We start from the raw sequence: 72,089 nt of genomic DNA, 5'->3' as shown, positions 1-72,089 counted from the left end.
CCAGGAAGCGGGAAACACGTTCTAGTACAATTAAAATTGAACACATACAGGTTGTCTGTAGATCTCGCTGCTTAATTTAGGTGGACAACTATCCCTAGTTGTAGTCAGTTAAATGGTCCCTAGAAATTCATCTAAGAATAAAGGATCACATTGTCTTGTCACCTATAGTATGTCCTAATTTTGTCACAATCTCTCGTGTTTAAGTGGACCATAATACCGGCAATTGACCAAATCTATTCATGAAGGGAGAGGTACTGATAAACGGATAAAGGTTGTCTAAAAACTTTGATCCCAAATCACTCTTAAAGTTAGCTATTATTTTTGTTTTTGTTAAGTTTGTTCATAGTGTTCTTCTAATTTAAATATAAGGGGGAGAATTAAAAACAAAAAAAAACAAACAAAAATCAGAAAATTCAAGATAAAAAATAGTGTTATTTCTGTTTTATTTCTTATTCAGAAAAATCAAAAATCCAAAAATATTTTTGTTTCTATTTTAATTTGTGTGCTAAATTTTCTTTTAGTATTGTTTTGTCTTGAAAAGTGAATTCAGGTGAAGATGAAACTCGTGGAGTTTGTGTCGAAGATTTCTGAGCCAAAGGCGTCGTCCGTGAGCATCGAAGAATTCTCATTCGAAGGAGAAAGAAATGAAGATTATTCTTTCAAATTCAATCTTTCAACCCTAGAAGCAAGGTGAAGCTGAAATTGAAGATTATGTGACGGATTGCATTGAAGTCTCCTCAATCAGTCTGGTGCTATCGTTGTACCTGCTAAAGTGATCCAAAAGATTTTTTTCTCTCTGATGTTCTCTCTGAAGATTCTCAAGCTGAAAACGCTATTTTTCAAGAATCAGTACAAGAAGCCTCCTCACCCAATGTGCGTTTAATGCCAAATTATGAAGAAAAGCTTAAGTGCTCAAGATGAAGTCATTCATTGAAGATTCATCAAGTTCATCTTGAAGTTGTGAAGAATATGAAGATAAATGTTGAAGCTAAGCTCTCAATGAAGATTAACAAGAAAAGTCGGCTACTTTTTAGGGGAGCTTGTTGGGTCAATTAAGAAAAGAAAGTTATAAACCAAGGGGGAGATTGTTGGGTCAAAAATATGGTTTATACTTTACTTTTCTAGGAAAATGCATTTTTGTGTCTTGGACCATAAACAGCTAGGTGTTTACGGCCGTATACGTGTTTACGGTTGTGTTTACGGCTGTAAACCCATTTACGGCCCATGTTCAGTTAGCCCATGTTCCCCTTGTATGTGTATAGGTGTTAGGGTGAGGAGTAGAGATTGATGAACAGTAAGGAGTGTACGGCCAAGAGAAACTAGAGAGAAGTTTTGTGTGTGAATATTTTGTATCCGGATCTTCATTCTAATCGATTCATACATAGATTCATATTATTCTTCTTCTCTTTCTCTTCTATTTGATTTGAAATCATCCGTTTGATTGGGATTCCGCACCATCAAACGGATCTGATTGATACACAGACATTTTAGGGACTTACATCTTCAATCCAAATTCCCCGTTCCGTAACTTGTAGAGTAGTAAATAATACTTTTTTATGATTTATATCACATAAAATTGATCATGTTGTTTGTATAAACAAAGCTTTTAGGAACATGTATATATAATATAGTACAAGTAGTACATGTACCCTCCCCCCCCCCCCCCCCGAAAATATGTAAAAGTGGGGCCGTAACACTCACCTTAAAGTGTGGTTGTCGATTTGTTTCGAGAATTGACACGAGAAACCGAGACGTATTGTCGTGAACACAAATCTCCGAGATTAATTTAATTGCCTAGGAAATATTATCATAAATTAATAGTGGAGGGTCGTTTGGTAATTTAACCAACATATAGGGTTCATGAACTAATTTAAATAAATCAAATGGGACTAAGTTTGTGTAACGCCCGTAGATCAGGGCTAGTCAATTTAGAGACGATAGGCGTCAAAAATGAATTTTTGATGAAAGATTATTTAGAATGAATAATCTTAACTAAGTTATAGTATATGTTACAAGGTTTTTGTGCATATAAAGAACGCCAAAATCCGAGTTATAACGAAGAAGTTATGACTTGTCGAAGTTTCGCGACAGAACCAGCACGACACAGCGCGACGTAAAAAGTGAATTTATGTTAGAGCGATATTTAGCCTTAGTGATCTAAACGTAAGTTTTAGAGTTCGTTAAACCATGAGCGTGCATAAAAAGAACGTCCAAATCTGACTTCGTATGAGGAAGTTATGATTTTTCTAAGTTTCAGCTTAGCAGTATGCAGCCCGAATACTCGATTTGAGATCGAGCGGTTTTTAGCCGAAACAATCTAAATGAGAATCGAAGATCTCGTTGTTAGTAGAGTAACGATGAAAAGATAGGCGAGAACGGACGTCGGACGAAGAAGTTATGATTTTATAACGAAGTTTTCCTGTCCGGGCCTTCTAAAAATAAATAATAAAAAATAAAGTCAAAGTTAGCCGACGGAGTCTAAACGAAAGTTGTAGAGCGTAGTCTCACCTATGCGTGGATATAAAGAACGTCGAAAACGGAGCTCGTATGCGAAAGTTACAGAATTTAGAAGTTTGACGAGTCAAATTACGCCCAGCGTAATTTGAGTACGCCCCGCGTACTCAGGCGGATGCAAGTTGCCTGACCAATACTCGAGTGCCACAGATCGACGCATGCAGTGACGTCAAAGTACGCCCCGCGTACTGAGTACGCCCTGCGTAATTTAAGATTACGCCCCGCGTAATCCCAGACCCTCAGCCTATAAATAGAACTCGAAATCAGCCATTTTCTCTTGTTCAAACTCTTCCCTCTCTCTAAGTTTTGCCTCGATTTGCGTGCCAATCATATCCCGAAGCCCAGGTATCATTCCCGACCCCCGAAGCAAGATCCGAAGCCCCGAGGATCCCGAAGAGCGTTATTCCCGAGCCGAAGCTCTGCCCGCGAGGAGTTCGATTTTGGTGAAGATCTTCCAGATCTATCGAAGTACACTACTTCTACAAGCCGTAGTGCTGCCCGATTATCTTCTGATCAAGTGAGTGTATAGTCACTTTCATCTTACACATAAATATGAAGTATTTTATAAAATACGTGTTATGTGTATATATATATATATATATATATATATATATATATATATATATATATATATATATATTGTTGTTTATATGCGTGAGTGTGTAGTTACTTTCTTCTAACACATAAATATTAAGTATTTTCTATAAAATACGTGCTATGTGTATAATATAAAGTTGTTTATATGTGTGGGTGTATAGTCCCTTTCATAAACACGGGTATAATACAAGTATTGTTTGAATGTATTAAGTATATGTTTGGGAGAGTGTGTGGTTACTTTCTTCCAACACATAAATATGAAGTATTTGTTATAAAATACGTGCTATGTGTTTATATATTGTTGTTTATTTTAGATGAGTATGGAATGAATGTTTTATATAGTTTTTAAATGAGTTAAATTGTATATGTATTCCATATATACAAATATGTTGGGTAGAACATGGGTAGATGAGATAGTTGGTATGTGATAAAATGATAAGGTATGAAAGATGATTAAGAATGATATTGGTAGATGCACCAATTAAAGAATGTCATAAAACTAACAGATGCGCTTGAGAATAATATCGGTAGATGCACCAAGTAGTGATTGTCGTGATCTTGGCAGATGCGCCACATAGAGATTGTCATAACAATAGCAGATGCGCTTATAGGATAATCTTGGAAGATGCGCTTATAGGATAATCTTGGCAGATGTGCTTATAAGATAATGTCGGCAGATGCGCCTAAATGAGAATGTCATAAACCTGGCAGTCGCGCCTCATAGTGTATGACGTAATCCTGGCAGAGGCGCTTAAAGGATAATGTTGGCAGATGCGCCTTATGTAGCAATGGAAGTTTGTGCTAATTCCTTAGGTCAATCCTTAGGAATGAATGAATGACGGGTAGTTAAATTCCTAGGGTAAAATCCTAAGAAAGATAATAGGGATGGGTAATTGAGTTGATAGTTTGATGGTTGAATATAATAATTATATTATTGTGGGTTGAAAACCCTATATGCTCACCAGGCTCCCAAGCCTGACCCACTCAATTTTCTTTGCATTACAGGTAATGACACAAGAGTATAAGTTGGTGGACTTGACGAGAGATTTTGGATTATAGGCCAGTAGTTATGAATAACTGTTGTAAGGTCTATTTTGTTCTGTTTATGCTTTTGGTCTGTATTGAACATGACATCCCGAGATTTTGTTATATAATGAAAATACATTTCTTCAAAGAAATGCTTTGATAATTTTTTTTTATTATATTTTGTTTTGGGAACAAATTCCGTAACTGTTTTCTTTAAAAGATTACTCTGATTTTATAAAAAAAAGCATAAACAAATCGGTCTTTTCTGCCGAGAAATTGGGGATGTCACAGTTTGTCAATACTTTTCAAATGAGGGACTAAAATGTTTTATTTAAATTCTAAGGTTGAGTTTTGGATTTATTTTGCAAATAAATCACAAGGAGGGGTGTAATTTAAATAAATAAAATGAAAGTTTGGTATCTTTAGGTCTGTTTTGAAAGACATGTTCGAGTGGGGGTAAGTTTTGAACATTTTTAATGGAAGTTTAGGGACTTAGGACTTGATTTGAAAAGGATTGTTAAATGAGGGTTTAAAGCATTTATTTGGAACGGAAGTTTGGAAACATACAAGTTTGTTTGATTAGGAGGTTTAAAACCTCCTAATTTTCTTCCTCTCGTCAACAACCACGCACCAACGCACAAATGGTTCGTGTGATTGTTGTGATCGATGAAAGGCTATGAACCAAAATCGAAAATTATAAAGTAGGTCGATGGCTAGACTTACAGCCAAATAGGGTGGCGGATGGCGATGGTATGCAGCGACAAGAAGGCTCCAAATTTGGCGGCAGGGGGAGGTTTCCGAGGGGTTCTTCTTTGGTTTCTTTTTCCTGTTTCGAGCTGATCACGATGAGGGGGAAGGGTTGAGATGATGGTGTTGTTTAAGGGGGGTTATAAGGGTGGAGTTGGGTGAGTTTAGGGTGGTGGTTTGTTGTGGTATGTGGGTGTTTTTAACTGAGAGGGCTAGAGAGAGTCTAAAAGAGAGTGAAAGAAAGAGATTGGGAGAGAGGGAGAAGATGAAGAATATTGTAACACCCATAAAAATCAAGCCAATTTAAAACTTTTTCAAGCATCCAAATGCCATTAGTTATTACAAAATGTTTTCAGAATAGTTTCATATGACAGTATACCAGATACCATAAGTCCAAAAACACGAGGATGTGTATGATCACACCTTCACCTTTCCAAAACACCTGAAGCACCTGAAACAATAAACTGAAACCGTAAACACAAAGTTTACTGAGTTCCCCCAAAATACTGATTCACAGCAAAAAACACATATACAAATAACAATATGTAATGGGCCCACAGCTCTACAGACAGGATTACCCCTTGGGCCCACAGTGTGAGTCTGGTTTGCCTTCCGGTCCACAACTCACATTTGGCTTGCCACCGAGCCCACAACATAAGTTTGGTTTGCTTTCGAGCCCACAACTTATGATTGGCTTGCCTCCTTCAGTCCTAAGACTAAAATATAACTGATCATCCCTCAGTGCGAGTCTGGCATGCTCCCCTGGCCCTCAGCTCGCAACCGGAATGCTCCAATACCCTCAAGCCCTCAGTACGAGTTTGGCACACAACTCGGTCCTCAACTCGTATATGGTATGCTAATGAGTCCTCGGTATGAGTCTGGTATGCCTTCCCGACCCTCAACACATATCTGGCATACTCCAGGGTTTGTTGGTCACCGCACGAAGTAGTGCAACCTTAACCCTGCCCACACAACATGTCTACATATACAAATAATTGCACATATAGATAATCAAACAGTAACACAGGTAGTCCTAGAGATCTACCCAACTGGCATGGCACTAGCATGCATAACTAACTCATACTCAACATATCACCAACTACTAGGATATCAGATCCAATGGGCTGACATTGATGCCTTAGACCCCTTAGTATAGTGAGGGTAACTCACCTCACACTGCTGAAGTCTCACGGATAAACTCTAGCTGCTGGTTGACAGATTCCCGAGTTGTCAATCATCAAAATAACACACAATTAATAAATGGGTTCCAATACATAACCATAAGTCCATGCTTGGGGTAAAAAACTACCTTACCCCCAACCTAGCTTGATTCAAGCCCAAGGCCCAACTCACACTCTAAGACCCAAAAGTTAAGTAATGGGCCAAAGCTTAACATATGGCCCAATTTTCCAAATTGGGTCCAGGCCTCTACATGGTCCTTCCTTAAGGCCCATCCAATTATTCTAGTCCAAACTCTTGGTATTCCCATGGCCCAATATCACATAATCATCAAGGCCCAATTATGGCCTACTTATGGCCTAATTTTCCAAATTAGTCCTAAGCATTTCCAATGGGCCTTTTCTAAAGCCCATCTAAATATTCTAATCCATATGCATTTTTTTTGGATGGCCCATCAATGACCCAGTTACCAAAGCCCAAAAGAAAGGCCCAACTTAAGGCCCAAGTGAAATTAGGGTTTTCACATGAAATAACGTTTAGGGTTAAGTGTTCCTACTTAACCCATTAAGGACTTAATCCATTAAGTCCAATATTGACTTAGGTTAATTGAAAATGATTATTAATTAATATTTTAAGTTTAGTAAATAATTCCGGTGCGAGTCCCAATAAATCCTCAAAATTAGGGTTTCATGACATTTGGGTTTCCCAAACCCTAATTAGGGTTTCCAACACAATACTAGCCCATTAGTAACAAGATTGGGCTTTTAGGTCAATTTGGGCTTCATTGGCCCCATTAGGGTTTCATTAGGCCCACTAAGGTTTCATTAGTCGGGCACCACCCACTACCACCTCGGGTAGTGGTGGTCAACGGCAGCTCACGGCGGCGGCCACCACCTAACGGTGGTGGTGACGGATTTTCCTTACTATTTTGATTGATTACAATGTTATAACACAATATCCAAATAAACACGCACACACACAAGAACACATACATACACACCCAACCACCCTTGTGGCTGCAGGCGGTGATTGCAGGTGGCAGCCACCACCTCACGGTGGTGGTGGTGGCTTTCCCGTGAATTCCGGTTACACAACATACACACACACAGTTAACACAATATAGCAACATGTGACATCCCCATTTTTACGGTCAGAAAAGACCGATTTTGTTTATGCTTTATAAAAATCAGAGTACCTCTTTTAATAAAAATGTTGCGGAATTTGTTCCCGGTAAAAGATGATAAATACGTTATCAGAGCATTTCCGAAGAAAAATATTTTTAATTTGTTTTAAAACATTTGGGATGTCAATGTCAATACAGAAACATAAGCATAAACAGAACTTACATTTATTTACACTAGTGATCTACATCTCTTTAATCTCTCAGTGTAATGTGACATCATCTCAACACCTGCAATATAAATAAACTGAGTGGGTCAGGTTGGAAAACCTGGTGAGTACATAGGGTTTTCAACCCACAATAATATAATTATTATGTTTAAACAATCAAACAATCGGCCCAATTACCCATCCCCATTATCTTCTTTACTCTTAAGGATCTATCCTAAGAGTCATTTATCCCGCATTCGTTCATTCTGAAGTCCTTTGCTTCCAGAGTTATAGGACTGGCACTAAATCCATAGCTGCCAATGCTTGTTCGTAAAGCACTAATTCCATAGCTGCTGGATACTAAATCCATAGCTACCAGTGTTTATCTAATAGGTACTAAGTCCATAGCCACCAATTCCTAACATGTACTAAGTCCATAGCTACCAGTGTTTGTCCAATAGACACTAAGTCCATAGATGTTGATGTTATTTGTTAGGCACTAAGTCTATAGCTGCCAATGTTTACTCACATCATCTTTTATCTCTCATCATTCATCCATCCATCTCATACCCAACATACTTGTATATTTAAAATACGTATACAGTTCAAATCATTTAAAACATGTATAAAAAAAAACGTTCATCCAACATAGACAACAAGTATTCAGATAATATGCACATATAGCACGTAGTTTATATAAAATACTTCATATCTATGTGTAAGATGAAAGTAACTATGCACTCACCTAAGAAGGTGGTGACTCGGTACTCGGACAACGCTTCGTTTACTTTAAAATAATTTCCTTCGACGAAACCTAGTATTATTACAACTAGATTTTTGTCTAATATTTACCGTGACTAATTATTATTATTATTATTATTATTATTATTATTATTATTATTATTATTATTATTATTATTATTATTATATAAGCGTTTAAACAATACTTTCCAACCACTATGTACAGACAATGGCTAGACATAAAACACCGGAAGACAGGACCATTTTGGCGTATAGCACTTCTGAAATCCAACAACCCTATGCGACCCTTTAAACCAGATTCCCCGTACCGCGAGTAGCTAAAAAGATATTATAACGACACTTATATAAGTCATAATAATAGCTCAAATATTTATTATAAATTTATAATAACAATACTAATTATTTAATGACCTTATAGTTATATAAACGACTAAACACTCATTCATAATACTATTTTAAATAGATTTAACCATATTTGTACTAAACTAATGTCGAAAGAACTCAACATTAGTCTTATAATGACCGCATCGTCGATACCTTTATAATGATATATACATATGTATATATATATATGTGTGTGTGTGTGTGTGTGTGTGTGTTTGTGTGTACGTATATATGATTTATACTTTATTTTAATACGTAAATATGTTATTATAATTTGTAACTCGTTCATACGAACTCCGTTTTTGACGTTATGTATATCCACGCGTAGGTGGAGACGTAATTTTGACTTTATTTTTAAAGTTATATTTTTAACAGGTCGGGATAGGATTGGTTCGTTAAAATCTCATAACTTCTTCATCCGATGTCCATTTTCGCCTGTCTTTTTATCGTTACGCTACTAATAACGAGATCTTCGATTCTCGTTTAGGTTGTGTCGGCTAAAAACCGCTCAATCTAATATTCGAATTTCGGGTTGTACACTGCTAATCCGAAACTTCGAAAAATCATTACTTTCTCATACGAAGTCAGATTTGAGCGTTCTTTTTATGGATGCTTTCGGTTTAACGTATTCTACGACTTTTGTTTAGATCACTAAGGCTAAATATCGCTCTATCGTAAATTCACTATTTACGTTTCCCGGTATCATGCTGGTTCCGTCGAGAAACTTCGACGGGTCATAACTTCTTCGTTATAACTCGGATTTCGGCGATCTTTATATGTACAGAAACCTTGTAACATATACTACAACTTGGTTAAGATTATTTATTCTAAATAATATTTTGCTGAAAATTGATTTTCAACACTTATTGCCTCTAAATTGACTAACCCGGATCTACTGGTGTTACACAACAACACACACACACGCCTAAATACATAACAAAACACGCACTCAACTGCCTTCCATAGTGGCTGGTGGCAACGGAAAGATGGCAGCAAGCAGAGTTGACGGCGATAGCCACCATGGTTGGCTGTCATGGTGGTTCTTCACAGGGTTTTTTTTTCTGACCAACGATCTTCCACTGTCGAACGACAACCACAACACGCACGACCCGAACGCACCAAGTTGTTGCAATCGATTCATGGCGGTGGGCGACGACGGGGGTGGGGGTGGGGGGGGGGGCTACGAATGGCGACAACAACAGCGGCCATCGGCGGCAGTCGATGTTGGGACGCAACAACATGAGAGATGGGAGAAGGGAACGAGCAAGAATCATGGCGAATAACAACGTCGTAAACAAGCCCGCACCTCCGAACTTCTCAGCTGACTCACTCGGCAGTACAGCAACGACAATAAACTTCGTCGACAACAATTGGAGGAGGTGGAGGCAAAGACTATAGGGCAATCCACGAGCAAACGGCGACAACAACGCATGTAGCTTTGCTTTCCCGGCGTTAGGATGGACACGGGGTCTTTGCTCCGTTGGTTTGGGGATCTCAACCGAGGTGGTGGCAGCCGGAAGTTAGGAAGGTGGTGGCGGCTGCTATCTCTATTAAGGTTAGGGTTTGGGTTACGGAGAGGTGGACGTTAAATAACCGACTCCTTTGAAACATCATCCCATATTGACACAATTGGGCCCTCTTTTTCCTATTTCTTTCAAATTAAATCCTTAATTTACCATTTAAACCCCTCCTTCTGAAAACCTTTACAATCAAGTCAAAAATATTTACCAAACACACCCCGACTTCTGAAACCCTTTTCAAAATAAATCCCGAAATAATACTTTAATCCCCAGAGATTCAAATATTGTCATTTGGCTTCCCGAAACCAACACCCCGCTAATTATTATTTGATTTTGGACTATAATAACATAAAATAATAATAAAATTACTTCTCGGGGTTCCAGATTTATTATTTAATTATTCTATTTAAACGAGATGTTACAGATATGGATGATGTTGTGAGTGATAAATGAAGTTGCATGAGTCTCTATTTATAGTGTAAGGGTGTTAAGTGAGATTAGAAGAACACCATGCCTAAATCAAGTGTTTTGTACTCTTATATGCAAGTGTGCACTCAAGTTGGAGAGGGAGAAAGAGGAGAGGTCTATGTCACGTGGGTTTGATCTAAGGAAGGAATCAAGAAAGACTAAGAGGTGGCCTTACACTCTTGGACAAGGCTTGTGGGTGCCACATGATGTAATACCTTCATTTAATGCCCAAAAACCAAGTTATTTTGGTGTATCAGCATCTGTATGTCAAGAATTTTTTTTGAAAGTTTTGTTAAATAGAGTTTAATTCAAGGATTCCAAAAACTCAAACGGATTGATTTTTGGAGTTACGAAACTCTGGGAAATCATGTTTAAAGTTTCGCGTCTAAATGACCCGTAACGCTCGATTTTTCGATATTCGTAAATATTTTTGCTAAAAATATTTTGAGTATGAAATTAAATATTAGACTATAGCCTAAATCCAAAAACGCTCTTGGAATTTCCATCAGATGTGTGTAAGTGTTTCAACGGATCGATTCGGTTTTACGCGATTAAAGAAAACAGTGTTTTACTGTCTGTTTTTTTAAAACTGTCGTATCTTTTGCATACAAACTCCGTTTTGGACGTTCTTTATATTTTTGGAAATAGGGAAACATGTACTTTAATATTTTAATGTTTTCTTTTCTCAACTACTTAATACAAAATTTTAGTTTTTAGGACACATTAATCGGTGTTGCAGTTTGAGTGGTTTGATTCAGTTGATAGTTTACACATTTGGAAGTAAGGTATCATTTGACATCTTATAATATTTGAAATAAACTCGTATATTTTACATTAGATGCACTAAAACTAAATGAGTTAAATTACAAACAAATTTACTGTAGTTTAGTCATTCGTAAACTCATTTATTTTACATTAGATTCTCTACTTCATTTGTGGAGGAAGATACTAGGCTTGAGCTTGATGTCCCATCCATGTTTTTTTTGTAGATGAAGAGCTGGTTGAAAACATAGTGTTACTCTCCTCCTTGTCTTGTTTAGGTCCACCTGAAAGAGGGGAAGCTTTGCAATTTGAATTGCTTGCTGATGAAGACGATGGTGAACCATCACCATTGATGGCGGCATTACCGGTTGAATTCATAATTTGGAGCGTCTTGTCATAGACCAAGTTTCCGGAAGCTTCCAGGATCGTCTAGAGAACACCAGAATGATCAAGAATACTCGAGACAACTCGATACAAATCAAGAAAGTGACATAAGAAACCAAAAGACTCTAGAAAAATATGAAAGGCCTCAAAAAGATATTGAACGTCCAAGAGTTATCTGGAAGATGCTAGATTTTTATAGAATTCCATGGAGGATTATGGAATAACCTAGAACAATTCGTAGGATGCTAAAGGATACTAGAATAACTCAAGAGGACTTAGAACGTCCTAGAATTCTCTAGGACATTGTAGACTAGTATGGTATATTTAGAACCTTGTAAATATAAAGATCATGTAGGAAAAATCTAGAATAGTCAAGAAAGATCGGGATTTAGACACTTCCATTGAGGATGTGTAAGAAACCTATAAATAGGGGTGAAGTCATTTGTAGCAAACCATCGAGAAGTTGTAATCTCTTAAGTTTTCATTATACAAACACTCTTTGTATTCTCGAAGTCTTAGTCTCTTGATTTCCAATTTTGTTAATACATATAGGGTTGTTGAAGTAGCCTAACTTAGTCGAAGAAAAGTTAAGTGGCACATGAGATAGACTAGTCAAAAGAGTCATCCCGTGACATGTGGTATTAGAGCCAGGTTCGACCAAGCAAGAGACCAAAATAATGGAAGGAGCAAGTAAAGTAGTTAACCATCCCACTATCGTTGAGGAGAAGGGAAAGGAGTCCAAGAAGAGGGACCAGTCGGTAGATGCCTTGGCCAACTTTGAGAACAAGCTGACAGGGGTGGAGATTAATGTCGGTGAGATCCTTAAGTGGAAGGATACCGTCGATCAGTTTGTAGTGGAGACATGTGACACGAATGATGGATTTAAGGAGACCATCGATGTCACCAAGGAAGAAGTCCTTTGACTTATCAACACCTTGCAGAATGAGTTCCATGAGAAGGTAGCCACATTACAAGCCGAAGTAAACTTGTGCAAGGCAACAATCACCAGAGGAGTTGTGGCCAAAACGTTGTCGCACACGAAAAAACCCAAACCATTGAAGTATGGAGGTAAAAGTGAACCTAAATAACATGATGATTTCTTTTGGTCAATGGAATGCTACTTCAATGCTAGTCAAGTAAAGGACGACAAAACGAAGGTCGATACAACTGTCCTTTACTTATGCCAGATTACAACTCTATGGTAGAGAATGAAGCACGAAGACATTGACAAAGGCTTATACACCATCGACACATGGGAAGAATTCAGTAGGCAACTTAAGAGAAAATTTTGTGCACATAATGCAGAAGATATAGTGATGAAGAAACTTTGTGGGCTAAAGCATACTAGATCCATTTGAGACTACATAGTCGAGTTCATGAGCTTGATGCTAGAGTTACCAGACATGCAGGAGAAAGAAAAACTTTTCTATTTCATGTATGGACTACAATATTGGGATTGTAATGATCTCAAGGGGAGAAAAGTTCAAGATATAGACGAAGCTATTGTTGTGGCAGAAGATATTATGGAATTCCGAAGCGAAACCATGGTTAAGAAAAATAGTTGGGGAGATCATTCTACACCAGAACCACATGAAAATCAAGACGCACCCAAACCCTTGAATTCAAAGGGGAAGGAAATAAAAGAAAGAAATAAAAAAAGGAGAACAGAAGGAGGTCAAGTGTTGCCTATGTGATGGTCCTCACTTGATCTGAGATTGCTCGAAGAAAAAGACCTTTTATGTGATCGTGTTGCAGGTAGAAGAAGACAAATCACATATAAGTTCAATGTGTTTTCTAAAATCGATATCAAAACTAAAAGAGGGAGTCTAATGTTCGTCGAAGCCAAGGTGAATGGAAGGAACATTAAGGCACTAGTAGATCACGGAGCAACTTATAGTTTCGTCGTAGAAGAGGAAGCCAAGAAGTTGGGGATCCATTATACAAAGGAGTTGAAATGGTTGAAGATTGTCGAACTCTCCATCTAATTTGATCCTTGGAGTTTCTCGTGGAATAACCATAAAGATTACAGAATAGGAAGGATCCATCAACTTGATAGTGGTTCCAATAGATGATTATTGCATGGTACTAGGAATAGACTTTCTGGATAAGGTACGTCCTTGGTCGTTCGAGAGAGACAACACCATGCATATAAGTAAGATATCAACGATCCATATCATTCCCTTAGAAAGAACCAAGACAAGGGCTCGTAATCTTTCAACTATGAAGCTCGATAAAGGCTTCGAGAGAGATGGAAGTAAGCACATATCATACGACCATAGTAATAAGATCAAGAAGAATATGAAACCGAAAAAGGAAGTTCAAATAAACGAGACACACTCGAATGAACACGTATCCTTATCCCATTTGAAGATTGATCCAAGAGTTTACGAGGTTGAGAGAGGACCTACGACACAAGGATCGTTAAGAAAACAAAGCACACCTTACTTGAAGAAACACTGTGGAGAAAAAAGACCCTAAGTAGTTTTGTGATAGGATAAAGACATACATATCAAAGACTTGACGAGGATGTCAAGGGTTTAAATAGAGGAGGGTGTCACAGACCGAGTTTCTGGAAGCTTCCAGGATCATCTAGAGAACACCATAATGATCAAGTATACTCGAGACAACTCGATACAAATTGAGAAAGCGACATAAGACACTAAAAAAATCTAGAAAAATACGGAAGTCCCCAAAAAGATATAGAACGTCCACGAGTTATTCGGAAGACACTAGATTTTTATAGACGTCGATGGAGGACTATGGAACAACCTAGAACAATCCGGAGGATGCTAAAGGATACTAGAATAACTCAAAAGGTCTTGGAACGTCCTAGAATTCTCTAGGACATCGTAGACTAGTATGATATATTTTAGAACCTTGTAAATATAAAGATCATGTAGGAACAATATAGAATGGTCAAGAAAGATTGGGATCTAGACACTTCCATTTGAGGAGGTGTAAGAACCCTATAAACAGGGGTGAAGTAATTTGTAGCAAACCATCGGGAAGTTGTTGTAATCTCTTGAGATCTCTTAATACAAACACTCTTTGTATTCTCGAAGTCTTTCTTTCTTTCCAATTTTGTTAATACATCTAAGGTCGTCGAAGTAGACTGACTTAGTTGAAGAAAAAATAAATGGCACACGAGATAGACTAGTCTCAAGAGTCATCCCGTGACAGTGTGGAAGTAAAAAAAGAAAAACTTTTAAATGGGGAATAATCGATACCATCGCAAGCATGTAATGGATATTACTATTTATAAAGTGTTGATTTGGTATACTCTTTCTTATTACTTTAATATTGTTCTTGGATTTCACCATTGTTCCTCAGGCCATCTTAAAATGCTCCAATTATCAATTTGTTTCACAATAGCTATATGATGTCATATCACATCATGGAAGCGATAATCAATTTGTTGAGGATTTTGTTCAATGAAAGTGATAATCAATTCTACACATACATATACGTAGTCGGCCAAAAAATGGCGGCCATGGCCCCTTTGGCCACAAAAACCATTAATTATTATGTGTGTCATGTTTAAAATCATCTAATGGTGTCGTTGTATACATGTCCAATAGAGCAGTAGAGAAGAACGGGACACTCTGAAAAAGTAGGAATCTCAAAGGCAACAAAGGCATATTAAGCTAATATACAATAACCCGAGATGAGATTTCAACATAATGTCATGGAAAGTCACCTGTAAACACTTATGAAGTTCTTAATTTTCAATGTTGAGCTTCAAGTTGTCGTTATAGGTTGAAACGACTAATCAAGCTTTTTCCCACCTAATACGTCGACAACATTCGATGATACAAAATCCGATCATACACTTAGTTGAAATTGACGTCAAACATATGATCAAACATCCAAAAGTTCATTATTCGAGACGATCAAGTGCAATATATGTGCCTATTGAACTTGATTAGATTATGTGTACTTGAAACTCATCAAGTACAGAAACATGCAGTGTGTGCGTGATAGAGGGGGAGAGAAATTTGTGTTTTACTTTTAGGGAATTTATTATTGAAAGGATGAGTTTCAATCGTATTTGAAAGATTGTGGCAATGTGTAATTGATCACGTAGCTTAATTAATTTTTGTAATTTAGTAAAAGTATGTCTATTTGATTAAATGGGTAAAAACACCGACCAGATGAGTGAGTCCTAATGTTAGTATTACATGTAGTCAACGAGTTTTGGTGTTCGCTAATGAGTTGACTTTTAGAAAAACATGGGCGTTGTTTGGTATGCCAAAACCGATCCACATGAGTATTGAATATTGATTAACTAGGTTACAACCCATGAAACCACGGGTAAGAAAAAATAACAATATTAATAATTAAGAATGATAATAAAAAATCAAATTTCTATAAAATATTATTAAATTAATAAGATATAAGTTTTGTTAAAATTTTTATATTGATTACTTAAAATTAATATATATTAATGTTTATGATCTGAAAAATAATTTTTTTTATTAGTTTATTACAGATATGATACGCAAAAAATTATATTGCAAAAGTGAAGACAGTTAATATTATACCACGTTGTGGACTTGTTTATCAATATTAGATGTATTATAGGTATTATAAAATTGAAATTAGATTAATAAACATAATGGATTATTGTATTTTAAATAAAATTTAATATATAACCGGTATAAAAACAAATAAGCCATATATATATATATATATATATATATATATATATATATATATATATATATATATATATATATATATATATATATATATATATATATATATATATATATATATATATATATATATATATATGTATATTGAAATTAATTTTTTATCACACCAGATGTTTGGAGATCAACACTTTCTAGAGATGGTGTGTTTTATGTTTGCGATCCATATAAATGACTAAATTACCTTTAATAGTATCGAGACCACAAATTTTGTTTTCTTAATATAAATTAAAATGAGAATGTTACAACTTAAGTAAAAAAAATCTCGTTAAACCAAGACCATTTCATAGTAGTTTGTTTAAAATACAGCCAAAAACCATTAAAAAAATTTACATGTGAATTATAGATGCTTTTCTTGATATACATTAAAATGGAAATATTTATTCCTTTTCAACAACGGTTCATCATAACTGATATTACAAAAACAGTTGGGTCTATTGATCTTGCAAATGAAACATTCAAAGCTTTTACCTTGTCTATAAAAAATCTTTAAGCTATAAATTTTCAAGCATGCAACGAACTAATTCATATAAATGTGGACATATTGGAAAGCCTGCACGTACACATTTGAGTTTTTAAAAAAATATACTATATGAGTATAAAATTTATTCAGAACATATTATAGTACATGGAAACAAATCAAGAAAAAAAGCCTCATATCTAGTTTCATGTCAAAGTATATAATAGCAGAGCATTTCAACATTCACAGGGGAATTATTACCATGTACTCCCAAAACTTTGGGTGTCAAATTTGCTGTTTTTCCAAAACTTTTGACTACATAATACCCTACCATGGTGGTGTTGTTGTCCCTGGTTGTATTTCTATCTAACTTGAGCACCTAAAAAAATAAAAACAACCATTAATACCAATTTCAAACAAACACCTCATACATAATAAAACACCACATACACATCAATTGATATTTAAACCAAACGTAGTGATATCTAATGTCATTCAATAGTAATTGCATGATTAGTAAAATATGCTTAAATTGATTCTTAAGAATCAACAAAAATTGAAGCATATTATTTTCTAAAACAATAATTATTCTCTATAAATGCAAGAAATAGCATCCTATTTTTATTTGTTTTCTCAAATCAGATTTGATTGAAGCCTCCCACTTAATGAAAGTATCTTATTTGAATAATGAGGAAGTTGTGAATCCTCCTTCTCTCCTTGTATGTCGTTTCCAAATATGTCCAATAATTCTTTACCAAATAAATCCATCCACAACTCAAATGTTGTCTACACTCCACTGTAGTTCATGCACAATAAATCACAACCACTTATCCATTTCTTGCTTTCAAAAGTGTTGATGTTTAGATCACACACAAGTAAACGAAACCAACCAAAGACCAAAAATATTACTAACGTATAGTTCGGTCTATTTACTTGGTGATCATGAACTGTATAGACTTGTCTTTCAAATTTTTATATGAAAAATATTGAGTAAATGACGTGTCTAACTATTTACTCATTAATACTAAAAAAGATAAATATTTTTGGTTTTTTATGTCCCGAGTTACTAAACAGTAAGAAAACAAATTTCAAGGTATCTCATTATTTACATTTTACATTAGAAAATTTAGTAAGCAAATTGACATTTATTATATCATCATATACTAAAGCTAAAAATATAATATAAGAAATGTATTTGAAATCCAATAGTTTCATATCAGTCAATATGTTGTTAAAGGAATGTGATCACCAATTACAAATGGCAAACGTCTCATAGTCGTCTTGAAACTAAGGTTAAAGTTTTGATCACTTGTATATAATTATTTAGTAATTAACATGGCAATTAAAAAAAACTCCAACAAAATATCAACTTTTTGTACCTGCAGAATGGTTATCTATGATCTTTTTATCCTGCTTTAGTCATAGATGCAACGTGGGGAATAATCTGGCAAAAATTCTTATTACAATTTTTTTTTGAAAAAATATAGATAAATAAATAATAAATAAATGCTTATGCCTAAAGTACCATTATTTTTGGTTTAAGGGATTTCTACCCCTATACGGTCGCCAAGCCCTCATACATGTGTAGAAGATATATACGCTTCAAAAAGTTAATCTTACAGTCTTACAAATTGTTTATAAAATTCCCCGTTAACATTCAAACGATATCTTCATCATATTCAACATAGATGCCTAAATCGAGATAAACTTTTGATGAGAAAAGTAAAACCTAAAGCTTTAAACAGATATCTTCATTATCTCTCATAACCTTTTAATGAAAAAGTAAATTTCCATGAGAAGATGCTTAAAGAAAAGCTAGATAGACGCACCAAAAATGTAAAGAAGAAGAGTACAGCCTAAATCAACATACCTAAATCGAGAGACGAGAAGCATGGTGGAGTATAAATGTTGGAGACATAGTTTCTGTTTTTCCATAATCAAATGGTGAGCAGAATAGCGACGATGGGTAGAAACGATTGAAGTTTATGATTGAGTGGACGATTTTCTGACTGTGATGATTGAAAACCTTGGAAACACGATGCTGTAAAGAAACGATTGATATCATATGCTTGAAACATATATTGAGCAGAATACGATCAAATTGAATGAAATTGATATCATACCTTATATACGAAATTGGATACCATAATAACATGCTATGAATCAGGTATGTAATGAATTTTTGAGTTAATATGTGCGGCTGTTATCACCGAGTAAATGGAAAGAAAAGAGAACGTTCTATATATTTTGATTTGTAGTTGAAATAAAGAAGGGTATAATCAGTATTTAACTTTGGAATAATTCAACTGTTTTGAATGGACACGTGGACTTTTGGTTTTGTTTATTAGATAGGAAGATTTCTGTACAATAACTATTACAATTTGTTAGTTAAGAATGACAATTGTAATATGAATATAAACCAAATCAAAGACATGTTTGTAGATTAATATTATATTATTCTAAAATATTAATAAAATTACTTGCCAGTTAAAAAAATTAATGGATCCATCGGTGCTCAATTTTATGCCAATTACTTTAAGAGAGATTATTCAATATTACCAATACAAACTTATTACTTAATTTTTGTTGATGTACTAACAAAAACAGTTATTACTTATATTTTTATTTATTTAACAACAAAAATAGTTAGTATTCATATTTCATTTATAAATGAAAAATAAGAAAGCGTTTATTGCCTCATGCTATGTAAGTAGGGCTGCAAACGAGTCGAGCCGAGCCCGAGCCTGGCCAGGCTCGGCTCGGGCTCGTTTATGTTATATGAGGCTCGAGCTCGAGCTCGGCTCGATTCGAGCTTTCCTGTACTGAGCTTTCCATCGGTGCTCAATTTTATGCCAATTACTTTAAGAGAGATTATTCAATATTACCAATACAAACTTATTACTTAATTTTTGTTGATGTACTAACAAAAACAGTTATTACTTATATTTTTATTTATTTAACAACAAAAATAGTTAGTATTCATATTTCATTTATAAATGAAAAATAAGAAAGCGTTTATTGCCTCATGCTATGTAAGTAGGGCTGCAAACGAGTCGAGCCGAGCCCGAGCCTGGCCAGGCTCGGCTCGGGCTCGTTTATGTTATATGAGGCTCGAGCTCGAGCTCGGCTCGATTCGAGCTTTCCTGTACTGAGCTTTCCATCGGTGCTCAATTTTATGCCAATTACTTTAAGAGAGATTATTCAATATTACCAATACAAACTTATTACTTAATTTTTGTTGATGTACTAACAAAAACAGTTATTACTTATATTTTTATTTATTTAACAACAAAAATAGTTAGTATTCATATTTCATTTATAAATGAAAAATAAGAAAGCGTTTATTGCCTCATGCTATGTAAGTGCCGTTAAATATTAAATAGGTTCCACGACATACAAGAAAAATGAATTCTATTACATTTGGAAAGCAAATAAATGTAATAGGTCTAGCATTGTTGCTCTTGATTTGTTTGTACTGGTAAGTTTATTTAATATCATACCAAACTACTCCGTATATATTAAACATATCAACAAATATTATGTTTAGTTGTTTACAATTAATTTTCTTTTATGTTTTCTAATTGTGGCGTGCATATTGTGTTTAAGGAAAGTGGCAAGAGAGGGGAAGGTGAGCTCAGTTTGTAAACACATGAAAGACATCGGATCGGTTTGCGATCTTGAAAAATGTAAAGATTCTTGCAAAACGGATATATGAAGGCGCTCTTTGCAAAATTATGGATCCCACTAATAAGCATAAATCGGTTGTGAATGTTCAAGGCCCTGTGCTTCTTCTTTTCACTTGTAAATGAGCTCCTAATTCCTCCAAATTGATATTTTGATATAAATAGTTATGTGATAACTAAATAAATAACGTTACATTTGTTTAGTTGTTTATCATATTCGTTACAATACTTTCTAATGGTAGTTTTGGTTTTATTAGGGATGAGCATCGGAACCGGGTACCCGCTTTTGGAACCAGAACCGCCTCGGAACTGCCAGTTTTGGAACTGGAACCGCCAAAGGCAGTTCCGGTTCCTAAAGTTATGGAACTGCCTTAAGCGGTTCCGGTTTTGGTTCTCATTTTTTCGGAACCGCTACCCGCTCGGTACCCGCCGGAACCGGTTTATATATATATATATATATATATATATATATATATATATATATATATATATATATATATATGTGTGTGTGTGTGTGTGTGTGTGTGTGTGTGTGTTTGTTTGTTTGTGTGTGTGTGTGTTTCTTAGACTAGTTTAGAATATATTAGTTCGATTTTGTCCTTATTTAGTCCGAATTGATTTGATTTGGATCGAACTAAATTGCGGTTTTATCGACAAAAGTTAACAAAATTTATTTAACCGGGTTACCCGCTCCTGGAACCGGAATCATCGGTTCCGAGAGTGGTTCCAAACATTTAAGAATTGCCTAGAGTGGTTCCGGTTCTCGCCAAATGAGGCGGGTACCCGCCTATGCTCGTCCCTAGGTTTTATGATGCTCCCTGCCTAAACATTATTTAAGAACATCACAAATATTCATGGTGCTTGGGAAAAAAAAAAGCTAAGCTTAAACAGAAAAAATGAAAAAAAATGTAAGCTTAATATATTTTTTTTTTGTATATATATATATATATATATATATATATATATATATATATATATATATATATATATATATATATATATATATATATATATATACACACACACAGAGAGAGAGACGCACACACACACAACGTTTGCCTAATTTATAATAAACTAGACGAATGTCTGCGTGTGCGTAAAATAAAATTATTTGGTTAAAATTCTGCAAATACATGTTGAAAGTGATTTTTTTTATTGAAATTAACTAATAATAATAATAATAATAATAATAATAATAATCTTACACTAAGTTAATATTTGAAATTGTAATCATTTTTAACGTATAAGATAACTATTTAGTAGAATCATATCATTCAATGCTTTCTATAAGATAAACATTCGTAGAATCATATCATTCAATGTGTGAATAAAACTAGATATGGTTTTTGATTTTAGTTTTATTTTTAACTTTATGATTAAAAAACAAATCCTTATATATGTTTTACTATTATGATTAATAAAAAGATATTATCCGAGGTCCTTCTATGTCAAATCTTTTTGGGGTCCTTCTATATCACATCTTTTTTTTATGTTGACGATGTTCAATGTAACAGCCCGGAACCCCAGGTGTTATTTATTCATATATTTTTGGTGTTTTGTGAGGGGACTCGGCGAGTTGGAGCTCAAACTCGCCGAGTAGGATCGCGGGTTCGCGCCTGGACTCGGCGAGTCCACGCTGTTTAATGAAACCCTAATTTCCCGGTCCTGAGCCCTATTTAAGGGACCGTATGGCCTTCATTGCGGCTACCATCGACCTTGGGAGCACCAGAGCAGCTGAGAGTTCTTGTGAGTGAGATAAGAGGCCATTATTCACCATTTTTGTGTGAGTTCTTGTGAGTGAGATAAGAGGCCATTATTCACCATTTTTATATGTATTAGATTTCGGGGGGGGGGGGGGGGGGGGGGAATTGTGGCCCGTATTTGCCCTTGGCAGAGTTTTCCTACAACAACAGTGTAACGACCCGTGTCCGGTATGGTAATTCCTTGGTATTTATTTTGAAGTTTTGCAAGAGGGACTCGGCGAGTTCATAGCCTGACTCGCCGAGTAGGGTCGCGACTTCGAGCACGTGTGAGCCGGGGACTCGGCGAGTCCATATCCCTGACTCGGCGAGTCCATCCGTCTGGGTGAAACCCTAAATCCCCGGGTTGCCCACTATTTAAGTCACCTTATAGCCCCATTCTCGCCTCCCTCACCCTGAGAACACTGTGAGAAAGAACCCTAATCCACCCTTGTGTGAGCTAAGTGTTTTGTGCCATTTTGTGAAGGTTTGAAGAAGGAGAAGAAGCAAGGAGCAAGGAGAAGAGGTGTAGTGCAAAGATCCAAGGGCAAATCTGAGTTATTTGAGGTATTTTCGGGTTTTCCCTCTTGTTATATGCTTTAAACCTCCATTAGAGCTCTCCTAGGATCTAGTTGATGCTTGTTCCAAGCCTTATGTTTGCATGAATGCCTTAATAAGTCGAGATATCTTTAGATCTGAATGATTGGGTGTTGTAGAGCCCAGATCTATTGCCTTTTTGGAGTTACTTTGCATATTAACCATAGATCTACCCATTTTGTGCATCTTTTAGCCTTATTTCCCTTATTCATGAGGTTGTACACGTAAAGTTGGAAACTTTACGTGGTAAATCAGCTTATTGGACTCAGATCTACCAATTGTATGTGTTGGATTCAAACAAAATCGAGTAAAAATCAGTTGCATGGCGGCAACTCGGCGAGTCGGGAAGAACGACTCGGCGAGTTGGGTCGCGAGTTCCCGATTCCTTCATTTTTATCAGTGTCGAGTGGATCCAGTGAGATAGAGAGTGGACTCAGCGAGTTGAGAGTAGACTCAGTGATGGAGGGACTCGGCGAGTTGTTCATACAACTTGGCGAGTCCAAGGCAATCTTCTTAAGCTCAAGAACAACTCGTCGAGTTGTTCATAGGACTCGGCGAGTCGGATGAAGATTGTCTGAGTTTTTGGATCGGGAGAGTACTCGTCGAGTCGATGCCATACTCGACGAGTAGCAGCGAGTTGAGTCGAGGAGTGAGAATAGGGACTCGGCGAGTTGGCAGCCTAACTCGGCGAGTCAGGTCAACCGTGGGTTGACTTTGACCGAGAGTTGACTTTGACCAAGGGTAAAAGAGTCATTTTACCCAGTGCAGTGTTTAGTATTTGATTGAGTGTGTTTGTGGACTTGTAGCCGGGGAGATACCGGAGCAGCAGCAGTTAGCCCTCAGAGCTATTCACTCAGCAGCCAATTCACGAGGTGAGTTCCTTTTCAGTAGGAGCGGGTCTAAGGCCACAATGCCGGCCCGTTTAGCTAGCAGTAGTATCCAGATTTTTATCCGACGCAGTAGTTAGCATGTTTCAAGCCTTCGTGGCTCAGACAGGATTATGTGTGTTCATGCTAAGTGATACGTTATGTTATGATCAGTTAGCTTCGGACTTCGGTCCGATGTCAGCTTCGGACTTCGGTTCGATGTAGGGGACAAAGTCCCGGTCAGCTTCGGACTTCGGTCCGATGTCAGCTTCGGACTTCGGTTCGATGTAGGGGACAAGGTCCCGGTCAGCTTCGGACTTCGGTTCGATGTCAGCTTCGGACTCAGGTTCGATGTAGGGGACAAGGTCCCAGTCAGCTTCGGACTCGGTATGATGTGAGCTTCGGATTGCGGTCCGATGTAGGGGACAAGGTCCCGGTCAGTCAGCTTCGGGCTTCGGTCCGATGGAGGGGGCAAGGCCCCAGTATGTGCTTGATATATATATTATTGTATGGTATGTGGTAAATTGGGGGAACTCACTAAGCTTTGTGCTTACAATTTCAGTTTTGGTTTCAGGTACTTCCTCTTGTAGTGGGAAGAGCTCGGGATGATGGCATCGCACACACCACAGCTTCAGCTTTTATCCTGGGAGTTGATTTGGTTCTTGATTTTTATATGACATGGATATGATACAGTTTTCCGCACAGTGTTTTTATTATTATATTGAGATACATCATGTATGGTTTATGATATGACACCCATAATATGGTTTTTGGTTATGTTGAAAAACGAAATTTTTGGGTCGTATTTTTGGGTTGTTACAAACAGCCACCATTAGTGCATCAGTATGCCACCCTTTGAGCTGTTGTAGGGAAGGGAGTATCGGACCCCATTTGTGGGGAAGAGGTAGAGCAACGTGTGATGGGAAGTACAGAGATTGTGCTTCGGACGTCAGAGCAGATACAGCAGGTCAGGCAGAGGTTGTTGACCGCTCAGAGTCGCCAGAAGAGTTATGCGGACAGGTGCCGGTCCGAGCTCGAATTGTTGGTCGGTGACTTTGTACTCCTGAAGGTCTCTCCTTGGAAAGGAGTGATTCGATTCAGGAAGATGGGCAAGTTGGGGCCCCGATATATTGGTCCTTTCCGAGTGATCGCGAGGGTAGGCTGGATAGCCTATCGTTTGGATTTGCCAGCAGAGTTGGGGCAGATTCACGACACTTTTCATGTGTCGCATCTGAGGAAACGTTTAGCCGATGAGTCGGCAGTGGTTCCAATAGAGAATATTCAGGTGGATGCGAGCCTGAATTATGCTGAGAGACTAGTGGAGATCGAAGATCGGAAAATCAAGGTTCTGAGGAACAAGGAGGTACCCTTGGTTTTGGTTCGGTGGCAGCATTGTAAGGGATCCGAGATGACCTGGGAGCCGGAGCGTGAGATGCGTGGGCAGCATCCAGAGTTATTTGCAGAGCGAGACTTCGAGGGCGAAGTCTAGTTCTAGTGGGGGAGAATTGTAATAGCCCGGAACCCCATGTGTTATTTATTCATATATTTTTGGTGTTTTGTGAGGGGACTCGGCGAGTTGGAGCTCAAACTCGCCAAGTAGGATCGCGGTTTTGGACGCGGGTTCGAGCCTGGACTCGGCGAGTCCACGCTGTTTAATGAAACCCTAATTTCCCGGTCCTGAGCCCTATTTAAGGGACCTTATGGCCTTCATTGCGGCTACCTTCGACCTTGGGAGCACCAGAGCAGCTGAGAGTTCTTGTGAGTGAGATAAGAGGCCATTATTCACCATTTTTGGGTGTATTTGCAAGAAGGGAAGAGGAAAGCCAAGCTAAGGGAGTTGGGGGAGCTTAGATCTACTCCCATTTCGACAGAGGAAGTTAATTGAGGTAACATTCAGAGCTTATTCTCGTGTTTTTCTTGATATGGCCAAATCTAGGGTTTCCTCATGCCTTGTTTGACTTGTATTTGGAGTATGAGAGGTTCCATGGGGAAATGGTACCTAGATCTGGACCTTAGTAGGTCCAGAGAGTCCCAAATGCCATGCTTTATGCCTTTCCTTTTGAGTTGGAGACTTAGGTTTCCATTTTAGATGTCATTTCATCAAAAGAGGCCTTGTAGGCGTTGCTTGGTAGCCAAGATTGAGACTTTACGTGATGAATGTGCTTAGGAGGGCTAGATCTATGAGTTGTTGGAGCAGATCTGACCTCAGAAGTGAGATTGAGTCGATGCATGGCATGGACTCGCCGAGTCCGAAGAACAGACTTGGCGAGTAGCATGAAGATTGTCCTAACCACTCAGCGAGTGGTCTTGCCGAGTTAAGGGATGACTCAGTGAGTCAGGGAGAGTTAGAGAGGGTTGACAGGTGGACTGAGTCAAGCGGGAACTCGCCGAGTTGTTCTTGAGACTCGGCGAGTTGAGTCGTGGTGGCCCCGCGATTATGCCAGGTGAAACTCGTCGAGTCAGAGAAATACTCGACGTGTCAAGAGAGGATCCAAGGGAGTCAGTGGACACGTGTAGACTCGCCGAGTCGCCCTAGTGCACTCGCCGAGTCCGGTCAAAGTTGACCGTTGTCTTTTGTTGACTTTTAGGGTTTGGTCAGCGATGTGGCCTTTGGGCCAAGGGAGGGGTAAAATGGTCTTTTACCCTTAAGAGGGTGTCAAGAGAGGGTTGATCCTAGACTTGAGAGTTATATTCATGAGAGTATTTGCCTTATGTGTTAGGAGGTGGCAAGTTCGAGATTCAAGTGTGGGGATATCTGCTTTCTGCTTGCCAGGTGAGTCTTCTCACTATACTTTACCTTGAGTAGGTAATCAGAGTTATGTGATAGAGTATTTGTATGCTATATGCCTGTTATGTGTTGTACTGCATTATTTCTATGTGATTTATGTTGTGCATGTTTACAGAGTTGGAACCGGAAGGCTCCCAGAGTTAGAACCGGAGGGTTCACAGAGTTAGAACCAGAGGGTTCATAGAGTAGGGTCCACGGACCCATAGAGTTATAGCCTCGAGTGGCTAATATATGTTGTGACATCCCCAAAATCACGGCCAGAAAAGACCGGTTTGTTTATGCTTTGTTTAAAAATCAGAGTTACATTTTAAATGAAAGTGTTGCGGAATTTGTCCCAAAACAAAATATGATAAGGATTTATCAAAAGCATTTCCATAGAAATGTATTTCATTAAAAGACTTGGGATGTCATGTTCGTACAGATCAAAAGCATAAACAGTACAATATAAGCCTTACTACATTATTTCATATTTACAAGCCTATATCCGTAATCCCTCGTCCAAAACATCACACCTATGCTCATGCGCCACTACCTGTAATACATAAAACTGAGTGGGTCAGGCTTGGGAGCCTGGTGAGCACATAGGGTTTTCAACCCACAATAAATAAGTTTATTAATTTCATCAATCAACAATAACCCGATTACCCGTTCCCGTTATCCTCACTTTACGTCCCTAAACACCTATCATAAGGGACCTAGCCTAAGGATCATCATCGGGACGGACACTACTGCTAAGGGGATTCCTCAGCAATAAATGTCCTAAAGGCAACCATGTGGGGGATGGAGTACACCGGTGAACACGTCGTTCACAAACACCTACAGGTTGCGAGCCTGCTAGCGTTCCACTGGACTGTCTAGAAGAGTCCGTGGTTGTCATCCATACTCCGCTAGATGACAGAAACAACAACATCAACATCGAGGCCTCTCATCATTTTATCACACATCACCTATTGCATCTACCCATGTTTTACCCCAACATTTTCGTAGATATAAAATACATATACAGTTTAAATCATTGAAAACATGTATAACAATGTTCATCCAGCATAGATAGCAAGTATTCAGATAATATGCACACATAGCACGTAATTTATATAAAATACTTCATATCTATGTGTAAGCTGAAAGTAACTATGCACTCACTTGATTAGGTGGTGACTCAGCACTCAGACAGCGCTTCGATACTCTCAAAACGATATTCCTTTGATAAAACCTAGTATCGATACCACTAGGGTTTAGTTTAACGATAACCGCGACAAATTAATTAGTCCGAGTATTATTAAGCGTTAATAATACTCGATATAACTCATAATAATAGCCCAAATAATTATTTTAAGGACCTAATAACATTCCTATAATTATTTGAAAGCTATATTAAAAATTGCGTAAGCGTAGCACACTTACAGCGAATTTTATCGAGAACCGGGACTTGATTGGAGCAACGTTTCGAAACCGAAAAACTCCTTTTTCTCGGGACTCCGGGAGCCTCGGGGCTTCCCTAGGGTGCTAGGGGGTTCTTCCTAGGGTTTAGGGGGTTAAAATGGGCTAGAGTGAGAAAGTAATTTAGAGAGAGAGTGAGTTTTGGTGTGAAAATGAGGGCTGTCTTCGGACCCCTTTTATAGGTGCGCAGCTCGGACACTACGCTGGGCGTACTCCTCGGATAAGAACTCCAGCTCGGACCCAGCTGTCTTCCACTCGTCGGATGGATCAGACCGAGGTTACGCGGGGCGTTCCGGATCTCGTACGCGGGGCGTAGGGCGAGGCTTCGTGGCATGATCCGAAGCGAGATCTGAGACCTTCATCGGACGGCCCACAACGCGCCACGTCACCAGTCTTGCACCAGACTTCGCATTTTCATACTTCGACTTTAAAAATTCGTAACTTTCGCGTACGACCTCCGTTTTCGACGTTCTTTATATCCACGCGAAGGTGGGAACGTACTCTACAACTTTCGTATAGACTCCGTCGGCTAATTTTGGCTCGATTTTAAATTTTATATTATTAACGGGCCGGGACACGATTGGTCCGTTAAATCCTCATAACTTCTTCATCCGATATCCGTTTTCACCCATCTTTTTCTCGTTACGCTACCCTTAACGAGATCTTCGATTCTCGTTCAGGTCGTGTCGGCTAAAAACCGCTCGATCTAATATTCGAATTTCGGGCTGTACACTGCTATTCCGAAACTTCGAAAAATCATAACTTCTTCATACGAAGTCAGATTTGGGCGTTCTTTTTATCGATGTTCTTATTTTAACATATTCTACGACTGTCGTTTGGATCGCTAAGGCTAAATCACGCTCTATCGTAAATTCACTATTTACGCTTCCCGGTGCCGTGCTGGTTTTACCGTAAAACTTCGATGGGTCATAACTTCTTCGTTATAACTCGGATTTCGGCATTCTTTATATGTACGGAAACCTTGAGACATATTCTACAACTTTATGTAGAGATATCGGGATTATCTTATACTTTAATTTTGACGCTTATTTTTATTATTTATTAATTATACATTTATAATTAAATTATAAGCACATAAATACACATAATTCACATAATACTCAAATATTTCATCTTTATTACTTCAAAAAGAGTTACAAGAGTTGACCTAGACTATTACATTGACAAAAATGCTTAGCCCTGAAACCCGGGCGTTACATATGTATGTGTGGTATTTTGGGGAACTCACTAAGCTTCTTGCTTACAGTGTTTTGTGTTATGTGTTTCAGGTTTCGCTCAGGATCACGGGACGGCACCGGCTCGATTGTACACACCAGAGAAAGAGTCATGTTTTGAGGATCCTGGTTTATTATGCAAGTGAAAATGGAGTTATGTTTTGTAATTCGATTATGAATGAGACTTTCAGCAAAGTGTTTTTTTTTAATTAAACGATTATTTTAAAATGAATAATGGTGAATACCTTCCCTATCACAACGCGTTTTAAAGCCGTAGGGGCAGCAGATCCCATAAGAACTCTGCAGTTAAGCGTGCTCGGGCGGGAGTAGTACTAGGATGGGTGACCCCCTGGGAAGTGCTCGTGCCGAGTGGCCCAAAGCGGACAATATTGTGATACGTGCCAGAGGGGGGTGTTACATTCAATTTGTTGGTGAATGGTTAAGTTCAAATTTTGACAATCTGGTGAGGATCTTAATATGTTTTCATGCTTGTGCGGGTCTTAAGGTTAATTTTGGCAAATCTCAAGTTTATGATATCGGAGTTTCGATAGGGGAAGTAAACGGATGTGTGTGCATCTTGGGATGTAACGCTGCCTTTTCCCTTCAAATATTTGGGTGTTCTGTAGGAGCTAATATGTCCCTGAAGGCTAAAACTCTTTTTTTTTTGTTGTCGACTTACTTTGGTTAAAGTTGTGTTCGATAATCTTCTGATGTATTTTTCTCCTTGTTTAAGGCCCCTTCTTTGATTATTGAGTTTTTTGAGAAAAATTGACGTCGTTTTCTTTGGGGGTGGGAATGAAGATTTTTTTTTTTGCTTAGGTGGCTTGGAAAACAGGAACACAATGTTTGGTCCAAAAAAAGGTGGCCTCGGTGTGGGCTCTCTTCTATCTCCCAATCTGACTTTGCTCTCTAAATGGCTTTGGAGGTTTAAAACTGACCCAAAAGCGCTCTGATGCCAAGTTGTATGTGGAATCCACAGTTGTGTGAAAAAACCCAATTATTCTCTTGGCAAAAAGACTTGTTCAGGCACTTGGTATAACATTGTTCAGGCTTTTGTAATTTACATGATATGGGGGTTTGTGCTTCAGATGTATTCCAAATCTAAGTCAATTCAGGAAGGAATGCCCTATTTTGGTTAGAAAATTGGTCCGGATATGGGACTTTTGCTGATCGGTTTCCGAGCATTTTTAATTTTGACAAAAAAAAATCATGTTTCATCTCTGATAGGATTAATTCCAATAGGAAGTTCAACTGTGCGTGGAAGAAAAATCCTAGTAATCTTATGGAACACATGGAGGTAAATGCTTTTTGGGGGCTTTTCATAGATGGACTTAGTGTCTGGGGTGGATAAATGAGATGCAAGCTCTCTTCTGATGAAAATTTCTACGTTTGTAATTTGAGATCCCTCATTGATTCTAAGGTTACCAATCACTTTGACAATCCAACCATTTGGTTTCGCCTGACTCCTCTTAAAGTTATTGATTTTGTTTGGTGTGCTTGTATGGATCAGATCCCTTCGGCGCTTGCGCTTTCTCGCAGGGGAATTCCCATTTCTTCTCTGAATTGTCTTTTCTGTTCTATTGGTCTGGATTAGCCGAACCACTTTCTGGTGGGTTGTCAAATCACTAAGGAAGTTTTGAGGTGGATTTTCCAAGGGTGTAGCATTCTAGATCAAAGTTTTGTGACGGTTAGTGGGTTAGTGAGTTGGTGGTTTTCGCGGCGGATTGGGGAAGATGTCCAAAGAAACATCATCTTTTTCTGACCATCATATATGGTTTCTTATGGTGCATCCGGAAAACCAGGAATGACTTGTTTTACAAAAACCTGAGAACTTCCTCTTCGAAGTTGGTGGATAACATTATTACTTCAATTTTTAGTTGGGTAAAGCATAGATGTTAATTTGGTGTTTGTAATTGGGCATACTGGATTTGCTCCACATTTAACATTATGTAATTTTTTTCTTACCTTGCCTTGTGCTTGATTGGTAGTGGTTTTAATATATTTCTGTCGTTTCCAAAACTAAAAATACCAAAGCCCTACGTTAATTAGGCTTTTTATCAAACTAACATGGTATCAAGCTAGAGTTTTTACCCCACCCCATGTTTCATACGGCTCTAGCACCATACTCGCCTGATTTTCTTGGGTTTTTTCTGGAATTACATTGTTTCTGTTGCTTCAGTTATTCCCTCTGATCAACCTCCGGAGCTCTCACTGCTCTGACTTGATCCCGCTGACCTACCTTTTCTCTCTCGCTGATCAAATGGGTTTTTCTTTTGGCTTGCTGCTACCGACGATCAATCCTATATTGGCATGTTGCTCTTATTTTGTCGCTGGTCTGCCTACTTCTAACGTCTTTTCTCCAACGTCTTCTGCTCACATTGCAGTTGCTGCATTTTTTTTCTTGTTGCCTAAGGTAACTTCTCCATGACCACTCCGGGTTCATCTTCCATCCCATCTCCTTCCAAATTAAGTCTTGTGTGTACCCTTATAAATGTGTACAATCTATATAGTTTCAAGCTTAATGTTGATGGGTATCGGTATAAATTATGGCATCAAATATTCTTCAATATGTGTCGGGGTACTTTATGTTATGGTCCTATTTCTGGAAGATCAATTCCAACCGGAGAAGATGATGAAGAATGGTTTTCAGTTGATAATTGTATCAAATCTTGGTTCTACAGTTCTTGTGATCCCAGATTGTTGAAAACAATCTATAGCGATGATTGTACCGCTAAAGATCTTTGCGATAAGTTGGATAAGTTTTTAGGAACAATAAAATGTCTCGCATGTTGTAGTTACAAGATCAAGTTCGCAATACTAACAAAGGTTCAAGTTCAATCACCGAGTTTTGTCACATGCTCAACAATCTTATATATTTATCATACTTGTTAAAGTGAAAAAGATTAAAAGAGCACCAAATTATATATTTATCTAACAATAATAAATGCCACTACAATATAGTATCCTATTTGGTTGTCTTTTAGGAATGCAACGAGTTTTCATGGTATTTTATATCATATTTAGAATTAATATTAATTTACTTTTATATTATATAATAAAAATTTAAAATATAAACTTCATAAAACATGTTAAAACCTTAAATAAATATGTAACATTCATAATCTAGGTAAATTACATTTTTTACCCTTATACATGAGAGTTATTGAGCAATAAGCAATATAAATAAGACTAGAACAATTAATTTTAACAAATTTAATTTAAGGATACTGCACCTCACCTATAACAAAACATTTGTTATAATCGAATTGGATATTTGGATTATAATCTTTGTGAAATATCGCATTTGATATATTTATATAAAAAAATATATCTACTAAAAACCTTGAAGTTTTATGATCTTATTGTTAAATTTTTAACACTGAAAAAATAGAAGAGAAAAAAAATCGACCAACAAAATAGATTATATATATTGAGATTATAACTTATATTTTTCGATGTTTTGAATGAATTAAATTGCACGCGTCTTATGTCTTTTGTATTGGCTTGCTGGGTTGCCATGGACTCCCACATTGGCAAGACAGAAGAACTGCTACCATGTTATATATCTCTACGTCTCATCCATAATCGTCCCTTCGGGGACATCCGATAAAATTGGAACGATACAGAGAAGATTAGCATGGCCCCTGCGCAAGGATGACACGCACAAATCGAGAAATGGTCCAAATTTTTTTTTACCCTATTTTTCGTTGAATCGATTACTGCATCTCACGATTTCTTCGTTCTTGCCCTAATTCATTTGAACGGACTTTCTCTTTGTTTATTTCGATTCCTTATTTTTTTTTTTTCAAAATTTCTGTTGATTTTTTGCCCTAATTTGCTCAATCGACTGTTGTTTTTGTCCTAATTTGCCCCATCGATTTCTGCATTTCTATTCGCTTTTTTTGCCCAAATTTTCGTTGAATCCATTACTGCATTTCACGATTTCTTCGTTTTTGCCCTAATTCATTTGAACGGACTTTCTCTTTGTTTATTTCGATTCCTTATTTTTTTTTTTCCAAAATTTCTGTTGATTTTTTGCCCTAATTTGCTCAATCGACTGTTGTTTTTGTCCTAATTATCCCCATCGATTTCTGCATTTCTATTCGCTTTTTGCCTTAATACACTCAATCGGTTACTGCATTTTTGGATTTTTGTTCCTTTTGCCCTATGTCATTCAATTATTGCTGCATTTTTTAAATTTCTGCTGTTTTTTTTTTCCTACTTCACTCAATCGAATGCTACATTTTTTTGCTTTCTACTGTTATTGGTCCAAAATCAATCAATCGAATGTTGTATTTTCTTGATTTCTGTTGTATCTGCATTGATTTCTTCAATCAATTGCTGCATTTTCTAAATTCAAGTGTGTATTTTCCATGCCAAATTTTTTGTATAGTTTGTGGTTTTAGAGCATAAAGTTTTTGTTGGATTGTTGGATTCACGAGCTACAAAGAGTTACATTTAATGGATTCCCTCCTAAACTTTTACTGATTTTTGTTATTAGCTTCAGTTTACAGGATTCATACAACACTTGTATAATCACTTATAATTCGGCATGAAGATTATTATAGAAGTTTACTCTTTGAATGTCGAGATTAGGGTTTTTCTTTCCTTGATGGAATTCACTTAATGGAGTGTATTCAATAGGTTCTCGATCAAAAACCTCTTATTCATCACTACTTTCAGGGTTATCTTCAGATAATTCTTTCCATCGCATAAAAGTCAAATTCAACTTTATTGTTTACAAACTGATAACATTTTTTTGTTCTGCATTATATAGAAAAACAAACAGTTGTATATAAGGCCTTGTAATGATGTGAATTGTTAGGGGCTACATATTTACCTCCAATGCTGCACATAACCCTTCCTGCACCTTGTAAATATAAAAGAATACCAAGTGGCTGTTTTATATTTTAAAGATCTTAATAAGTTTAAATGCTTAATCTGAACAACCATATATGGTTATTTCTTTTTGACATAATCTGGACATAAAGACTTTATGAGTTAAGAAGCCAAAAGCTTGGCTCATCGCATTAAGAGGGTAGCCATTTACTAATTTTATTTTTTTCTCTCCCAACTAATTCACATTAAAATTGATGAATATTGTTAAAATTAATGAATATTATGAAATTTGTTTTTTTAATGTAGGGATAAATTTGTAATTAAATCTTATTCACTCTATTTATTTGGTCTAGAAAAGAAACTTAATATAAATTTTATCCAGAAAAACATGATTGTTTACTCAGCCACTAACCTATATATGACTTAATGAGTAAAAAAAACAACCCCTAAAACAAGCCTTTTACAAGAGATTTATTGTGGAAAAGTTCAAGGAAGGCAAAAGATGAAATGAAATCGAATTGAACGAACGAGGTTGAGAAATGGGTAATACAATAGAATGTAATATTACATTCTATTATTATGTGTGATTTAAAACTTTCATGTTTGTTATGTGTAATTAGAAAACTAAATAGAATTAAATTAATAAAAAATGTTATTTAATAAAATATAAACCTTACAGATACAACGCTAAATGCGTTTAAGCATAAACATATTTAATGTGATTTAAAAAAAAAAACATTAAATGTTAAAAAGTAGAATCATCATAAATATTGATTTAGTAATTTTTGGAAATAAAAATAATATAATTGAATATTTGAGTTTTTTCAAAAACATTAGTATTATCGGAGATTATATAAATTAAAGTGGTTTTTTAGTTCTAAATTATAATATCGTATCTTAGTCCTTCAAAAATAAAATACGTCGCCAACGGAATCAAAATCATTGCGCAAGACAGAAATCATAGTTTAAGCCCTACACAACTAAAATGATCAAATTTGTGCACAAACCTACGGCCCCAATTTCTAACAATAAGGAGGGTAAAAGGTGATGTATGTGTGCATTAAGCCACCTCCACTGACTTAACTCATTAAGACTTTTTGTATGTATTAAGCCAAAAGAAAACAACTTAATATATTTCATATCTTGCCATATTTGTTAAAGTGCGAAACAAACACCAAATTATGTCCGAAGAAGCTATCAACTATTTTAATTCTAACAATAATAAAATGTCATATGATAAAGTAAATCAAATGGATAATAAAATGAGATATAATAGAATTGGTCATTACAATATATAGTACCCTATTTGGTTGTCGTTTAGGCGAGTTTTCATCGTATTTAGATTTAATTTATAATTTACTTTTATATTATATAATAAAATTAAAAAGATAAACTTAATAAAACTTATTAAAACCTTAAATAAATTAATAAAATATACTTAAAATTATATAAAAAAAAAACATAAAAAACAATTTAATTTAAGTTATAAATGTTTCAAAAAGGTTAATGTTTTTCACTCAAGTAGAACATTAGTTAGGCTATAACTTTTAATTTGTTTCACGAAATGAAAAACAATCAACAGGAGTTGCATACCTTCATAGTCTATTTTATTTTATTAGACAATATAGACAAATTTTAATGAGTTTTTTTCCCTTCATTTCCTCATTTCATCCTACCACACACTACATCAGAACATATTCGATTGAAAAAAAAAACTGAATTAACAGTGTAATAATAACCATGGTAATTGAATGAATATACATTCATGATTCATGAAGTTGGCATGTAGTAATAACATCGACATTATATCTAAATATAACATATAGTTTTTAACTTTTACTTAATATATTATTCCGTCATAACTATTAAAAATCTTATATACATAAACAAAAAAGTTCAATAATATAAAAAGCTCATTAGAACCTAAATAAGATTACAATTAGAAAAAAAAAAAAAAAAAGCCATATTCAAAAAGTAAAACTGTACTCCATTTCACTTACAAAAATCATTCCATACAAGAGAGATTTTCTTTACAATTTTACCTTTTGTTCTTCAAGGTTTCACAGTAGTTTTTTAGCCATGCAGAAGCAGATTTAAGAATCCTAAGCTCCCCATTGAGTAGATCTTGAGCAATCTCCACCCTTCTTGCATCTTTTCCCAATGACACACTGCAACTGTCGCGAATTACAAACTGTAAAAAAAAAAGTCAACGTTATATGGGTGCTTCATTTTGACTTAACGCAGATAGAACGACTTAATAGAGAAAGTGATAGTTTAAACTTAAACTCCCTCTGAGGGTCGAATTAGATGATTTATAAAATTAGGAGATTAATTAATTACCTGAATAAGCGAATTATAATTTTCAATAATGTGATTAAATCTTGAAAGCAAGAATTGATGTGCTTGCAATTCTTTTCCCCTGTTCTTTAAAGGAATCCTAGCAAGCCGACCATCATTTTGTCTTGCTTCCATAGCCAACTCCTGCAACTCTGTAGTGGAGATCAATCACACAAACATAACAATTTTATACAATTCTTAAAAACATAATTTTAACAAATTTACATATCCATTTTGTTTAATTCAACTTTTTTGTATGTAAGAGACCTTGAGGAGAGGTACAACACAGAACACGAGCAAAAGCTCTAAGTGATTGTGGGATTCCCTTTCCTTTTCCATTGGATGACTTCACTTTCCTGTATAAAAATAATAAATATTTCAGAAAACGACTGGACAAAATAAATGAGGGTGAATTTGTGACATTCATACATCACCATAAAGCCGTTTCCTAATGAAAGGGCATTATCGTCTTTCAGCACTGGTGTTGTGTGTCTTTCCAGAAGATCCAACTTTATTGAACGCAGGTGGTCATGCTCAGGTACATTGACCTCAACTTTGACCTGCAAGAAGGTGACATCATTGAGAATTAAGTTTAAAAGAAACACACAGAGATAATTATATGAGTGAGTAAAACCTGATCATATTTGTTGCAAAGAAGTATAAATCCAAAATCCAAGAGAAGTCTAGCATTTGAAAACTTCCCATATCTTATAAGAACCTGCACAAACTTTAAACAATGATTAAAACTGCAGATATATATAAAAGATTGAAGTAAAGAGGACCTCATCACCAGGGGCATAATTCTGATCAGCAATCACTTCAGACACTTGTTGAAAGTCATCACTTAAAACATCTGTTTCTGAAAATCCATCATGGTTTAGAAAATCTGCAAAAGGAATCTAAAAAATATTTACTCACAAAATAATTCCTACAACCATTGAAACTTTGGTATTTATTCCAAACATTTAAAAGACGTTAAAAGACTGATGAAATTAGAATACCATGGAAACACCCCTTGTGCTGATCCAACCTCGAGATTCAACTGAAACATATACAAAAAATTATTACAAAAATGTGATGTTAGTTAACGGATAAAAGTGAAATGAAGATTGAAAATGGAATCTGATAAGATGTTATACCTAGAGTATAAGCATGCTTAAATTTGTCTAACGTCACTTCTTCAAAAAATTCAGGAAAGTGTTCAAGAATCTGCATGGAAAACAAATAAAAATGAATATCTTGATGATTTGTGAACTTGCACAAACTACAGAAATGTAAAAGACATACATGTTTTATGGAGGAAAAGTCTTTTTCTATCTGAGCCTTATGTTTTAACGTTTCTTGATATAAAGAACTTATCTTGATCATCTTTAATTCCTCATCGCTCCAAAATATCTACAGAAATAAAAATTGTGCTTTAAGGAAATAACACAAGGGAATTTTGTTATCAAATGTGTGACTTAATAAAAGGGTAAAAAGGGAAATACTGTGCTATGCATCTCTGAAACTGGTGGCAAACAGCTGATGTAAGGGGCCCATTCAGAAGCCTGCATTAACAAACAGAAGATAAACAAGGAACCAGTTGGAATGTCTTCAGTCTTCTCAAACAGTTTGAAAGAAACATATACAAAATTGGTACCTGACCAAGTTTTTGGTGCATTAAGATGACCAATGCAAGCTTTGCAACATTAGTAACATCATCTCCTAACAAAGAACTTATTGAAGGAAGAAGATTATCTGGGGCCAGTTGCTGCAAAAATGTCCACAGATGACATGGTACCTTTGGGATTTATAATCATGGAGCACAAAACAGTTATAAATATTCAGTAAAGGATACCATTCTGTAAGGAACTTTCAGTATGCAATCACCAGCATGTATTGGTTTACAAGCAAACAATGACCTGCAATTTAAGGACATGGATGAGAAAAAGAATTGCAAAATCATAGAAATATTTGAAACATATAAGTTACCTGCCATGAATTGATTTTCCTACAGAGAGCACGGACGAAATTTCCTCCCCAGCCTTCTGTCTTAACCACGGCAAGAAATCGACACAATCCTCCTCTACATGTTGGGGTGCCTAAGTCAAGTGAACTCATTCAGTAATTTTATCAAACAGTTGGCAGACATGGATAAAACAGAGTCCTCCGTTGATTGAGTTTAGCTTTGAACCTGTAGTGGAGAAGATGATGTGGAGAAGTTGCACCTGATGCGGAGGCAGCACCGGGAGGGAGCGAAGAAGGGCCGCTGGATTCGAACACCTAAAATTAGCATAGCAATGTGTGAAATGGTGGTCCGTTCCGACTTCCGACTAAATTTTTTGTTTGAGTTGAGTTGTTCTCCCTACCTACCGATATTTTCAAAAAAAATAAATATGAAATAAAAAATAAAAAAAATGATGTTTTTATGACCTGAAATCATATTTTTTTTTTCCTTGTAACGAAAACGACAATACATGTATTGTCGAATATATCTCTGCACACACCCATATCTCCTTCTTGTAAATTAGCATGATCACGATATGTAAGAACGATTGCTTTGACGGTTTTCTGGATTTGGTAAGGTTATGTGGAGCGCTCTCGATTCGGCAAATCTTACTAGGCCTTGCCACACCGTGCATCCGCTACAACATACCGAGTTCAACAAGCTTCTTCGGCAATAAGCTGCTGCCGAGCCCTTCCCCACTTTGACTTCTTTGACCAGCTAATCACAAAAGTTATATTTTTTTTTTTCAATTTAAAATCTTTACAAACCACAACCCTTAAATTGCAAGAAAATTAAGTGATATGACAAAAATAAGGTGGTGCCTACGTGACATAAAAAAGATATGTATCAATAAAGATACCACTCTCATTAACCTAATAAAATATCTATGAGTAATGAAAGTATGAAACCATGCATAGGAGAAAATATAGAATGGTAAGGTTGAAGCATTTATAATGGGGGTTGAATGAGAGTTTAGTATAATTAAATTGAATATGATATAAAAGAAAGAGATGATGGAGTCAATAGAGATTAAACACATAATAAGAGATTTCAGTGCAAAATGATGGGATTTTTTTTAATTGAATAGAATGTCCATATTCTTTTTTCTACTTGGCACTCCATACAACTCTCCAAGAGTTTAATAGATTATTGATGCCCTTAGGGATGAATTTCCTAGTTTGTAGAAGTGATTCTCCTAACTCATGATCATAAATGGAAAATTGGGCCAACATTATCTAAGATGAGCCCTGAAATTATGTTTTAACGCCCAAGTTGTATACCATGAGTGTGTGTGTATGTGTGTGTGAGAGAGAGAGAGAGATAAATGAGAGTGAGATCGCTTACGGAGACCTCCTATGAAGATCCACCTTTTCGGTTTGCAATAGCTATGATATGATGTGCTTTAAGCATATTTGTTTGATGTTGATACCCATTTAACTCTAATGGAGGCTCAAGTTATGTCTATTGAGCTTTCATTTGTTAAGATCAAGTTCTTTACTACGCCTGATGACCCGGAGGTTGCAATTGCAAAGAGATCTCAAAGTTGATGTGGATTAGATTTTGATCCTACCTAGGTTATTGATATAGAATATTGATGTTTTAGATGAAGCATATTTACATGTCAGTGATGTGAAATGGTAGAAAGTCGTTGAATCCGAGCATGATATTGAATATTGATGATCCTAAGTGGAAGTATTATTTTAGCATTGATGATGAAGCGATCAATGATTCCCATCGTGCTTTCATATCTCCTTGGTCACAAGTAGATGAGGTGCTCTCTGCGGACCATTTTTCAGTTGAATTTGTTGATCTTTTTGGACAAGATGAAAGAGGTTCATGGGAATGTCAATGCTTCTGGCGATGTTTGGGTCACATTGATACTAGTTATGGTTTTATCACCAACTAGAAGCTCGTTTATGTTCTCTCATGGAAAATTAAGATCAATGACAACCTCTTAAAGCCTAACACAAGACTCATTTTATGGATAATTTGCCTCCTCTAAAGACTAGACCTACTTTGCAAAGCATTAAGATTTGAAGATGGTTTGTCTTCTTCCAAGATGACTCTTGAGCACTTAATCATTTTTTAGGATGTGACAGGCTTTGATGTGCCATAACAATTCTCGGTCTTGTATGTATTTTTATTTTATTATTATTTGTTTGGAACCACATAATTTTATTAAAAAACCAACAAGATGCTAGAAAAAGACCCATTACAAAGAAACAGAAGCCAAAGCTGGGTTTCGTAAATAGAAACCCAAACCAACTTAGCTTTTTTACACCTATTAGAAATCTAAAAAACGTCATATCTACAATATCATCAAAAAAAGATTTCCTGGGTAAAGTCGTCCCAAAGAGAATGGACTTTCGAAAAATCCATAACCACCAAAAAAACTATCATCACCACTACATCAAAAGCCTTGTATTGCCATCCCATCGGTCTAGCGGTATCGGCCCAACAAACTATCAGAAGAATGGAAATTGGATCAAGAATATGCACATCCCACCAAATCGCGATACGCCTCCACAAGTGACTAATCTCCCAATAGCCTGCAAAAAGGTGTTTAATCATCTCTACAAAATGAGAACAAACAAGACACATAATCGACTTCACATCAATATCCTTATACGACAGTCTCTCTCGTGAGAATACTATACAACAACATTCTCCAAAGAAGAAAATTCAACTTGATAGGAACCCAATTATTTTATCTAGTTTCCAATCTTGATTTGACTATTAGCATGAATTAATGTTTATTTGTGTTATATATCATTAAACAACACAAATATGAATCAAAAAAACATTGATCCATAGCTCCTATAAGAATATAAAGTAAACATAAACTATAATCACATGTAACTATGGATGTTCCTTATTTTAAATAATATATACTTATTAACTTATTTTTAAATAAAATAATCGTTTATCAACTTGTATGGTTGACTAAACCATACAAAAAAAATCAACAAACTCATTTTGTTGATTACTATAATGAATAATCGTATCACATGGTCCGCTATTGAGCACAATCCGTCCTTTCTCAAAATAAATATTACGATTATTATAAAAACTAACATAAAAGCATCGGCTTCTATACACATAGTGACATAACCATTCGGTAGACCTTGAACAAAAAAGTCGACATACAAAGGTTAGATATAAAATAAAGCTTCATATGCATGAAACTGTGTGAGAAAATTCTATCGCCAGACATTTAACTTGTACCAGAAAGATCGAGCTTAAAGAACCACAAACTGACTGCAAAAGTTAATTTGTATTTATTCCCAATATATATGGACGTTATGTAAGAACTGCATGAAAAATAATTCGTATTTACTTCCTATAATCTTATTGAAAGAAAGTCATAGTCATTCAATATCAACACTCGTAAGTTTTTTTTTTTTTACTCGATCTTACTTAAACTACAAATAATGGATTAACGCATAAATTGCATAATGTTACTGGTTGGCCTTCTTTTGCAGCGTTCATGGTTCAACCTTGATATTAAACTCATAAAGTAATGTCTGAGTTTGGGAGGCAGAACACCAACAATCAATATCGGCTTGGAAACGATATACTCAACTGAATCTAGATCAATAGATCATAGCCAACGACCAAGAATTCGAATGACATCAATAATCACATTGCAAAGATCATGTAAATCATAATAGGTGAATTACCTCTAAATCCTTAAACAGACTCAAATATGTCTCACGACTAATTAACGATCATAAATTCTAATTGTGTGGTGATACAGTGTAATATAAATAAATAAATAAATAAAAATTTGCGAACAAAAGTCTGACTCAGGACCTTAACGAGCTTTATATGGCATGAACTTTTGAAACCGTAATATCTCTCAAAAGTATTTCTTGAGGAACATAAATTTTTGTCCAAGAATGTTTAACTGTGACGTTTTATGTCATAAAATTAAAAACTATTCTAACAAATGCACGAAAGTCATGGACATTTACTAAAATTAGAAACAAAATAGTCATCTTTTGACATATTACATTATATATGAACCAGGATAGCAATAGGGGATTCTCTTTTAGGTATTGCTACCTTGGTTTCGAAGGTGTTGCTTGTTTCTCATATTAGTGCATCATATTTTCAAAGCTCTAATAGATTTCTAAGTAAAAATAAAAGTTGGATGCTATAAGCCTATATTAAACCAAATTAACATAAGTAAGTTGCTATTTTATGTGTATAAACATTTTCAGAGTTCCAATCGATTGTTATGGCCATTTTAACAAATAATTATTATATATATATTTCAATCGTTGAACAAAAACTAAATACAGAAACAGCTGTACCAATCATCAATGCCAAATACTCCGAGTCAACCGGAGCACCTCACTACGACTGTGGCCAAATGCTGACCTTTTCCTTTTCAACCTTACAATACACCGCCGTAACAGCAGCCACAAAATAAACCTGAATAAAAATGATCGACGGCGTATGGTATTTTATCACACTCTCTCCCGTCGCCAGCTCCACTAACACCAACGCCGCTAACCCAAGGGCCGCCACCCGCCCATTCATCCTCTCCGAATACGGGCTGAACCCGAAATCCACTTTCACTCCACCTGAAATCGGCTCCTTCAAAGGCACCGGTGGGAGGTACATGTTTGCCCCAGATCCTGAACTCCCACCGGATTTCTTCCCGGACTTCTTGCTCTTCCGTGCGTCGGCTTTCTTCCCTGTGCCACTCCGGTAACGCAGACGTACCTGCGAGAGTCGGTCCTCGAAACTTTCAGTCTCGGGTGATTCGGAGGTGGGACCATCGGTAGAGGAAGAATCATTGGGGGTTGCTTTCGTTGTGAAGGAGAAGGTTAGGGGCAGCGGCGCGTGGGATCTGAGTGGGGACAGAGGGAGTGGTGATGAGAAGAGAGGGTTGGAGGACGCCATTGCTGATAGAAGTAGAACCTCTCCCTTGGGACTTGGGTGTGGCTGCTTTGGACTTTGGAGTAGATAAGGAATGTTACTTAATTTCATTATATAATTTTCATATTATTAATATATATTAAAATAAAAGTGTTCATGAATAGTATAATTTTATGATTTCAACTGTTCCGTGACTCCTTTTAGGTTTCAACTTTGCTAGACTTCGACAATTCTTACATCGTCGTCGTTAAGGTCCCATTTGATACGTATAATAGGACGGAACAGAACAGAACAAGGTCCTATATCACTGAGCGTTTGACACGGACGGGACTGGGATAAAGTTAGTTGTTGACCAAGTCCAATGGGACTATTTATCCAAAATTTAGTCTCATCCAAAACCATAGAACAGAATGGGAAAAAAAAAAAAAAACCATTTCCAGTTTCCGTATTGTTCCGGTGTTGCCAAACGCTATATAACGAGTTCAGTCTAGTTATGTCCAGTCCAGTCCAATTCTGTTCAATCTAGTTCTGTCCCACCTAGTCCCACCACCAAACGCTACCTAATATAACTATCAGGAAGATCCGAGAATGGTCTCCGATCCAAATACCTTAAGTTATTCTTTGACAATGGGTTTATAAAAATGCCCTTCATGGACCAATTCCTTACATATGTGATACCTAGGAAGTTATACTTGTCGCTTGGTCTATTATGACCTATGTTATATCATGATTCTACACAACCATGGACACGTGGTAATGAGATCTAAAGTGAGATAGTTACGTTTACCTATAGGCGCAAGTAAAGGTTTCAAGTTTCCTCATGATGTTGCCTTCTTACTTTCCAACCAAAACGTCCATTTAAGTAGGCATCGTAGCTACTAACACTTTTTCTTAGCTTCTGGTGTTGCAAATCTTTTGGATCTTGATGTAGAACCTGAAGTTGAGTTTTCATTCGCACTTTGGATCTCCCTACTTGGGTTAGGACCCTCGCTTTCCTACTACATACAATCAATCAAAGCCTAGGTTGGCTTTGTCTCTACGATTGGTAGTTTTCTTTCTGCTTGAAAGAATCTCCTAATTGTCATGATGATTGTAATACTTTCAATATAGTATTGTTGCTTATGCTTATAACAAGTGATATTCTCATAATACATAACGTAGTCCGATGAAGATTATGATAAGCGTTTAGGTCATTCTACCAACATATACGTGTACCAGATGGTAGACGGGGGTCGTAATATTAGCAGTAACGATGGTTGATGAACTCAATATTTTCTCTTTCTCCTTTCTAAGACGATTAACCTCGTCGTACCCTTCTTGATCATAATTAAGGTAACTGGATACCTACATACTACTAAAATACTCATGTGTATCCCCTTTATAAAATCATAATTTTTGCGATTTTCCCAACGAGCATCAAACTTTTGGACTTCTGATGGTGATGCTTATCTCACACTTGTATCTTAATTATCTATTCGACCTTTAGTCTAGATCTTGGAGTCATAAATTCGATCTTTACTAGAGGCTCCTGCTCCTTCTCAAATTTTACTAAAGACTTAGCCTAAGATGAGGTCTATACTCCAGCTATAGTAACAAACCGAATGGTCACATTCTAATGACCTTTTATTGTATGGTGCATGCGATGAACGTTGAACTGGACTCTTGTCTCTAAAATTTCCTACTACTAAGGATATATTCCTTAATGTTCTAACGTGGCACAACCACATTATAGCAAGTAGCAATTCTGGCTACAGGTTTCTTAGTTTTAATGAAGGCTGCAATCTTTCTATCAATTGCCTTAATCTCGTCCTCTGTTATATCGACTAGGTTCGGTTACTATACGGTCATGGTTCTCAAAACAAATCGAATTACTTCGCAAATTTTAAACTATTTGGACTTGGTTCTTGATGACCATCATGGTCATAATGAAAATTATCTCCTTAGTCATTACCGAAACAAAGGTAATGATAGAAATGAACAAATTTGACTCAAATTCTAGTTTCTCAGTAACCTTACGACTCGTCCTGATCCAAGTGAGAGTCCTATGCTTCTGGTAGTATAGGCCTCTACAACCTTTCACACCTACTCATAGTTGTCCCAAGAATTGTCTTGCAGTTCTCCAAGTTTCCTTCCAAGACTGAAATCACTTAGCAATTTAACACATTGACAAGTATAACATAATTAGAGATTTTATAACTTCTTAAATGTTTACAATCATATTAAAAGTTTATTATACTCTTTATATCATGCCAAATACTAAGATATTAGCTAAGTGGTACGACCACTCTATGTCTCTAACTTTCTAGATAAGCAGCTTCCTTTCGATTAACTTCCCGAACCGATGCCTGCTTCTTCCTTTACAGTCTTGAGATTCATCCACAATGCTTGTGAGGTATCTTCCTTTCTCGGGCATTCATAAGAAATGTGCCCATTACCTTTACATACGTAACATATCCTGTTTTTAAACATACAGTTGTGGGAATAATGACCAGTTCTACCACACTTGTAGTATATTACTTTTTCCTTGCATTATCCAAAATTCTTCTTCTTGAATTCTTTACTCCATTTCGCCTTATCGCTTCCCCCAGGCTTCTTTCCACAGGGGCTATGTTATACTAACCTGTTCTTTTTATTGGATTTTGATTATTCTTCATTATTCCTCTTCCTTCCAACTTATGGGTCGTCGGTGGTTATCCCCTTGGCTATGTCTTTTAAGGATTTTGCCACTTGCACGACTATTTTTACATTTATATCCCCCTTAGGATGATTACATCCCGCAATTATCAGCAAAACGGCGTTGAAAAAAAATTCCCAAGTCGTCTCTGAATCCAGCAGAAAAGAGTTTTCCATAGTACTTGTTTCCACACAATATTATGTATTTGTACTAAACACATAATATCGTTTTACGTTCCTTTTTGACAGCTTAACAATCTATCAACCTAATTCCATACCATTAACTATGTTAGGGTTTATATATAAGCCCTAGTCTTGACGAGTTCTTTACAAAACCATATCTCCTTTTCCATAACAAGGTCTATGAACCTAATTGTTCCGTGCCTCCCTTTGGGTTTCGACTTTGCTGGACTTCAACAATTCTTCATCATCATTAACATAACTATTAGAGAGATCCGATAATGGTCTCTAATTTAAATACCTCAAGTTATTCTTTGAAAATGGGTCTATGAAAATGCCCTTCGTGGACCAATTCCTTACATATATGATACCTAGGAAGGTATACTTGTCACTTGGTCTATTATGACCTATGTTATATCGTGATTCTACACAACCATGGACACTTGATAATAAGATCTAAGGTGAGATCGTTACATTTACCTATAGGCGCAGGTAAAGGTTTCAAGTTCCCTCATGATGTTGCATTCTTACTTTACAACCAAAACGTCCATTCAAGTAGGTATCGAAGCTACTAACTCTTTTTCTTTGCTTCTGGTGCTGCAAATCTTTTGGATCTTGATGTAGAACTTGAAGTTGAGTTGCCTTTCGCACTTTGGGTCTCCCCTACTTGGAGTAGAGCCCAAAGTTTATAACTTTCACATACGAAGTCGAATTTGAGTGTGATTTATGTGTACAGGATTCATATCGCAACTCCTTTATTTTCCGACAAGATTATTTGTCCTAGTTAACCTTCTATCAATATTTTCATTTCATTTCTTATCGATAAATTAGTAGAATGGATTTATAATATGTAGTCTACAACCCGTACGGCTAATGATAATCCTACTCGAGGATTTATATTTAAAATTATTATCTATTATATCTTAAATGTCTATCCCTAAGTTGCGGGCATTACATAATCCCTCACAAATTACCACCAAGTTCTTACAAAGAACTCTCTTATCTTGTTCATCTCGAGGAACCTTTTCTTTATTCTTCTCTGATCATACACAATTTTGATTCCCGTATGAACTATCTATCTACATTTCCAAAGGGATCATCGTCTCTTTTCTCCGTAGGGACATATTCCTATTCCTGAAGGAATCATACTCTTATTCCCGAAGGAATCATAATCTTGTCCCCGAAGGAACCTCTATCTCATTCCCGAAGGAATCATCTTTCTACACTTCTCTATCTCTATTATGGACTCATCCCACAATCCTTGTCCCATGGACAATCCACCTATTTATCTTGTTAAGAGATATTCTAGTTCTCATATAGTACTTAACTCATTATGTACTTAATATTTATCTATGTATGGTAACATATAGGTATTCTACATAATACCATTAGTTCCTAGACATACATGCATACTTGCATACTCATACTTATGATTATACTACATATAATCATACTCTTTCTGTATCTAACATCTCTTAGGTATTTAACAAATATATTTCTCATCTATCCATATCTTTACTAGCTATACTTACATGCTTTGGTACATGTTTCTAAATGTATACCTCTTACATACTCTAATTATATGTACATGCTCTTGCACCTATAACCATCTTCTATCTTTATCTCATCACTTAGGGGAGGGCATTCATATAATGCCCTAGGATTTAATATATATATATATATATATATATATATATATATATATATATATATATATATATATATATACGGCAATATGTGAATGTCCACCCCCAAGTGATGAGATGAAGATAGAAGATTGTTTGTGACATCCCCAATTTCACGGCCAGAAAAGACCGGTTTGTTTATGCTTTGTTTTATAAATCAGAGTGATCGTTTAAAGAAAACGGTTGCGGAATTTGTTCCCAAAATAAAATATGATAACCATTTATCAAAACATTTCTCGAAAAGAATGTATTTTCATTAAATAATAAAACCTCGGGATGTCATGTTCGTTACAGACCAAAAGCATAAACAATATAAAATAGATCTTACAATAGTTATTTATAACTACTGATCTATAATCCAAAATCTCTCGTCAAGTCCGCCGACTAATACTCTTGTGTCATTACCTGTAATGAAAAGAAAACTGAGTGGGTCAGGCTTGGGAGCCTGGTGAGCATATAGGGTTTTCAACCCACAATAATACATTTATTATATTCAATTATCAAACAATCAACCCAAATACCCATCCCCATTATCTTCTTAAGGTTTTACCCTAAGAATCCACTATCCTTCATTCATTCATTCCTAAGGATTTACCTAAGGAATTGGCACGAAGTCCATTGCTGCCAAAGTTTATAGATCAGGTACTAAATCCATAGTTATCAGACGCTAACTCCATAGTCGTCGGGGTTTACTCAAGCGACGCTAACTCCATAGTCACCAAGGTTCACTTAACAGGCACGAAGTCACATCGTCACCAAGGTTTACTCAATAGGTGCTAACTCCATAGTCACCAAGGTTTACTCTACAATATGCGCTAACTCTATAGTCACCAAGGTTTACTCTACAATAGGCGCTAACTCCATAGTCACCAAGGTTTACTCTACAATAGGCGCTAACTCCATAGTCACCAAGGTTTACTCTACAATAGGCGCTAACTCCATAGTCACCAAGGTTTACTCTACAATAGGCGCTAACTCCATAGTCACCAAGGTTCATCAAATAGGCACGAAGTCACATCGTTGCCAAGGTTTATATAATAGGCATTAACTCCATAGTCACCAAGGTTTATCTAATAATAGGCGCTAACTCCATAGTCACCAAGGTTTATCTAACAGCAGGCGCTAACTCCATAGTCACCAACTATCCCATCTACCCATGTTCTACCCAACAATTTTTGTAGATATAAACAGTTACACAATTTAAATCATTTAACACCTGTATAAAACTCCAAATTCCATGCCCATCTCAAATAGACAAATAACATATAAACACATAGCACGTATTTCATAGCAAATACTTCATATTTATGTGTTAGAAGAAAGTAACTACACACTCGCGCATATAAACAACAATATACTTAATACACTCAAACCATACTTGTATTATTATCGTGTTTATGAAAGGTAGTATACACTCACTTGATCAGAAGATGATCAGACAGCACTACAGCTCTAAGAGTAGTATTCTTCGGTGAAACCGGGATATCTTCACACACCGGGTTTCTCGCGGGCAGAGCTTCGGCTCGGAAACTCTTTTCTTCTCGGGATCTTCGGGGCTTCGGGACTCGCTTCGGGTCTCGGGGTTGATACCGGGGCTTCGGGGTACTTCTAGCACACAAATCGAGGTAAAACGGGAGAGAGAAGAGAGAAAATAGCAACCCTAAACGGCTGGCCCTTCAAATCTATTTATAGGGCAAATTTGGCCCTTGCCACGTCGTGGCAACCTTGTTCCACGTCGTGGGCTTGGTCGTCACTGCATGCGTCATCCCAAGTTGCATCTGGGGGCCTTCCGGAGGTGTCAGGACACTTGCCACGTCGTGGCAACCTTGTTCCACGTCGTGGGCTCTGACAGTTTTGGGGTTTCGCGCCCCGAACTTCAGAAATTCATAACTTTCGCATACGAACTCCGTTTTCGACGTTCTTTATATCGCCGCGAAGGTGAGATTATGCTCTACAACTATCGTTTAGACTCCATTGGCTAATTTTGACTTTATTTTTAATATATTATAAGTATATTACTTATATATTATCTTTAGTAGGCCGGGACAGGAAAACTCCGTTCGAAATTCGTAACTCCTTCATCTGAACTCCGATTCCGTCCGTCTTTCCATCGTTGCACTACTATCGATGAGATCTTCAATTATCATTTAGATCACTAAGGATAGATATCTATCTACCTTAAATTCACTATTTACATCGCGCTGGGTCGCGCTAGGTCGTGCCGGTTCTGTCGCGAAACTTCGACATGTCATAACTTCTTCGTTATAACTCGGATTTTGGCGTTCTTTATATGCACGGAAACCTTTTGACATATACTACAACTTGGTTAAGATTAATCCTTATAAATAATATTCCATCAAAAAGTCATTTTGATGCTTATCGTCTCTAAATTGACTAGCCCTGATCTACGGGCGTTACATTGTTATACATGTAAGAGCATAATCTAAAGAAAGCGTGAGAATTATAACTCACCTTGTTAGTTAGAAAATACTAACTCTTTTCTTCAATTCATGCATTCTTGATCCATCTTCTTCCTCATAGGCATATTCATACATATATACAAGCTTCTTACTATTTTTCTTAGCCTATTAAGAGCTTAAAGACTCTTTTGGTCAAAATGAACACTTAATGGATCAATAATCTAACTTCTTATCTTCTTCTTATAATCTCACCCAAACCAATGAATTAAGCATCCCATACTACTTAATTCATTACAGTCTACATCTAATGCATCAATTCACTAATCATAGTAAACGTTTCAAACCCAAACTCTCATTGGATTGATTCTTCCTTGGAAATCACTTCCAAAGCTTGGTTAAAGCTTATAGACACTATCATTAGGACCATACTTAATTCATATGCTAATCAACCCAAACAATCTAAAAAATTCATCAAAACAACATTAGCCCTTAATTAGCTTAATCATGGAGAAGATGATTAGTGAGTTTCCCCAAAGTACCACATACGATACATGCACGTTATACATACATATCATACTAAAACATGTAACGGGTCTATTTCACCCATGAGTCCCTTCCAACTCTCTGAGTCGTTTCCGACTCCCTAAGTCCCTTCCGAATTCATGAGTCCCTTCCGACTCCTTCGGTATCTTTCAACCCGTATGGGTCTTTTTCACCCCTAAAACTAAGCATACAACCATACTAACAAGATCCAGAAAGACAACAAGAACATACAAACATATTAGTGAGTATCACAAAGACCACTTGTATCCTACATCATAATCCAATGGCTCGACATTGGTGCCTTCGACCAACAAGTATAATGAAGATACTCACCTCAACGTGATGATAAATAAACCACTCTCAAGATGTTGCTACCATGGCTCCTCACACCGAACATATCCAAAATCAAACCTAATTACCAAGGTTGTAAAAAAAAACTGGCGGTAGCTCGACGGTGAGGGGGGGGGGGGTCATGGGATTAATCGGCTAGGCGGGGATTAATCGGTGACCATTAATTATTAAGAAATATGTTTAAAAATTAATAAATCCAAACATGAAATTTTGTCTTTTACATTCTACAAAATTTTGTCTTCCAATTCCATTTCTACAATTTACTTCCAACCAACTATGTCAGTTCCACAACAATTACATATGCAAAATAGTATAAAGTTTGTTCAACAAAATGCACCAAAAACACTTTAAAGAATACAAAATTTTTATAACATATACATAGTATTCTAACAAATAAAAAACCAAAAGTCCACATTAAGACAATCAACGCCAATTCCTAACCGTTGAGGAAGGACTGCAAGGCAACAAAGAATAAGGGGGTCGTTTTTGGATTTGGAGGGGAATACCCCTTAGTACACCCGAGTCTCTCCCGATCCTTGCTTAGTTAGATTCTCACCGCCTTTTTTAAATAGGTAAAATTTTCTAGGGGTCTAGAGTATATATATTTAGATAGGTTTTGTTCATCCATCACATTGATGAACTTTGAGGCGGTCCCCTAATTCACATTTTTGGGAATAGTTGGAAGTATAGTATAGGGGTCTAGAGTATATATATTTAGATAGGTTCGCCAATGATTTGTTGCTTGTGAATAGTTGGAAGTATAGTATTGGATGGACCATGTTGACATTATTTTGAATAAATAAGACTCTATTTAGAATGAGTTGTCATATGGCAAATATGGAAACGTTTCCATATTGGGAGTTGGATATTGAGAGTCTATGGCTAGATTAGAAAATTTTATGCAAGAAGGATGTTCAAAGGAATGTACTTTGAATGTGAGACTTCGCCTCTATGGATCGAATTGTATTGTAACAACTTCCGATAGAATATATTGGAATTTCATTAGTCAAGTCATGTTGACTTTTGTGCTATGACATTACGAAAGGATAGTTGCATAAAATGTTAGAATCTGACATATTCCAAAAGTGGCAAGAATTTGATATTCTTACACTAATGATGAGGATTGGGAATTGTGAAATGAGTTTCATTAGAAAGGTTTTCAATTGATCTATTTCACAAAGTAAGGATCATAGGTAACATAGTGTGCATGCTCGGAGCATGGGACAACTATTGTTGTAATTCAAGTAATAAGTTGATTATCCGAAACATTAAACAATGAATAATGAGTAGTCAATATGGTGTTTAAATAAAAGTGTTTTATTTATGCTCAAACGTTTTGGATCTATATAGGATTAAGTATTATCGTTGTGTTTCATTTTGCATGTTTTGACTTCCAGAATAACTGGGTTATTCGAACCTCCACAGTCGGTCATACGTTGGAAGTAGGTATGAAGGAAGACTGTCATGAATTTGTCTGTAGATTGTCTAAAGTGTTTAGACATAGCACAAGTTTGCTGCAGAGTTCATGAGTGCTTTCATAAGATTAAAGTATTGGATTAAACCCACGCTCACAATCACTTGATGGATTTATCACGGGTGATTAGTGATATGATAACATTGTATATTCTTGAAACTGAGACGTGTGAGTTGTTATTTGTTGGTCGATTGTACATTGATGATAAGTAAACGCACCGGTAACTTGGTGTTATAAAGCTTATTGTTGTGCGTGATTCGATTAGTTGGTGAAAGCAAGCATTTGAGTCAAAGTTTATCCATTCCTTTTACCCAAAGTGGGATAAAAGCGTATCTGTGGGCCCCTCGATGATTTAGTGATGACACCCTAAGCGCTTGGCCAAGCCGGCACTAAGTTGATGTGTTCAGTTGTAGTCTGTTGTCAGTCGTCATAAATCAGATGTTGGGAAATAATACATTGACAGAGAGAATGATTTAAATCCATGTCTCGTGTCTATACGTAGCTTGAGAATGGAGGAATATATGATCCTTTATCTAAAGGACACGCAATCTGATAAGATCAGTGTTGACAGTGGCTTTTGAAATCTACGATTGTTGATCAAGTTCTGAAGTTATGCAAAATATTTATTAGACTTATCCAAGTAGGAGACTATTGGATTAGTGTCTAAGTCCATAACTATTTTGGTATGTACTTGACCCGATTATGAGCATGGTCCTTTTGGGTTGCCTTCACCATACCAATATGTAGGATGAATTAAGGAGAGAAAGGATTAATTATGATTTATTAATATATTATGAGAATAATATATTAAAGGAGAAATCATATTGTCTAATTAATATTAGTCAAGAATTAATTTTGTGGCTAAAAGGGATTAATTAAACTTAGGGGACTGGAATTGTAATTATAAGATAATTGCAATTGGGTTATGGATCACCTTGGAATATAGGTTGGACGAAATCTATGGAAGCCCATATGATTTTCGTCCAAGGCATGTTCCAGAAGGGGTCCATGGGCTGCTTAGGGCTTAAGCAGTCAAATTAGGGTTTCCTTGTTAGATAACCCTAATTGCCTACCTATTTAAAGGCCCTTGAGACCCAAAAACGTGGCTAACACTTGGATTAGGGTTTTCCAGCCGTTTTTGGTTCTCCTATCTCTCTTCTCTCCTTCATCCAATTGGTTAGTGGTGTTTGTGACTCCATTAGAGGTGCAACACTTGAGGCACTAAGCTTTCTGAAGCCAATCAAAGCAAGGATTGATTGCTATTGCTATATAACAATCAACGGTAAGATATAAACCCTAATTTCAATTATAGTTTATTAGATCTAGGGTTTATGGCTTTGGATATCAATTGCATGTTCATTAGACAAAATAGATCCAAAGCTATTAGGGTTTGCATGTACACCATAGGATTGATATATTGCTATAAACCCATCATTTCCTTCATGCATTATTGTCTGCATTTTTGTATAGTGCCCCCATTAGACACATCCCTGTTTCGTTTGTCTTATGCACTCTACTAGCTGCCACTTTAAGGCGGGGTCTATTCGCCCTTCAAGTGGTTCGAGAATGTGGTTTTTGGTTCTGAAGTGGGGAACAATTGGAAGATGTGTAGGGTCCATGCAAGACTGACTCAAACCATGTTGACTGATGCTGACCAAGTTATATGATATCTATGTTTTTCCTTTTTAGCTTAGTTAATCCCGAATTCATTTTAGTCTTGTTCTTACTTGAGGACAAGTAAAGTTTAAGCTTGGGTTGAGTTGATATTTTATTTTATTTCCTTCTTTTTTAGAGTTTATTTTAGAATTTTTTTTAACCCTTTTTATGAGTATTGCATTTTATATTCTTTCTTTTCTTTATCATGGATCATGTCAGGTACTTTCTATTTTGTATGAGCTATTTTGTAGGGTTTTGGAGTCTCGATGCGGTTGCGGTATAGCTTTGAGATGTGCTTGGTTGGCTTTCGAGGCATTATTGGGCTTTCCGGGTCCATCAAAGAATAATTGGTCATAAAATGTTGAAGACTTAGATGAAGTGGGCTTATGAAGATGGGTTGTAACAACGTAAAAATTTTATACAATTTTTCATTTTTAAAACAACCATAACTCATACAATAGTTCTCAAAATCTTATATTTCAAATGTCATAATAAAAACAAATCCCAGAATCTCCAACAACTCTTCCCCCAGTGTGTATAGATCATTCCGGCGCCTTCCCGCGATGATCACTGGTACCTGAAACACATATCACACAAACGGTAAGCATAAAATCTTAGTGAGTTCCCCAAAATACCATATACACATCAACTAGCCACTCGAGGCTATAGATATTTGATGCCTTTCGGCCAATGTGTGTCAGTGGACCTTCCTGCTCCACAACTCGGGTAGACCTTCCGGCCTTACCTTGATGACCTTCCGGTCCTCGTCATCTTGACCTTCCGGTCTATACACTGTTGGTCTTAAAATGTTGAAGACTTAGATGAAATGGGCTTGTGAAGATAGGTTGTAACAACGTAAAAATTTAAAACAATTTTTCATTTTGAAAAACAACCATAACTCATACAATAGTTCTCAAAATCTCATACTGTCAAATGTCATAATAAAAACAAATCCCTGAATCTCCAACAACTCTTCCCCTAGTATGCACAGATCATGTTGGCGCCTTCCCGCGATCCTCACTAGTACCTTAAACACATATCACACAAACGGTAAGTATAAAAGCTTAGTGAGTTCCCCAAAATACTATATACACATCAACTAGCCACTCGAGGCTATAGATCTATGATGCCTTTCGGCCAATGTGTCTCAGTGGACCTTCCGACTCCACAACTCGGGCAGACCTTACGGCCCTACCCCAATGACCTTCCGGTCCTCGTCATATTGACCTTCCGGTCCATACAATGTTGACGTTCCCGTCCATATCATAATGACCTTCCAGTCCATACCATACTATTCAAAACATACATAGCACAAACATATCACATAACAGCATACATCGCATTCTACTCGTAGCACATAAGACCTTCCGATCACACATAATTACCACTCTAGGTAAAGTATAGTGATAAGACTCACCTCGTACGATGTCAGATAACCTCTTGTGCTTGATAACCCGACCTAGCCTCCTCCTATTAACATAATAACATTTCTAATCAATACCTCCTCATGTACTCGCTTCTAAAAATGGGTAGAAGACCATTCTACCCCTCCCTGATCTCTCATGAACTAGCTTGAACAAAAACCTAAGGTCAACTGAAGTCAACTCTAGTCAAAGGTCAAACTTTGACCAGACTCGTCGAGTGCACTCGGGTGGCTCGGCGAGTCCAAGTGTGTCCTCTGAATCATTATGAGGCCTCACTCGACTCGCCGAGTGAACCTAACACTCGACGGGTTACCACTGGTCATGAATCGCGGGGCAACCCCGACTCGACTCATCGAGTTCTCTTATGGACTCAACGAGTTTTTAAATTATTTGCAATTTGATCTTGTGTGTTTTGAAAAGTTTCAAAACTTCTCCTCAATTTTTTAAATTTAATTTTTGATTAAAAGTTAATTTTGAAATATTTAAATTCTAATCCCAAATGTTTTGAAAAGTTTCAAAACATTCCCTCAAGTTTTGGAATTTAAAAGTTGATTAAAAGTTTAATTTTGAAATGTTAAATTCTAAAACCCTCGTATTTTGAAAAGTTCAAACTACACCCTTATGGTTTTGTTAATTAGTTAAAGTGTATGATTAAAAGAGAGTTAATAAATCCATAAAGTTTTGGTTTACATTTAATTAAATTAAAAGTATAATTAATTAAATTAGACTACCTAGTATTTTAAAAGTTTAAAATACACCCTATACTATGTATATATGACATTAAAAGTCTAATATTATATATGTATAAGTAAACAGTCAGTCTTACCGTTAGTAGGCCTCATTCACGAAGCTAGTCTATAAGGGGTGTTTAAGGAAATTGCCTATAAAATGGCGATTGAATGGGTATCCACTCTTACCCACCGCACTCTTGACTAGTGGAGGGTCGTTATCCGAATGGGTATGATAGGACGAAACCTTCCATTATAAGTATAATGAAGTACAAAGTAACTACATGTTTTTACAAATTCCCAAATTCTAGTTACTTTAGGCAAAATTTGAAATTGTATGCTAATCCATGGAATTACACTTCGTACCCTTGTCAAACGTTAGTGGAGCGTGTGTGGTTAACCGACACACTAATTTGGGATTGACATTGGTGGCGAAGGGTGGCACGATGTTTATCATAGATCAATGGAGCGTGTGTGGCTAACCGGCACATTGATTAGGTGATAGTAGCGTTGGGTGCACCACGTAGATTCGTATGGTTATTCACACCTTATTTGTGATCCTCAGCATCCTAGTCGCAAACTTGAAGGGCATAATCGAGATTAAACATGCCATTGAAAAGTTCAATGAATCTCAAAGGATCTAGGAGTTTCAATTCATTTAAAGCTTAAATTTTCTTTTTTCGTTTTTCATGGTGGAAATTGGTAAATCGTCATTTACCTACTTTCAAATATTCTACAACTAGATTACGGCATCCCTCTTCTAGGTTGTAGAGTATTGTGTTGGATCCTAGCCTTGATGTCTCATTTGGGTGTTACATCAAGGATTCTAATCAACTTGACTTAAATTTCTCCCGTTTTGTAAATGTCTGAATCTAACAATGGTCTTCCCAAATCCCATGGAACACGTTTTCAAAATGAAGATGATATTCCACGATATGATCGAGGAACAAGAGATCATGCTTCCCTTCCTCCACCTCCTCCAATTATTCTCCCTGACCCACAAGTTCGAAGGCTTGAAAAGTTCAAGCTCACTCAAGCCCTTTTGGCAAGTAAACACGGAGATGGGAAACCTATGTGTGCACATGTCTTAGAGATGAAGTCACACATTGATAGGTTAAGGATGTTGGGTGTCTTTTTTTTCAAGGAAGTTGGTTGTTGACTGGGTTCTTCAGTCGCTTCCTGAATCATATATTGAGTTCGTAAGAGAGTACTATATAATGGAACACGACGTGACCCTCATTGATCTCACTTATTTGCTTATAGCTGCTGAATCATCAATGATTTGGTTTGCTGGTCAAGCAAATTTGGTTGGTCAATCAAACTCCCAAACTTCAATAGACACTGGCAACATTGGAAGTCCAGAAAGGACTAAGTCTATGATTGTCCGATATGTTGTGCCAAAGGAGTCCATTTGCTTTTATTGCCAAGAGAAAGGGCATTGGAGACGAAGCTGCCCTGTGTACCTGAGAGATCTAAGAGATGGGAGAGTCTAGTGTTATGACTCTTGTTCATGTATGAAATCCACTTTGTAGCTCTTTTAAGTTCCTATTTTTGATTCTTAATACATGATGTAATAAGATTACATTTTGATGTTTTTGTAGGATTGAAGAAAGGAGAGGAAGCTTAAGGGAATAAGTGAGCTGAATCCGATCGTGAAGAAATGGATTTCGATCGCATTGCTTGAAGATTGGATTCTTGAACTGCTACTTGGAGTTAGAATAGATTGCTAAGAAATATGTAATAGCATTGTTTTCAGTTGAATTGCATTGTAAGGACAAATTTTTCCGCAATAAAATAAATTTTGATTTTATCTTGTTTATTTATCCTTGCAATGGTGTGTATGAAAAATTGATGTTTATTTGTTTCTATTATTAGCAATGATGGATTTGATTCTTAATTATGTTATTTGTGGAAATGTCGAGAATTTTCAAAATAAGGAAAGATTCTCATTGCCCAAGTTTCAAGTGGACAGAAATTTGGAATCATACAACATGGTTGCATGATGAATGAGAAACTTTATATTTGGAGATTAGACTAATTCTTTGACAAAGTGTCAAGTGAAGGACTAGGAGATCGAGTACACTAGGTTGTACGTTGATCAAGTCCACCACAAGAGTGATAAAGATATTCATCATGATTTACTAAAGTTTAGTAAATATGATTATGCTTATAAGATTGAGTGTAATTTTGAGTTGATTGAAAAGGTTTCAATAAATGGCAGAACGAATAAGAAGAATCAAGTAGGCAGAAAGATAAAAGTTTCTCTATTCTAAGAAGAAGGGAGAGTACATTTTATTGTGTTTTATGATAAGCCTTAATGATTAAGAATTATATCTCAATTGATCCTATAAGTGAGTCTTAGTGCATTTATATGGCTAAGAAGAGGAATCGAGAATTGTGGAAATGGTTAAATCAAGAAGCCAATCATACTTCGTTCCAATATCAAGTCTTAGAGTCATACTCCAAGATCGTAACATTGAGTGACACGTCTTTAGTAGGTTTATAACACTCAACAAATGTGGAATTTGGAAAAGTTTTATTATTCTTGCACATTTGAAATTGGTAAGTTGTGTTGTCTTGGATAAGACAAAGACCAACTAGGACCAATTATGTGAAGTGTTTTTGTCTTGATAAGAACCACACTAACTCTTGAATATTTGTTTTTTCTGGGAAAGTTTCCTGACAAGAGAATCATATATGTCAAAAGGTCAGTGGGCGTTTTAATGATCTTGAAAAAGTTTCAAGAACAAATCAAGAATAAACCTTATCGATAATCACTAGCACACGACTTGAGGTTTGCAAGCTATCGTGTTGACATAATCTTGTTTCTTTGCCATTCTAGTTTAGTTAACTGTGTATGTAAGTTCTATGAGTTCTCATTTGAATGCATAAAGGCAAAGCACCTTGATCAATGGAAAGTACATTGATATGTAGGGGTGAGTTGTTGAACAACTTGGAAGACATGGTGGGCATTCGTGCTACCATGAGGCAAGAAATCAAAATTAAACAAGTTCAGTTCATATAAGTTTGGATTTGTCGCAAACCTTGTCTTACGATAAGGGTTATGGCAGATTCACATGGATAGGAACACATACACTTTAAAATCTATGAGTCATAAGGTTTCTCTCCTTCATGAAAATGATTGTGAGGAAACGCTTTCACTAAGAGAGATTTTAAGGAGATAGCGATTGTGTAAATCACATTCTCAAATTCGATTATGATTACGACATCCATTTTCATAGTTCGAATTGTGAGATTTGGCGATTAGTCTGAACGTTGGGGACTTAGTAATATAAGTTCTGAATTAGTTTAGACACACACGCGAGCTATCTAAGGAAAGGTGTATGAGTTTGAGAAGCTAAGATAAAGGCTTATCGAAGCATCTAGTATTATAAATATGGACTTTGGATTTCAATAAGTATTGTTTTCTAGAAGTTCAAGTGTTTTCTGAATACATGTCAAAGCTAGTGGGAGCATAAGTGTTATGCTTGTATGGAAATAATCATTGTGTTAGTGGGAGCATGATTATTATTTTAAGTATTGCAAGTTATCAATATTAATTATAGAAACCAAAGATTCACTTTGCCAAGTTGTAGGGGTTGAAAAGTTGTTTTTCTATAGTTAAGGGAGATAATATTATACTTCATTTCAAATCTAAAGGCTTAGATTGTGGAATTTTAATCAAATTTAGTCAAATATATATGAATGTTGTGTTGGAATGGTTCAAAATGAGGAAATTCTATATTTGGAAAGGATAATTGCATTCTCAAAATTTGGTTATGATTACGGCATCCCTTTTCATAATCAAAATTGTGAGAACATGGCAATTAGAAATATTATAGCAGAAGACTGGTAAAGTATCACGTCTTCATGTGAGACATTATGAATCGTGTCCCATACGCTTCGGGTATAGGATCGATTGCATATGCTATAATGTTTGATCATTCGAAAATTTTCCAAATGCTTAGCGCATTAAGAGGGAAAAAGGACTAGAACGGTTTTGGCTAAAATAATTAAACAACTATCAAAGGACGATCTAAGGTTCGCCAATGATTTGTTGCTTGTGAATAGTTGGAAGTATAGTATTGGATGGACCATGTTGACATTATTTTGAATATATAAGACTCTATTTAGAATGAGTTGTCATATGGAAAATATGGAAACGTTTCCATATTGGGAGTTGGATATTGAGAGTCTATGGCTAGATTAGAAACTTTTATGCAAGAAGGATGTTCAAAGGAATGTACTTTGAATGTGAGACTTTGCCTCTATGGATCAAATTGTCTTGTAACAACTTCCGACATAATACATTGGAATTTCATTAGTCAAGTCATGGTGACTTTTGTGCTATGACATTACGAAAGGATAGTTGCATAAAATGTTAGAATCTGACATATTCCAAAAGTGGCAAGAATTTGATATTCTTACACTAATGATGAGGATTGGGAATTGTGAAATGAGTTTCATTAGAAAGGTTTTCAATTGATCTATTTCACAAAATAAGGATCATAGGTAACATAGTGTGCATGCTCGGAGCATGGGACAACTATTGTTGTAATTCAAGTAATAAGTTGATTATCCGAAACATTAAACAATGAATAATGAGTAGTCAATATGGTGTTTAAATAAAAGTGTTTTATTTATGCTCAAACGTTTTGGAGCTATATAGGATTAAGTATTATCGTTGTGTTTCATTTTGCATGTTTTGACTTCCAGAATAACTGGGTTATTCGAACCTCCACAGTCGGTCATACGTTGGAAGTAGGTATGAAGGAAGACTGTCATGAATTTGTCTGTAGATTGTCTAAAGTGTTTAGACATAGCACAAGTTTGCTGCAGAGTTCATGAGTGCTTTCATAAGATTAAAGTATTGGATTAAACCCACGCTCACAATCACTTGATGGATTTATCACGGGTGATTAGTGATATGATAACATTGTATATTCTTGAAACTGAGACGTGTGAGTTGTTATTTGTTGGTCGATTGTACATTGATGATAAGTAAACGCACCGGTAACTTGGTGTTATAAAGCTTATTGTTGTGCGTGATTCGATTAGTTGGTGAAAGCAAGCATTTGAGTCAAAGTTTATCCATTCCTTTTACCCAAAGTGGGATAAAAGCGTATCTGTGGGCCCCTCGATGATTTAGTGATGACACCCTAAGCGCTTGGCCAAGCCGGCACTAAGTTGATGTGTTCAGTTGTAGTCTGTTGTCAGTCGTCATAAATCAGATGTTGGGAAATAATACATTGACAGAGAGAATGATTTAAATCCATGTCTCGTGTCTATACGTAGCTTGAGAATGGAGGAATATATGATCCTTTATCTAAAGGACACGCAATCTGATAAGATCAGTGTTGACAGTGGCTTTTGAAATCTACGATTGTTGATCAAGTTCTGAAGTTATGCAAAATATTTATTAGACTTATCCAAGTAGGAGACTATTGGATTAGTGTCTAAGTCCATAACTATTTTGGTATGTACTTGACCCGATTATGAGCATGGTCCTTTTGGGTTGCCTTCACCATACCAATATGTAGGATGAATTAAGGAGAGAAAGGATTAATTATGATTTATTAATATATTATGAGAATAATATATTAAAGGAGAAATCATATTGTCTAATTAATATTAGTCAAGAATTAATTTTGTGGCTAAAAGGGATTAATTAAACTTAGGGGACTGGAATTGTAATTATAAGATAATTGCAATTGGGTTATGGATCACCTTGGAATATAGGTTGGACGAAATCTATGGAAGCCCATATGATTTTCGTCCAAGGCATGTTCCAGAAGGGGTCCATGGGCTGCTTAGGGCTTAAGCAGTCAAATTAGGGTTTCCTTGTTAGATAACCCTAATTGCCTACCTATTTAAAGGCCCTTGAGACCCAAAAACGTGGCTAACACTTGGATTAGGGTTTTCCAGCCGTTTTTGGTTCTCCTATCTCTCTTCTCTCCTTCATCCAATTGGTTAGTGGTGTTTGTGACTCCATTAGAGGTGCAACACTTGAGGCACTAAGCTTTCTGAAGCCAATCAAAGCAAGGATTGATTGCTATTGCTATATAACAATCAACGGTAAGATATAAACCCTAATTTCAATTATAGTTTATTAGATCTAGGGTTTATGGCTTTGGATATCAATTGCATGTTCATTAGACAAAATAGATCCAAAGCTATTAGGGTTTGCATGTACACCATAGGATTGATATATTGCTATAAACCCATCATTTCCTTCATGCATTATTGTCTGCATTTTTGTATAGTGCCCCCATTAGACACATCCCTGTTTCGTTTGTCTTATGCACTCTACTAGCTGCCACTTTAAGGCGGGGTCTATTCGCCCTTCAAGTGGTTCGAGAATGTGGTTTTTGGTTCTGAAGTGGGGAACAATTGGAAGATGTGTAGGGTCCATGCAAGACTGACTCAAACCATGTTGACTGATGCTGACCAAGTTATATGATATCTATGTTTTTCCTTTTTAGCTTAGTTAATCCCGAATTCATTTTAGTCTTGTTCTTACTTGAGGACAAGTAAAGTTTAAGCTTGGGTTGAGTTGATATTTTATTTTATTTCCTTCTTTTTTATAGTTTATTTTAGAATTTTTTTAACCCTTTTTATGAGTATTGCATTTTATATTCTTTCTTTTCTTTATCATGGATCATGTCAGGTACTTTCTATTTTGTATGAGCTATTTTGTAGGGTTTTGGAGTCTCGATGCGGTTGCGGTATAGCTTTGAGATGTGCTTGGTTGGCTTTCGAGGCATTATTGGGCTTTCCGGGTCCATCAAAGAATAATTGGTCATAAAATGTTGAAGACTTAGATGAAGTGGGCTTATGAAGATGGGTTGTAACAACGTAAAAATTTTATACAATTTTTCATTTTTAAAACAACCATAACTCATACAATAGTTCTCAAAATCTTATATTTCAAATGTCATAATAAAAACAAATCCCAGAATCTCCAACAACTCTTCCCCCAGTGTGTATAGATCATTCCGGCGCCTTCCCGCGATGATCACTGGTACCTGAAACACATATCACACAAACGGTAAGCATAAAATCTTAGTGAGTTCCCCAAAATACCATATACACATCAACTAGCCACTCGAGGCTATAGATATTTGATGCCTTTCGGCCAATGTGTGTCAGTGGACCTTCCTGCTCCACAACTCGGGTAGACCTTCCGGCCTTACCTTGATGACCTTCCGGTCCTCGTGATCTTGACCTTCCGGTGTATACACTGTTGACCTTCCGACCCATATCATAATGACCTTCCAGTCCATACCATACTATTCAAAACATACATATCACATAACAACAAACATCGCATTCTACTCGTAGCACATAAGACCTTCTGGTGACACATAATTACGACTCTAGGTAAAGTATAGTGAGAAGACTCACCTCGTACGATGTCGGATAACCTCATGTGCTTGATAACCCGACCTAGCCTCCTCCTATTCACATAATAACATTTCTAATCAATACCACCTCATGTACTCACTTCTAAAGGATGGGTAGAAGACCATTCTACCCCTCCCTGATCTCTCATGAACCAGCTTGAACAAAACCCTAAGGTCAACTGAAGTCAACTGCAGTCAAACTTTGACTAGACTCGTCGAGTGCACTCGGGTGACTCGGCGAGTCCAAGCGTGTACTCTGAATCCTTATGAGGCCTCACTCGACTCGTCGAGTGAACCTTACACTCGACGGGTTTCCACCGGTCATGAATCGCGGGGCAACCCCGACTCGACTCGTCGATTTCTCTTATGGACTCGACGAGTTTCTTCCATAACCATACTCAAATGACCTTCTGAGATCAGATCTGTTTCTCTAACCTATAGATCTGACTTCCCCATGCTCAATAATTTCGTAAAGGTCTAAACTTTACGTTTATGCATTGCAAATAAGGCCCTCCTTGAAGAAATAACTCTAAAAATGAAGTCCTAGGCTCAATGTTCTCATGTAACAACATAAAGCTTGGTTGTTGGGACTCCTTGGACCCCTCAAGGTCCAGATATGAAGTTTATTCCACAATGGGACTTCACATACTCCACATTCCAACTAAAACAAGGGTAAAGAAACCCTAGATTCAGGAGATTTACCAAATACACGAAAATAGACATGGATTCGTACCTCAATAGCACCCTTTTGAAGAAGAAATGGTAGTTCTGAGCTCCTCAACCAGCCTAGCTTGAATCCCTTCTCTCCTTCTCACAAGAATGCACTAAGAGGTGATGAAATTAGCTCCTTCCTTCACTCTCTATGCTCTCTGATTCATTTAGGATTTCCCAGGGGTGTGTGGACGCAAATGAAGGCCATAAGGACCTTTAAATAGGGCTTAGGCCCAAGGATTTAGGGTTTCTGCCCATAGCGCGGACTCGTCGAGTCGACTTCCCGACTCGTCGAGTCCATTCATTAATCCGAGGCAACAGTCGCGATCCTACTCGACGAGTTTAGGCACCAACTCGTCGAGTCCCTCTCTTAGACTCAAAATAAACACTCAATTTATGATACCTGGAAATCCGGATGTTACGTGGGTCATGGATTCTTGTTATTGGGCATGGACTATCAATTTGAAGCTTGAAGATGATTAACCAAATTTGAATCATGTGAGGTGTGGAGGGGACCAATGGAATCTTGAGTAGTGGGGTGGAGTAGTGGATAAAATGAACCAATAGTGTTTCAGCATCATCTGCGAGGGTGGAGGTCTTAGTCGCACAAACTTGCGAGGGTACCCGCACAACTACACAGTTTGGGGCATTTTGGTTATTTTGCTCACCATTTTACCTCGGGGTTAGGATTGGCAGCCATACTTCGATTTTTCCACTATTGGAGCACCTTGGAAATTATTTTTGAGAGTTTTATCTACATTATTCTCATCTTTCTGGTAATTGTTAGTTTTTGGATTCAAGAACACGTTAATGATTGTTATCTTGTTTCCATGAGTAGCTAATCTCTTTATTTTGGTTGACTTGGGCTAAAACTCTTTGGATATTTGTGGTTTTTGGAGGATTCATGTTTGATTGTCATTTATTTTATGGTTATGATTCTAGTTCATAATTCTTATGTTTGTTTAATACTTTGATCATGAGCTTGGTATTTGAATGAGCAATTGTTGGCTTATTTATTTGATTTAGCATTGAATCATTGAATTTTCTTAGAAAAAGGGCTTTATGATGGTAGAAATCATGTCTAGCTTATGAATCACGACTCCTTTTATGGATGTGTAAGCATTGACATCCTCCATGAATTGGGGATTCCTTCATTCTTAAGGCTAATCAACTTTCTTGGGTTCAATTGTTTCATTTGAATCATTGATGTAGATTAAGAAGGTGTTGAGGGCTTTCCAACCTCCATACTACCTTTGAGGAATCTTGGCATATCATGCTTCATGATTGCTATAACCAATTTCGGATGAATGATAAACTTGTATATTGAATCCTAATGATAAACACACAAGTCTCTATTGTGCTGAACTACAATGGTTTACCAATTCTCTTCAATATTTGAGCATCTCACTATCTTACTTAATTACAAGTATTTTAGTTCTTCAAGTCTTTTAGTTTTCAAACAATCACAACCCCCCTAGTTTAATTGTAGTTTTATTACACAAGTTCTATTGGATTGCAATTATGATTGAATACAACCATTTCCCCGATGATCGATACCCTTTCTTACCATTATATTAGTTTTATTTGCTAGTAAATGGTGTAATCTGCTTGATGGACTTGACATCCCACCAACTTTACAAAGCTAAAAAAACACAGGTTTATATATATATATATATATATATATATATATATATATATATATATACATATATATATATATATATATATATATATATATATATATATATATATATATATGTGAGAGAAACATCAATAGAAAATGCATAAACCTATGAAACCCAAAAAACCTAAAAAATCAATAGAAATACATAGAAAAATACTTTGAGATATCTATTTTTTTTTACTTTCAAAACCAAAAAATCACAGCTTTTTATACCATTTCGTTGAAAAAAAATTGAAAAAAATTATTAATTTTTTTTTCCAGCAATTTTGAATAAAAAGTTTCGATTTTTAGGTTTCAAAGAAAAAAGATTAGATATCTCAAAGTATATTTTTATGTATTAAAAGGATTTTTAGAGATTTTTTAGGTTTATGTATTTTCTGTTGATGTTGAAGAAATTAATATTGAAATAAATAAATCTATTGTGAAAAAAAAACATAAATCTTACATGATTTTCGATATTCAACGTTATCTTGTTGTTTGACAATTTGACAATTTGAATAATACATAAGCTTTTACTCACTCTACTTGAAACATCGATATGATAGATGATTAAATTAAAGATATTAAATGAAAGTAATAAAATGAAATGAAGTCAATAGTTATGGGCTGTTAGTGAATGGTGATATAGGCATTCCTAGGCTTGGTGATGATGCTACTCGGTCTCCGATTTAAATTGCTCCGGTTAGGCCTTTGATTTGCAATTCAAGATATTGCCTTGTATTGTGATAGAAAATTAAATATTTTCATATTTTTCCAATAAATTTGATGATTCTTATCCTGTTAGGCCAAAGTTCATAAATCCAAAATTCTTGAAGTTGTGGTAAGGAAAAGCCCCAAAGCCCGATGACTTCACTTTCAAATTTATAAAGGCGCATTGGAAAGTTAAAAAAAAATGATATTTATAGGTTTATAAAAAACTTTGAATCAAATGGAACGATTAGCAAGGGTTGCAATGCATTTTTTTATATCTCTCATCTCTAAATGCAATGACCCACTCATTTTAAAAGACTATAGACTGATGAATTTAATCGGATTCATGTATAAGATTATTTCAAAAGTGTTCTATTTGAGACTCGAAAAAGTCATTGGAAAGATAATTAGCCCGAAGCAATCAACATACGTCGAAGGAAAAAAACATTCTTGACAATCTGCTTGTTTTGAATGGGGTTCTTTAATGGGAGAAAAATATCAAAAGTAGATTCTTATATTCAAAGTTGATTTTGACAAGACGTTTGACTCGCTTAATTGGGGCTTTTAGGACTCTGTTATAGAGCAATTGGACTTTAATGTTCGGTGGAGAAAATAGATATATGGTTGCTTAAATAACCCCCGGTCTAGCCTCCATACTCGTCAGCGGTTTCACCACTAAAGAATTTGTTATAGGCTTATAGACATGGAAAGCATCAATATTTCGTTGAAAGAAGCGTGTGAATTACATATCTTTCAAGGTATCCCCTTCCACATAATGGTCCTATTTTATATCATCTTATTTTACGCGGATGATGTAACTTTCATTGGTGAATGACCAAATTCAAATTTCATAAATCTTAATAGAATTCTTAGATGTTTTCATATTTCTTCCAATCTTAAAGTGAATCTACATAAAAACAAAGTTTTCGGTGTTGGTGTTGATAATCTTAAGCCCTTCACTTACCTTGGGCTCCCAATCGGAGCTAATATTAGGCTTGCTAAACATTTAAGTCCCATTGTCGACAAGTTCAAGTAAAAGCTCTTAAACTGGAAATCGAGCACCCTCTCTTTTGGCGGGATACTAAAGCTAGTCAAATTCGTTCGTGGTAGCCTTCAATTATACTATTTTCATTGTTTAAAGCTTTGAGAAAGGCGATTGATAATTTGGAAGCAATTAGGCGAAAGTTCCTATAGGGAGACAAAAACAACAATAAAAAGATTCATTGGGTAGCTTGGAATATTTTAACTCGGCCCATATATAAAAGGTGGGCTCGGTATTAGTCTATTAGATGCCTCCACTATATGAATGTGGCTATTCTTACCAAGTGGTTATGGTGTTTAAAAAGTGACTATAATAGTGTTTGGGCTTCTTGTATTACTTATTTGCATAATATGTCAGGTATTTATGGCAAACCTTTAGCTAAATGTAGGATTCCGGGAACACAATTTACAATAGCCAATAATGGTCTTGAGTTAGAGAATTGGAACATTTCTCTCGATAATATGTTTGAAAGAAAAGTTAGAGTAGGTGATCGAACACATTTCTAGAAAGATATTTAGTTAGGTAACATGCCTTTATACTTTACTTGATTGAATCTCAAAAGAATTTTAAAGCTTGTTGATAGAGTCTGTAATGATTGAAAAATAGGGAGTTGGTGTTGGAAAAGAGATATTAGAAATTGTGTTAAGTTAAGGGAATTTACTACCCTTAATAACTTGATTGCTAGTACTCACCTTTCTTTGGAGGCCAATTATATTGGCTTAAGGTGTCTAAACCAATAACTAAATTGATATATTCTTGAATTAGAAGCAAATCCCTTTTGGGGTTTCCCTCAAAACTAGTGTTTGGATATAATGACTTTTGAAGGAAGAGGCTGAATTGCTAATTTATTATGTGATTAATAAATTGGAATAAATAGTTTATTAATATATTATATGATTAGTATATTAATAAGAAATAATGATAATTAATTTGGAATTAATCAGAAATTATTTGGAATTAATTTTGGGATTGATTGAATTAATTAAAAGTGTATGGGTTGTTTGGTTATTTATTGAAAGTAGAAGCATGAAAGCTCTAGAACCCCATTGGATAGTGGTGGACGAAATTTGGCTTGGATAACCTAGAAATTTCGTTCATAGGGCCTATGATAAGGAGATAAGGCAGCTTGATTATTATATTAATGAATTTTGGCTTTTTCATGAAAACCCTAGCTTTAGACTCAAGTTTCCTTCAGCTATATAAATACCTCTCTGGCTCTCATTATTTTCATCCACTTTTTTGAGCCTTCTTAGAGCCAAAATTTACTCAAGCCTCTTCTCTCATCAAGTCTTCTTGATACTAGGGTTTTGGGTACAAATCGTTAGAGGCATCCATTCCTTTGGTGCTAGCTTTCCAAGATTTTGAAGAATGATTCTACTTTGATTATTTGCAATAATTATCAAAAGGTATGTAAACCTAATTTGATGTGAATTTTTATTTCATAGCCTCTCTCCTAGGGTTTCTGTATATTCATGGTTAGTTGCTATTAATACAGAAAACATAGATCATTTCTAGGTTGCATGTGAACTTAAAGGTTTAAGTATTTTTCTGCCACATGTAAAAATTTTATAACCTAGAAAACCTATAAGATCCTTAGGTTTTCTATTTGATTGTGCCCTAAATTGAATTGATCAAAATTAGGTTTATGGAAATTAAACCCTAATGGCTCAAGATTTTGATAATAGCTAGGGTTCTTGAAACCCTAGCCTCCACCCTTGTTTACGAAAATAAGGAGGATACCTTTGGGTTTCTAGTTTCCTTAATTACAATTGTAAATGCCATAAAATTTGGATAATTAAAACTTGGTAACCCTTACTCTTTTTTTTCGAAAATTAGAAGGAAGGGATTAGGATTAAATTTGAATCATTTCATTGGTAAATAATTATTTAATCCACATTATTTAATTAATTGTTTAATTGGTAAATAATATGATTTAAATTTATTTGATTAATTTTTTTAATTAAGATAAAAGACTAAATCGTCATTTAGTTTAAAATTAATTAATTATTAATTGATTAATTCAAAAATTAATTTTAAACCCTAGTATTTTGAAATGTTTTAAATACACCTTATACTATATATGACTAAATGTTTTATATATTATGTATAGTCAGTCAAATTCGTAGTACACCTCATTCATAAAAGTCATACTATAAGGTTGATAAGGAATTGGCCTATAAAATGGCCATTGAATGAGTGTCCACTCTCACTCACCGCTCCCTTGTATGGTGGATGGTCATTAGCCGAATGGATTTGATAGAACATAATCTCTTAAAAGTATGATGTTATTAAAGTACTAGAACCTTTTGAGTAAATCCCAACATCAGTTACTTTAGGACAAAAAAAGTGAAGTGTACTAGAACCTTGTGAATTGTAATTTGGATCTTAGGCTTGAATATTTATTTTGGGTTAAAATATTAAGGATTTATATCACTAACTAAAATCTATGTCTCTTTATATAGATGTCTGCGAACGGTGATCTCGCTATTACTTAAACCGGCTCCTCCAACTCAAACTTCTCTCTACTCTCGATTTTGTCGAAAGAGAAGCTTACCGGTCCCAACTACATGGATTGGATGAGGAACTTGAAGATGACTCTTTGCTGTAAGGGCAAGGAATATGTCCTCGAAAATCCTCTTGTCGAAATCGATCATTCCACCGCTATTCTTGAGGAAATCATTTCTTACAACAAACATTATGATGATGTCACTATGGTCGTTTGCATCATCGTGGCCACTATGGCACCTGAACGGGCCAAGTTCTATTATGACTACTAGCCATATGAGATGGCTCTCGACCTTTCTGGAAAGTTCCACAAGAAGGCGAGATAGGAGCGATTCGAAGTGGTCAAAGCTTTCATGTCGTGCAAGCTCAAGGAAGGAGAACCTGTTTGCCCTCACGTACAAAAGATGCAAAGGTACATGGAGCAACTCAATAAACTCAATGTGTCGTTTGATGATGAGTTGGCCATTGATATGGTCCTTAACTCATTACCTCCTAGTTATGATCGGTTCATTCTGGCCTATCATCTAAATAATATGGAGACAACATTGACTAAGCTTCATAATTTGTTGAAAACTGTTGAATCGGGGATGAAGAAAAATCATGCCTCTACTGCAGCAAATGCTCCTGTCCTAGCCATTGGATTTGGAAAAGGGAGGAAAACGAAGGCTCCTTCTCAATCCAACAGGAAATGGAAGTCCCATGCTAGAGGGTCTAGCAGTGGGTCAAAGTCGAAGCACAACTTTGATGTCCACATGGTCAGTGATCCAAAGGAGGCCACTTGCTTTCATTATGGTGAAAAGGGCCATTGGAGAAGAAGCTGCCCTAAGTACCTGCAGGACTTAAAGGATGGCAAGATCAAGGCATCCTTTTTAGGTATTTACACTATTCAATTTAATAACACACAACTTTCTCATTCTTGGGGTCCTTGAAACAGGATGTGGTTTCCACATTTGTTCTGGTTTTCAGAGACTAAGCGAAAGTGAGGAGGTGGAGCATGGGAAGCTCAATTTGATCATGTGGAATAAGCGATCTTCACCTGTTACCAAGATTGGTACATATGGGCTTGTGCTTAGTAGTGATGTTAGGGTTAATTTGATTAATTGTTGTTATTCGTCATATATGACACGAAACATTATTTCATTTCATGCATTATTCAGACAAGGTTTTAGATATTCATTTGATAATGAAGTTGGTTCTATTTCTCCTTACCATAATGGTGTTTTTATGTTTGAAGCTTTACCTTGTAATGGTGTGTATGAAACTGCAACTTGTGTTGATAACCTAGGCAATAATGTGTTTCATATTGATTCGTCCAATGGTGTGGAAAAATCATGTTTGTGGCATTGTCATCTTGGGCACATAAACAATAAACACATCGCCCAACTCCAAAAGGATGAAGTGTTGCAACCATTTGATATTAGGACAGATGATGAATGCGAATCTTGTATCTTGGGCAAGATGAAAAAATCACCATTCACTGGAACATGTGAAAGAGGTGAGGGATTGTTGGATCTGATCCATACGGATGTGTGTGGCCTATTTAGGTCCACCACAAGAGATGTTAATCGATACTACGTGACATTTATGAATGATTATAACATATATGGTTATATCTACTTAATCAAACATAAATCAAAAACCTTTGAAAAGTTCAAAGAGTTTAAGCATGAGTTCGAGA

At 36.2% G+C, this 72,089-nt stretch overlaps 2 protein-coding genes, 1 long non-coding RNA gene and 1 other non-coding gene across 5 annotated transcripts; 2 read left to right on the top strand and 2 right to left on the bottom strand.

Annotated features, from left to right (window-relative positions):
• The first annotated feature begins 32,666 nt into the window (after positions 1–32,666).
• On the top strand, positions 32,667–33,782 carry LOC122196540 (uncharacterized). Its single transcript, XR_006188531.2, has 2 exons — positions 32,667–32,870; positions 33,700–33,782. It is a non-coding gene; the product is annotated as an uncharacterized LOC122196540 (long non-coding RNA).
• LOC111888313 (U6 spliceosomal RNA) lies at positions 32,780–32,882 on the top strand. Its single transcript, XR_002849160.1, has one exon. It is a non-coding gene; the product is annotated as a U6 spliceosomal RNA (small nuclear RNA).
• A 2,072-nt stretch (positions 33,783–35,854) lies between the features above and the next one.
• LOC111888300 (uncharacterized) lies at positions 35,855–38,729 on the bottom strand. 2 transcript variants are annotated; one of them, XM_023884458.3, is made up of 14 exons: positions 38,542–38,729; positions 38,340–38,449; positions 38,206–38,269; positions 38,008–38,118; positions 37,856–37,915; positions 37,656–37,763; positions 37,508–37,577; positions 37,370–37,410; positions 37,151–37,267; positions 37,003–37,086; positions 36,798–36,928; positions 36,636–36,724; positions 36,372–36,520; positions 35,855–36,222 (listed from the first exon to the last, which is right to left on the bottom strand). In XM_023884458.3, the coding sequence occupies exons 1-14, from the start codon at positions 38,641–38,643 to the stop codon at positions 36,070–36,072; spliced, it is 1,389 nt and encodes a 462-aa protein (XP_023740226.2). In that variant the 5' UTR covers positions 38,644–38,729; the 3' UTR covers positions 35,855–36,069. The 2 variants fall into 2 exon arrangements, with proteins under 2 accessions (XP_023740226.2, XP_052624120.1); XM_052768160.1 differs by having other exon boundaries at positions 38,576–38,709.
• A 3,805-nt stretch (positions 38,730–42,534) lies between these two features.
• LOC111888278 (uncharacterized) lies at positions 42,535–43,340 on the bottom strand. Its single transcript, XM_023884421.3, has one exon. The coding sequence runs from the start codon at positions 43,264–43,266 to the stop codon at positions 42,715–42,717; it is 552 nt and encodes a 183-aa protein (XP_023740189.1). The 5' UTR covers positions 43,267–43,340; the 3' UTR covers positions 42,535–42,714.
• Between the last annotated feature and the right edge of the window lie 28,749 nt (positions 43,341–72,089).

Source organism: Lactuca sativa, chromosome 2 (genome assembly GCF_002870075.4).
Source record: "Lactuca sativa cultivar Salinas chromosome 2, Lsat_Salinas_v11, whole genome shotgun sequence".
Classification (NCBI taxonomy): Eukaryota; Viridiplantae; Streptophyta; class Magnoliopsida; order Asterales; family Asteraceae; genus Lactuca; species Lactuca sativa.
This window is presented reverse-complemented; position numbering and strand designations above follow the sequence as displayed.

Coding starts and splice junctions, on each gene's coding strand:
- LOC111888278 (XM_023884421.3), bottom strand. CDS start 43,266: ATGGCGTCCTCCAACCCTCTCTTCTCATCACCACTCCCTCTGTCCCCA.
- LOC111888300 (XM_023884458.3), bottom strand. CDS start 38,643: ATGCTAATTTTAGGTGTTCGAATCCAGCGGCCCTTCTTCGCTCCCTCC. Junction 37,916..38,007: donor TGCACCAAAAACTTGGTCAG/GTACCAATTTTG, acceptor TTGTTAATGCAG/GCTTCTGAATGGGCCCCTTA. Junction 37,764..37,855: donor TTTCAGAGATGCATAGCACA/GTATTTCCCTTT, acceptor TTATTTCTGTAG/ATATTTTGGAGCGATGAGGA.